Raw genomic sequence first — 72,089 nt, forward strand, 5'->3', positions numbered from 1 at the left:
GAGCAATTTCTTTGCATGGAGGGTAGTTGAACTGTGGAATGCATTGCCTGATAGAGTGGTGAGAGCAAGAACAGTCAATGAGTTTAAGGAATGGTATGATAGACTTTGTGTTTCCTAGGAGGGACCTCCCGCGAGGAGTCTTGATAGACTTTGTATTTCCTAGGCAGGACCTCACGTGATGAGTCTTTTGACTCCATGGAAACCTGAATAATAATAATAATAATAATTTAACAAAATAAAAAATAACTAGAAAAAAATCAACAAAAACACTTGAGCACCCACTTCACACATTTGTGCCTCAATTCATACTTAATTGATTTGCATCACATTGACATGCAAGAAAACTTGATCTGCTATTTCTTACTGAACCTCAAAATACTGGTTACAACCATTCATTTACATTATGCATGATTTCTTCCACTAAGAATGGATAGATGTGCATTTGTTAGATTTGACGTTTAACCTAGAATGATTACTCTAGAATTTTCACTTTATGCTATGCTTTGCTGCTTTCATTTTCAGCGTTTACTGCTCCTAATTTCGATAACCTTCATTACCACTGATTATTATCTCTAAAATTTGATTTTCTAGTTTAATTATTCAAACACCGAGTAAAGGGAAACACCTACTTATGAATTTTGAAGATACAAACAATTCATATTTAGGAATGTTGTGTGGATTAATAAACTGCAACCCCCAATTCACTTTAGGAATGCAAAACCCTGCATTTATGAACATTTTACATTGCTTGAAGTTCGACGATATTTTATGATGCACACCAAAATATGTTAAATTCCTTCTCTTTTCTATGCCATATTGAATATTCTTAGTTGCTAAATATATTCCACATGTTAACAGCATGCACGTATTTCAAGGATAATAAAAATATAATATATAAATAAACAGTTCTGGTTTTGAAATTTTTTTTAAAGATTGTTTTATTACCCATGAACTCTTAATACTTTGTCTCCTCTTAAATATGTATAATTAGGACCATAATGTATTTTGGACCATGCCATTCTACATCATGTACTTGTAGTTCATGTGTTTTCATTGTTGAGTCTTCCAGTTTTCTCTTCTACTTGTTTAGCACAATGAGTACACATCAAGTAATCATTATGGGGGATTTCAACTATGGGACTTTTTTTTTTTAATGTTTCCTAATAGTGTTACAAACATATTTGGATTTAAAAGATAGTCATTATTAAGCACAATCATAATTAGAATTGTTTGAATTTCCCATTATCTTAGCTTATAAGTCTTTTTAGAGGTTTTAAAATCTCCAAAACAAAATATTTGATGCTAACTAGTTCTGATTGATTAATGTTGAACTTTTTCACATGGTCATGTATGTTTCTTTCATAAATTATGTAATTTTTTGTAAATGAACTTTATGATTATTTAATACTCAGGTTAAAGGCATTTAGCTTCTTTTCTCTATTAAGTATATGACATTTCTATGAATAAATGTATTTGTGTACTTTGAGAAAATTAGACAAATTGCTGTTATCTTACTGTAATGTTAAAACATTGTTTTAGCTGTATTTAAATATATTAAAGACTGAATTCGTTTTATCAGCTATATCAAAAACTTTTTCATGAAGCTTTATACAGTTCATGTCACTTTAAAGGAAAAAAAAAAGAAGAACAAACAAATGTACACTAGGGCATTCATAGTACAAGATTACTACATTCCAATTCTGTAGCTTACTGAACCCACATTGGTGGTGCTCTAGGTGAAATATAATAAACTTAATGATATAAACAAATAACCAAGTGAAACAGGGTCTTAGTTCTATTTAAATATATAAAAAGACTGAATTTATTTTACCATATTAAAAACTTCTTCATGAAGCTTTAATATGACTACTTACTTGGGAAAGGTATATTTTAATATTGCTCAATAATTTATAATTATTTGGTAAAATAAATTAAAAGCAGCAGCAGCATAATTCAAACTTTGATGTGAATTCCCACATATTAATTAATAATTATGTAACAGTGCTTTTCAGCAGGTAAAAAAAAAAAGACAAAGCAGTACTTTCCTCAATTAACATAAAAATGATATTTTATACCTGAGCCAGTGAAATAAATAGCTGCCATCTAGCATTTAACCATTTCATTTTTAAATTAAAGAAGAATGTGCCAATTGTCTAAAAAAGATGATTTCACACCACAGTAACTAGAAAAACAATTTTAAATATTCCTTTAAATCACGAAATTCTGAAGCAAAATTAGTTTACTTATACAAACAAGGGAAGCTTATTATGTTACACAATTTATGCAATGGAAAAAAAAGGGGGGGATACAAAATGCACCAGGACATTCATTCATAGCACAAGATTACTGCATTCCAATTCTGTGGCTTCTGAAGCCACATTAGTAGCTCCAGTCAAATAATAACAAAATCTAATGATATAAACAATGATAAAATGTAATAAATAATTTCCAATTACTTATCAGATGAGTATGCGACAATGTGAAAATTTTACATATCTTGCTCAAATATTTTTCATACAGAAACTTCAAATATCTACAGTCTATGTTTTTTCACCCTGTGCAAATTTAATGCATATCTCCAACGAAATGTTTCTCCACATTCACTACAATGGAAGGCATCTGGTGAGTGCACCCGTAAATGCTGTCGCAATAGATTTCTGGATTTGAAGACTTTCATACACACTGGACAAGGATGTCTAGGATTGGAATGAACAGCAAAGTGCTGCTTCAGGTATTCCTGTTTTTTAAATCGTTTACTGCAATAAGGGCATTCAAATGCATACTGTTCTCTTTCAAAGAAATCTGAAAAAAAAAAAAAAAATTACTACGTTGATGCTAAACATGACTAATAAGTACGGAGGTAGCAAATTAAAACTAATTTTAATAATCACAAATGCTCTTTCTTCAATTTTCAATTGCAACTTTGGAAAATGTTAAAACTTCCATGTTATTCTGTAGTGAAACAAATTTTTCACTACAAAATTAAAACTGTGTCATTTTCAAGTTAGTCATCTTCATATGAATGAATGGCCACAATACTGATATTAATGGGATAGGAGGGGACAACAATTTAAACTACATTCATATTTATAAATAAATATTATGTAATTATTTTTCTTCCCTTTAAATATGAATGAATACCATTTTCTCTACTTGGGTTCTGCAAAGGAATTTCCTATTTTTCTTTGCACATGTGAAAAGAAAATCACAGAACATCAGGATTGTTAGATTACATAAATCTGGTTTTGCACACTTTGGAGTGGATATCAGTCATAAGATATTTTACTCAAGTAATAAACTACTACCCAGAATTGCAGTTAAATATATTACACTACCCAAATTTCAAACTAATGATAGACTATACAAAGTCTGTCATTATGTTCAAATTTGGGAAATTTTTCATACTAAATTATCTGAAATAAGTGATATAGCCTTACAATAAACTGAATAATTCATACAACTATATAATTATGTATTTAATCTAGTGTGTGTATGTGTGTGTGTATATGGACACAAATTTTAATCATATATTGCAACTCTGCATTATGATGCTTACTAAAAGCTTGTTGTTTAAATTTCTGGCATAACATATGCTAGCATCTATATAATACTATTATTTGCAAGTCATTATATCTGGTTTTGTTGGAATGGAATGAAGCTTTCTGTTCTTTTATATTGATGTTGCTATATAAGATGAATAGTGAATAATATATGTACAGTATCATAATTAATGTTATTAAACTAATTCTGATTGTCATGTGGCTGCACAACTCATTCCAGTATGAGCTGACCATGATATTATCACTTGTATAAGTTAGTTATACTGACAAATAAATTAAAAATGCCAAGAAGTTATATTCTTGGTTTCATCCTTTATTCAAGTGTAAGTAAACAAAATTTGTGCATTAAGTCACTTCACAACTGGGCTACTTGTATGCTTGTTTGTTTGCACCTTTGTTTGCTTGCACTTGGATAAAGGATGAAACTTAGAATATAACTTCTTGGCATCTTATAGTATAACCGAGCAGAAAAACTTTCAACAGAGTTATACTGGCATTTCAACATTTTATGCTAAATACAATAAACTTAGCAAATTATAATGAACTCGTTTATGACACGTTCGTATATATTTATAGAAAATGAATCATGTAACTAAAGAAAAAAATTCAAGACAGACTGATGAGAACTGTGCATGACAGTAAGGACTTCTCACAAGCTTTTTGACTCTATGAAGATTTAATTATAACAATAATTATAACAAAGCTGATCTGGTTGGCTGAGTGGTTAGTGTATCCACTCTCCAGCCAAAAGGCTGCAGGTTCGAATCCTGCCGTGGGCATGGATGTTTGTGATTGTCTGTGAAAATACTAGTGGTGGTGGTGGCCGGCAGTAGATGGCATTAGTGTAGATGATGAAGGTAGTTGTGGTTGATGGAATGCTGGAGTCGAAGAGTTGTAGAGTATGTGCCCTCCCTCGATGAGTCCCTGGAAGTGATACGTAGTAATAATAATAAGAAGAAACAAACAAAAATGGAATTTAAGAACTGTGAATATATTAAAATATGAAATGTGTATCAAAAGTATTGTAAAATTTAGGAATATTGTAAAAATTACAATTTATTGATTTCATATTTTGCTCTGAATGGCATGCTGCAATGGGATTCAGAGAATATGTGTGTGCTAATAAAGAAAAACTACATTCAAAAATGACACATAATATGCCATGCTCATAACCATAAACAGCTGTTTACAGCTAAGCTGTAAACATGCTATTGGAGTGCAAGTGAACATGCTATTGGAGTTGACAAACACCAGTGAACATCACAAACATTTATTACAATAAGATTACATATATTATAATAACATCAGTGAAAGGTTTATTATTATTGCACAAAGACTCACTGTGGAAAGGTACTCAACTCCACTACACACAACATCATCACCATAACAATAGTATTTTTGGTCTATAAATTGCATGTGTTCTCTTGGTCGCTTAACCTCTATATAGGATGAAAAACTTTAGTTTCTGGGAGAAAAAATCTTGCCACCTTGGTATGAAATTGGCTAACTCACTTTCAATTGACAAAGCCCATAAAAAGTTTACATGACACTTTCAGAATTTCATATTGGCATCCTGGATGGTATTCCAATGACTCATTGTGGGAAGGCACTCCACTCTATGCAACCCACTGCTACATTACCTATACTTCCATCTACACACAATACATCTGCTGCATATGGAGTCATCTACTACCAATAATAGTATTTTTATCTGCAAATTAAGTGTTTACTAGATCATTTGTCTGTATGCTGGATGAAAAACTTGCCACAAGTGATGAAAGTTTATTTTTCACTAGGTTAGACTATAATAAATTTAGTTTAATCCTTTATCCCAGTGAGAGCAAACCTGAAGTCCTGAAGATATTTTCAGGCGCAAACTTTGTTTGCTCTCACTGGGATAAAGGATTAAACTAAATTTATTATTGCCACAAATGAATTTACTTAGTCTATGTGAACTAGCATCTGGTAGAAAAAAACAAGTTGCTGGATATGAGATTGGCTAATTTAGCTTCAAATGAAAAAGCCTATATAAAGATTATTCTCACCATGACGAAAATCAAACTCGGGTCTTTTCCAGTTGAAGAAAGCAACATCCATTTTTCTTCCAACTGGATTACAAGGATGTTTCTCAGATGAGTCTCAGACTCATCATGAGAGATCCAAACTACAACACAATATCTATTGTGCCTCTCCTTGAAACCATTAACAGACAGAGAACTCACAACTGACTAAGGCAACCCATTCTATTCATTCACCACTCTCCAAGCAAAAACTCCAGTCCTCACGCCTTTGCTAACCACACCTTTACCAAACTACCAAGGTTGACCTCTTGTTCTTCCCCCCTCTAGCCAAGTGCAGAAACATTTCCCCTGCATCAATCCTACAAAACCCTTTAAGTAACTTAAATGCTTCTATCATATCCTCATTTTATCCCTATCAACCAGCTTTTGCAATCACAAACCCTCAATCTATCATCATAGGAAGAATTCAACAGACTACTTACCATCTTGGTCACTTGCCTCTGCATCCTCTCCACCACTTCCTCATCTGGGATGAGGAAATGGTGGAGAAAAAACCCAATGACCAGACTTGAGCACAGTAATCCAGATGTTGTTGTATCAAGACTATATAAAGAGGAATGATAACTCCCTTATCTCTGTTTATAAGTGTGTTTTTCAATAACCAAGTAATCCTGTGAGGTACCCTGGCTACTTGAGCAATGTGTCCTCTAAACTTCAATTCTTTATCTACTACTATCTCTAAATACCTGGCTTCATCAATTTCCTGGAGTATAGTTCCCTCAAAGTGGTACATAGCTTGCAATCTTTGTATCCCAAAATGCATGACTTGACACTTTTCCACATTAAATTGACAGCCATTATGTTTTGATCTATCACTTCTTCCATCAATCAAACTCTGTAGTTGGAATGGTCAGCCTATTTAAATCATCCTGCAAGCTCTCTACATCAAACTGATCAACTATTACGTTACCCAACTTTGCATCATTAGCAAATAACTGAATATCTTCCTTCAAATTATTTCCTATATCATTTATGTACAAATTAAACAGCAGTAATCAAAGCAAAGAGTCCTGTGGCACACTGTTAAGTACCTACTTTCTCCTGGATTCTGCTCCTACATATGCTACATTTTGGTATCTGTCCATCAGATACCCTTTTATCTATGTCACAAGTTTCATATCCATTCCTGTTTGTTGCAGTTTGTGTAACAGAGTTCCATGTGGTATGCTATCACACACATGTTTGTAAAATTCAGCAGTATCAATATGTAGCCATTCCCTTTACCAACCAAGCTGTCACTCTATTATAAAGTTAATAAATTACTAAGGCATAACTGACCTTTCACAAAACAGTGCTGCTGCCTCATAAAGTGTATCATATTCTTATCCACCCATTCCTGAATTCTCTTTTATGAACAACTTTTCCAACTTTCACCACCCTGTCATACTGATTGATATATAATTTGCTACACAGACTTACATCCTCCTTTATAGTATAATGTGGCGGTGAATTTGAGCTGTGTAGAAGAAAGTGATTTTTAATTGGTGAATAGTCCGTTTTTTTTCCCCCGTTTTTCTACGTTTTTGAGTGCTAAATTGTTTCTCTGAATACGAGTGTACTTCAGTGGTTGTTTTTTGGAAGTTAGTTGCTGTCGCGATATAATATATTCTGGTTAACTTCGGAAATATCGGTGGAAGACAAAACGAAGCTAAGTTTTCATTAATGTATTTAATTATATTTCATTTTATTTAGTGTACTTAAATGTTTTGTTTTGCTTGTAATTGTTTGTACTTTTTTTCTATTTATTTAACGGAATTTATTAATTGAATAATTAACGATTACGCTACTCGGCAGTAAGGAATGATGACGGATTCAGCAGCAGTCGCAAGTGGCGTATCGCCAAGTCCTCCGCCATTTAAGAACTCAATTATTAGCAATACAAGTGTGGCATGCAGTACTTGCAGCATGTATGCGTCTCGGGAATTAGATATGTGGCTTGTGAAAGAGAGCGGAGAGCATATATGCGCAAAATGCAGGCAGTTGGAGGAAATAAGTGCATTAGAAATATCGATATCCGACTTTGTTGCTCCAGGAACGGGGAATGAATGTAGGAAGACAAGTAGTGTGATAGGAGAGAATGAAAAAAAGATATATATGAATGAGAAAATAATAGTTGATTGTGAAAGGTGTGAGTGACTGTGAAAGTTTAGGAGATGGATTTGTTTGGGAGAGTGAATTTAGATTAAGAGTGATTGACCTGCAGAGGGAGATAGATGAGTTGAATGAGGATGTGGAATGTCTTGTGAATGAGAGCAGAATAATGAAAGATAAGATTAGGAGAATGGAAGAGATAAATGCAAGGAGAATCAGAGTAGGAGAGAGAGAGAGAATTTAGGGAGTACGAGTGAGAGGTATGGGGGTGCTAGAAGAGGAGAGAATGGAAACAGTAGAAGAGAGGGAATGACAGAGAGGTATGGGAATGCTAGCAGACGAGAGGATGGAAACAGTAGGAGAGACGGAACGAGAGAGAGATATGGAAGTGCTAGAAGAGGAGAGATGGAATGAGAGAGAGGTATGGGAATGCTAGAAGACGAGAGGATGAAAACAGTAGGAGAGACAGAATGAGAGAGGGATATGGAAGTGCTAGAAGTGGAGAAAATGGAAACAGTAGGAGAGAGGGAATGAGATAGATGTATGGGAGTGCTAGAAGAGGAGAGAATGGAAACAGTAGAAGAGAGATGTATGTGAATGCTAGAAGAGAGAATAGCAGTAGAGGAGAGGGAATGAGAGAGACCTATGGGAATGAAAGAAAAGGAGAGAATGGAAACAATAGGAGAGAGGGAATGGTAAGAGGTATAATGTATGGCGACTCAATGATCCGTGGTGTTCAAGATAGGATGCGTGAGGAGTGTTTGCCAGGAGGAACAATAGGAAGGGTGGCTATGGCAATTAAGAGAGGTGAAAAGGCGGATGAGATGATTGTGATGGTAGGAACGAATGACTTGAGTGGTAATGTAAGTCGGGCAGCGAGAGATATGAGGTTTTTGCTTGAGACTGTACAGAAGAAGACAGAGAGAGGAAAAATAGTGTGTGTGTGTTGCCTAGGTATGATAATGATGAGCTGAGCAGAAGAGCAGTGATATTGAATGGCATAATAGCTAGAATGCGTGACAAGAGAGGACTGGTATATGTAAATGCTTGGAGTGCGTTTGAGGAAAGAGAGGAATTGTATGCGAGAGACCGTTTACATTTGAATGAGGAAGGACATAGGCATCAGGAGAGATTGCTGTTCTGAACGAGTCAGTGTGTCCCAGGGAGGATGATAGCAAGGGTGGCCTCTTGTGGGAATGGATACTTGGGAGAAGGGAGACGATGTCAGGTAACTGAGCCCAGTGGAGTCTAGAGGGGATAATGCTGGGTATAGAAACAATGGCATTTATATGCTTTATACTAATGCCAGGAGTATCCGGAATAAGGGAGAGGAATTGGTGGTGCAGATAGCATCAGCCTGGCCAAAAATTATTGGGATCACTGAGACGTGGTTGACAGAAGGGGATATAATAACAGGAATAGAAGTTGCTGGGTATAGCATTTTTCGTCAGGATAGGAGGGGAAAGCGTGGTGGTAGGGTACTGCTTATGATAAGTGATGACCTATGTCCTCTAAGAGTGGAGGCTTTGGAAGGAAGTGAGACAAATGATTTTGAGAGCGTATGGTGTGAGGTAGAGGTAGGCAAGACAGGATATTTAGTGGGGTGTTGCTACAGACCCAGAAGCACGGAGGATGGGGACCAGGAGATGTTTAGACAGCTAAGTTTGGCAAGTGCAAGAAGAATGATTGTTATGGGAGATTTTAACTACAGTAGTATAAATTGGAGAGAGGAAGATGCATGTAGCAATAGTGGAATGGAATTTCTAGAATTCTTGAGGGACAAATGTCTTAGGCAACATGTAACAGAGGGAACAAGAGGTTCAAGAGTTTTAGATTGGGTTATAGCATCAGAAGAGTTGATAATAACTGAGATGACATCTTTCCCACCAGTTGGAGAGAGTGACCATATGGTTTTGACTTGGAAAATGAATAGACATGCAGGAATATCAAAGAGACGGGAACTTATGTGGAATTATAAGGCAGGTGATTATAATAGTCTTAGACGTCAACTTCGGGAAGTTTCATGGAGGGAGGAATTGGAAGGCCGGGACATCGTTAATGCGTGGGAAATTGTGAAAGAATATTTGTTAGCAGCAATGGTAAGTTGTATACCACGAGTGAAGAAGAGGGCACAATTTGGAGTAAAGTGGATGACAAACAATATTAAACATAAAGGAATTGCATGTGAAAAAGAGGCTATGGAAGAGATATAAGGAGACAGGTGAAGAGAGGATGCATGAAGAATATAAGACACAGGCCAGAAGAGTGACTAGTGTGGTAAAGAAAGCGAAACTGGAATATGAGAGGAGATTGGTCCTAAGATCCAAAGAAAATCCTAGAGAATTTTTTAGCTATGTGGCCAGTAGGAGGAGAAATGACTGTGGAAGAATGATATTGTGGGATAAAAATGGGAATAGAGTGACTGATGCAGAGGACATAGTGGAATTGTTCAATGACCACTTTATTGGAATATTTCATCCTGGAGGAGTCAGTTTTAATGCCAGAGGAAAAGGGCAGGTTCAAGGTTTAGAGGTACAGGAGGAGAGTGTGTTTCAGATACTGAGAACTCTGGATATCAATAAAGCTTTGGGACTGGATGGTATTTCACCACGAGTTTTGAGAGAATGTGCTAGGGAACTGACAGTGCCTTTAACCTGGCTTTTCAATGAAAGTCTGGCTTCGGCAAAGGTGCCCAGGGAACGGAAAGAAGGTAAGATAGTGCCATTGCATAAGGGTGGTAACAGACTGGAAGTGTCTAATTATAGACCAGTCTGTGTGTCATCAGTAGTTGTTAAGATCTTGGAGGAAGTAGTGAGGGACCATATACAGCACTGGGCAGATGAGGGTAATGTTATCTGTGAGAGTCAACATGGATTTGTGAAAGGCTGCTCTTGTTTTAGCAATATGCTAGCCTTTTATAATAAAGTTACAAGAACATTACATGAGGGAAAGGCATATACTGCAATTTTCTTAGACTTAGCAAAGGCATTTGACAGGGTGCCACATGATAAGCTGATATTTAAGTTGCAACACATTGGTCTGGATGTCAGATTGGTCAACTGGATTCAGGATTGGCTGTCTGATAGGTATCAGAGAGTTGTGTATAGTGGAGCAGTTTGAAGGAGACAGAAGATTACAAGTGGGGTCCCGCAGGGCTCAGTACTAGGACCTATATTGTTTAACCTTTATATCAATGACATTGCCAGTGGATTGCAAGGGGATATTCAGTTGTTTGCGGATGATGCGAAGCTGGGAAGGATTATTAGTAATAGTGCAGATGTGGTAGCCCTGCAAGAGGATTTGAATAAGCTAGATAGATGGGCAAATGAATGGGGGGTGTCAGTTTAATGCAGCAAAATGTAAGGTCTTGAGGTTTGGGAAACATCGATGGGATGCTGCATACTCTGTGGGAGGAGTTATACTGGAGGAAGTAGGGGAGACAAGAGATCTGGGGTTGATGATGGATAGAAACCTGAAGTTTAGGGGACATATTGCAAAGGTGGTGAAGGTAACACAGAGGATTGCTGCAATTATGAGAAGGACACTGACCTGCAGAGATAAGAGGGTTATCATTCCATTGTATAAGTCTCTGATCAGACCACACTTGGATTATTGTTCTCAGATTTGGTCCCCAGGATTTGAAGGGGATAAATTAACTGTGGAAAAGATACAAAGACGGATGACAAAGATGGTCTCAGGACTGTACAAGAGTTATGAGAATCGGCTGAGAGAATGTGGACTGCAGAGTTTGGCAGATAGAAGAAGGAGAGGTGATATGATTGAGACTTTTAAACTGTTGAGAGGTGGTTACAGGGTTGACACTGGGGAGTTCTTTCACTTGGTTGAACAGCGGGAAGGAGGGATGACAAGAGGCCATCCCTGGAAGTTACGAAAGGAAACTGTGAGCAAGAGGGTGAGGAGTGGTTTCTTTGCGTGGAGGGTGGTTGAATCGTGGAATGCATTGCCTGATAGAGTGGTGAGGGTGAGAACGGTCAATGAGTTTAAGGAGTGGTATGATAGACTTTGTGTTTCTTAGGGGGAACCTCCCCTCGATGAGTCTCGACAGACTTTATGTTCTTAGGAAGGACCTCCAACGATGAGTCTTTTGACTCCATGGAGGCCTGAATAATAATAGTAATAATAATAATAATTATGCAAAGCAATTATTTTGGCCTCATTCCTTAATCATTCTTCTTCCTACTTTCCACATAACAAAAAAAAAAAAAATACTTTGAAATTTCCTTTTGTCTCTTCAGCTAATTTCTTCTCATAATCTGATTTTGTCTTCTTTACCATGCTGGTCACCTTTCTTGCCTGGTCCTTGCACTATTCATAGGTTAGCTGGTTATTTTTCTCCTTATTTACCCTCCACACATATTTTTTTTTTTTCTTTTTGGCAGCTCTTGCTTAATGATATTACTCATCTAAATAACTACTACTTGATTTACTCACCTGACCTTGGGTATAAAGTGTGATACTGTTTCCTCCAGATAACCCTTGACTATCCCCCATGCACTGTGAACATCTTTCCTTACAGATCTTTATACCATGGCACTACTTCATGATGCCTCCTAAGTGTGTCATAATCACCTACCTTGTAATTCCAAAATATACCCATTCTTAACTGGAATTTCCATGTTTTGCTACCTCCTAAGTCAAGACCTCATGATCACTTTCCCCAGCTGGAGGCAATGTAGCCACTTTAGTTATATACAGGTTTTCTGTTCCTATAAAAGGATTCAACATTCTTGAATCCCAAGTCTCCTCTGTCACTTCTGCTTCAAGTAACTACCTCTCAGTATGTGTATAAATTCCATTTCCTTCCAGCCATATGATCTTTCCTTCTTCCAATCTATATCTCCAAAGCCAAAGTCCCTCATAGCAACCTAGCAAAAGAACTGCCCAACTGACTCTAATCTTGTTGGCAGTAATTCATCTGCAGTATGTTGCCCCATGTCCTGTCTACTCTATCCTCCCTGAGATTTTTCCCTGAGACTTGTTATGATTTTTCATGTTCTATTGTTGCGTTGGCATTGGTGTAGATGATGGTAGTTGCAGTTCATTATTGTTGGTGGATTTGAGTGGTGGAGACGGAGAGTTGTGGAGTACGTGCCCTCTCTTGATGAGTCTTTGGACTCCCTGGAGGTGTCACGTAATAATAATAATAATAATAAGTGCTCTCCCAAAATCAACAAGTATAGTTGCATTAATTTGTCAAAGATCTGTAAGATTGTCATTTTGAGACTTCATAGCCTGACTCCTCCAAATTAAGTTTATGGTTATCCACCCCACAGAGGTTATGGTTATCCATAACCTCTGTGGGGTGGATATAACTACGAGTAGATATAACCACAGAGGATATGGTTATAATTAAGTTTATGGTTATCCACCCCACTGATTAAATAATTGTTTTCCACAATTATTTAATCAGTGATATACAGCAATTCCTCGATTAATGTGTCTCCAATTAGTGCATAATTTTTTTCTATACCCAAATGCAAATTAATGCTCCTCTAAAATTCAATTAATGCCCCTATATACATACATCTTAAAAATAAATGTCATGGATTTTAAAAATTTTCTATCTATACATTTTTTTATGGCTAACTATTTTAAAAAATCACTCACCAGGATAAATTAATTTAGTTACCGATTTAAAACATTTTACAAAGGTATTTTTTAATGCCATACAGTACTACACTATTCCATGTACACTATGTTCCAAATTTACTGCCAAAATATATGTCATCTGCTAATTACATAGTAGTTTTACATAGTAATATCTAGTGCCTTCTTTGCAATTGTTTTCCTTATTTTTTTTTTTTATTTTAAAGTATTTTCCCAACCTTTAATCATGAATAAAAGAATTAGTGAGCAAAAAAGTGGAAGTGTTAAAAAGATTTGAAAAGTAATCTCATTGGAAGGAAAACTTGAAATAGGCCAGAGCAAAGATAGGACAAGAACACAAAATGGGTGAATCAATTATAAAAGCAATTTTAAACAAAACTGCTGAATACAAACAGAAAGGTAGGGCTGCTTCAAGTTCATCAGGCATGCAGACCAGAAATCAAATATTATAATGATTGAATTAGAGAGACTTATTTCTACATAGATCGAAGATTGTAGCCAAAAACGGATCTCACTAAGCACTGACCTTATTAAATCAAAAGAATTAAGTCTCTTTATAACCATGAAAGAAAGGGCTATCAATGATGGAAAAGAAGAAGAATTCCATGCTAGTGCTGGGTGGTTTGAGCGTTTCAAAAAGAGAAATAGCCTACATAAGGTTCGAATAACAAATCAAAGCTGCAAATGCAGATAAGGAGGTGGCTGGAAATTATCCAGAGATTTTGAAAAAAATTGCAGAAGAAGGGGACTATTGTAACCAACAAATATTTAATGTCAATGAAACTTGCCTGTTTTGGAAGCGAATGCCTTCCTAGACATTTCTGGCCAAATCAGAGAAATCTCAGCCTGGTTATAAAGTCACAAAGGATAGAATGACTCTTCTATTAGGTGTAATGGCAAAGGTGATCTAAAATTAAAACACATTGTAGTTTATAGGGCACAAAATCCTAGGGCCTTCAAAGGCATTAATCAAGCTTCCCTAGCCGTTATTTGGAAGTCTAACAAGAAAGCATGGATTACTAAAGCTTTATTTGAAAGATGGTTCACAAGTTATTTACATCCAACAGTTGAGAATTTTTGCACACAAAAGAATCTTGATTTTAAAGCTCTGCTTATTTTAGACAACGCAAGCGGTCACTCTACTTCTCTTTATTTATTGCGAGACCATTAAAGTGATATTTTTATTGCCAAATACAACTTCTCTCATATAACCTATGGACCAGAAGATTATTGCAACCTTTCAGGCATATTATTATTATTATTATTATGTAATACTGTCCAAGAGTCCAAAGACTCATCGAGGGAAGGTACCTACTCTACACCACTCAATCCACCAACTACAATGAACTGCAACTACACCAATGCCATCTACTGCCCATCACCAACACTAGTATTTTTACAGACAATCACAAATATCCATGCCTACGGCGGGATTTGAACCCTCAGCCTTTTGGCTGGAGAGCGGATACACTGACCACTCGGCGAACCAGGTCGGCTATCTGAGAAGAACATTTAAACAAGCAATAGAAGCAACATCTGGAGAGAATTCTGGAAGAAATTTAATGTGTTAAATCTGCTATCGAAAATATTCATCAATCCTGGAATGAAATTACTGCTAGCAATATGTGATCCATTTGGAAGCACATTCTTCCACATTGTGCAAATGATTTTAGAGGCTTTACAAATGAAATGGATAATGTTGTTGAGGAAATTGCCAACATCGGGCATGAACTGGGTTTTGATAGATTGACAATGATAACGTCCAAGAGTTAATTAAATCCCATTCTCAGGAACTCAGTGATTCCGATCTACAAAATTTAAATGCACAGCAGGAAGATCCTGAAGAATATGAAGAAAATTTAACCACTGACACTCAACTAAAAGAGATTTCACAGAAACAATTTGAAAATATTTTTCATACAATCGAAATTTTTAAGCAGCAACGCTTAGAAGCTGACCCTGATGAAGAGAAAAGAAGTAAATTTTTCAGAAGAGTAGAAAAGGCAATAGGGCCATACCTTCAGTTGTATGAAAAAATTAAAAAAATAAACAGAATGCCAGCCAAACTACGTTAATGCAATTCTTTGTCAAGAAGTAGAATAATAAATTTATATTCTGAATATGTTTTATTGTCTTTCAGCTTCATGGTTTTCTTTAACTAGGCCCTAAGACATACCCTAATTATTTTATAAAAAAAAAATTATGGGTCAAAAGAGAAATCTGAGAAATGAATTATTCTTTTTACCATAGGTAATTATTCTTTTTACCATATTTGATTAGTGCATTTTTGATTAATAAGCCCGTTTTAAATAATGCAATAGGTGCATTAAGCGAGGGATTGCTGTATGTGTTTGTCACATTTATAATTGTGTTCTGAAGATGCTGGGTAGAAAACCAGTGAAATATTAGTGAGTTTAATAAATGTATATTTTCCTTTCTTGGTGTTGTTTACACCATGAAGTACCATTATGAAAAATCAATGACACCTAAGCCTTTCTAAATGCTCTTGTCAGATTGAATTTCTTCATTATATTGCTTCTTTGTTTATCTAATATGCTTTACTATTTACACTCCTCATAAACAAATGCCAAAATGCCTTGATTAGATTCCCTTCACAGTTTCTTAGTCATCATAAAAACCAGGTGACCAAATTGGTATACAGCATGGTGTGGTCTGATTGCAGCCTTGGCTTGGTACACGGAATAACAACTTTGATGTTTCTAAATCAGCATCCTCCTTACCAAAGTAGCAATAAAGTAATCAGTCCTTTTCTGAACAGCATGAAGTGAAGAGAATTTTTAGGGAGGTTTTAGGTACACAACCCCATATCTGAGAGCAGTATTCCAATATTGGTCAGATTTGGGATTTATACAGAGTAGGAACTATTCAACAGAGAAGTATCATCTGACCAGAAAAGGATAACAAGTTTTTTTGGAAGCTGTTGATGCTATAGAAGTGATATGATTGTGCCAGGAAAGGTTTGGAGTGAGAGTCAGTCCGAGAGAAGAGATTTGGTCTTGCCTGTTGAGCTGAGCATTATCAAAAGTAAGCAAAGAAGATCTTAGGTCGTTTTTATGAGCGTTTTGGAAGTACTGAAGTTGACTAAGTTGTTTTCACTTCAATCAAGAATACTGTGGAGATCAGTGTTCAGCGCTTTTATTCTAGTTGATTTGAAGTTTTAGATGTTTGAGCACCAAGGCTTATCATATAAATAGGATGAGTGAAGGGTGCTATCATCAGCAAAACTATGAATAGGATTTGTAGCTAAAGAGAGCAGGTCATTTATATAAATCAGAAAGAGAGTGGATGAAATGACAGTGCCCTGAGAGACACCAGTATTGAGAGGAAAGTCTGAGGAGAGAACACTATCCCCATTACACATAGGGACTGATTTCAGAGAAAATTTGTGATCCATTTACACAAGAATGAAAGCCCAAATGATAGTAACTTGTTGAGGAGCTCTTGATGCCAGACAATATCAGAAGCTTAGAGAGATCAAGAGCAACAGTATAGGTTTCTCCAAACCTTTCCATGGAATGTGTCTAAATGTGAGCGATGTAGGCCAGGAGATCTCCTGTGGTTCTAAAGTGGCAAAATCCATGCCGGTGGTCACTAATTAGATAGCATTTCTCAAGGTGTTGAAAAAGTGACTGTAGTAACTTTCTCCATTACTTTAGACAAAACTGATGTGAACAAGTGGACAGACTTATGTGTTTGTCGTACATGTTGTTTATTTCTTAACGGTATATATTAGAACACAGAAAAATAAGTAAATAATTAATTTATTAACTTATTGCTGATATTTCGATGGTGATATAACCAGAGCACAAAACACAGTTTGTCACAATACACAAGACTATAACAACATGGTGTAATCAACGGACTAGTTAAACAAAATTGTAGCAGCAACACAAAGACTAGAGTCCTGATTTTGGCACCCTCTATCTGAAAAAAAAAATGTAGCTATCACATAAGATTAGAGTCCTAAACAGAGAAAAAAACCAGTACTAGTTTTTTCTTAAGATGACTGTCTCCCAGATTTTAGGCAAATTTATACAGCCATATTTGTTGAGATTTGGAGTGTGTTTCAGGGCTTCTGTTCTGTTGCCTCTAAGAACAATCTCTCCAACTTGTAAGAGCTTCTGTGCAGTACTTTTGTGTTCTTCCAGTTGATCCTGTGTGCAGGGGTATCCAGAGCATGGTCTGCTAGGCCCGACTTGCCATAGTGATAATGCCGGACGTATCTTTTGTGTTTGCTGATGCGGATGTTCACAGTTCTTCCTGTTTGACCATAGTAGGCTTGATTATGAGCAGGGTACTTCGTAGACTCCTGGATGTGAGAGAGGGGGAATGCTGTCCTTGGGTGAACGGATAAGGGTTGCTAATTTGCCACACGGTCTGAATGTAGTGCGTAGTTCATGTTTATTAAGAATTCTTGCAATCTTTTCGGATGTGCCTTTAATGTATGGGATGGTGACTGTTTTGTTGTAGTTCTCTGGTGGATAGCGGGAGGGGTTTCTTAGGGTGTTCAGTATTTTGTTTATCTTATGGGGATTATAGCCATTGGCCAAGAAGGTGTGGCATAAGTGAGCCAGTTCAGTGGCAAGGGCATTGTCATTGGAACAGATTGCTCTTGCTCTGTGGGTTAGCGTTTTTAAAATGCTATATTGTTGAGAAGGGTGATGGTGTGATTGTTTGTGTAAATATCTCCCTGTATGTGTGGGTTTTCTAAAAACTGAAAATGATAAGGAACCATCTGGAAGACATGTGATAAGTGTATCTAGGAATGGCAGACAGTTATTAGCTTCCAGTTCCATTGTAAAGTGGATTTTTGGATGTTGGCTATTTAAATGCGCTAAGAATGTTTCCAATGTCTCTAGGCCATGTGGCCAAATAGCAAGCACATTGTCAACATGGTGTAGCCAAAGTGTTGGTTTGAGAGTGGCTGTATTGATTGCTAGTTTTTCCAGGTGTTCTATGTAAAAGTTGGCTGGGGGGGGGGGAGTCCATGGCTGTCCCATCTATTTGTTTGTATATTTTTCCTTTCCATGTGAAATATCCTGCATGTATTGTGAATTTGAATAGTTCAAATATATCAGGGGGAGGAAGTGTGACTTCAGTAGATTGAGGGTTTCTATTAGTGGTACATTTGTGAATAGTGAGGTGATATCAAAGCTTACTATTAAGCCTGAGCTTTTTAAGGTATGGTGTTGTAAGATGCTTTTTAGGTGGGCTCATGTAATCAAGCCTACTATGGTCAAACAGGAAGAACTGTGAACATCCGCATCAGCGAACACAAAAGATACATCCGGCATTATCACTATGGCAAGTCGAGCCTAGCAGACCATGCTCTGGATACCTCTGCACACAGGATCAACTGGAAGAACACAAAATTACTGTACAGAAGCTCTTACAAGTCGGAGAGATTGTTCTTAGAGGCAACAGAACAGAAGCCCTGAAACACACTCCAAATCTCAACAAATATGGCTGTATAAATTTGCCTAAAATCTGGGAGACAGTCATCTTAAGAAAAAACTAGTACCGGTTTTTTTTTTCTCTGTTTAGGACTCTAGTCTTATGTGATAGCTACATTTTTTTTTTTTCAGATAGAGGGTGCCAAAATCAGGACTCTAGTCTTTGTGTTGCTGCTACAATTTTGTTTAACTAGTCCGTTGATTACACCATGTTGTTATAGTCTCCTGTATTGTGACAAACTGTGTTTTATGCTCTGAAGATGTGGTTATATCACCAGCGAAATATCAGCAATAAGTTAATAAATTAATTATTTACTTATTTTTCTGTGTTCTAATATATACCGTTAAAACAAAACAAAACAACACAAAACTGATGTGAGTGCAATAGGTTGATTTGATTGCAAAACATTTATTACCTTTTTTGGGGAATTGGTTATATACGAGCTTTCTTTCATGCTGAAGAATGGATGCCAAGTGAGTACAAAGCCAAAACACCAGCCTGTTTTTAGGTGATGTTACAATGCTACCATTAGGGTAAGATAGAGGAGGAAGAACAGATGGAAAAAAGTTGTGTCTGATGGCTTTGCCGAGGGGCCAGAAGGCACGACTGTTGGTGTCACAAGCAGCAAGTTTCCTACATTTATCCTTGTTGAATTTAGACTTTTTCCTGTTAATGGTGGTTTTACAAGGTTTTGATAATGCAGGCAACTGTGTAGACTGTGAATGAAGCTGGAGTTTTGGTCAGCCACTTGTGAAAAGCTGTTTGCTTTTCTTGAACAGCCCTGACACACTTTTGGAGAACCATGGTTTAGCTATGGGTTGGGGAATTTAAACAGAATGAGGAATGAAAGTTTCCTTTCATATATGGATTATTTCTGCAAGAAGATCACAACAGGTATCTGGATCTGATAGTAGTCTGACCATGGAAAAGAGGAGTAAAAGTCATGCAAATCCTCCCACTTGGCATTGCTGTAATGCCACAGAATGCAAAGTTGTGAATGAAAGAAAGGATGTTCCAGCATTTTATCAAATGCTTTTGAAAAGTCCATAGTATCATGGTGTAGCCATTTCCCCTTACCCAATTCAGTTGTCATTCTATTATAAAATATTATTATTATTATGTGACACCTCCAAGGAGTCCTTGGAATCATCACAGGAGGGCACACTATACAAAAACTCACCTCCAAATGCATGCAATGCTATCTACTGCTCGCCACCACAATCACCGATAGTGCATTTTGTTTATAAATTGCACACCTGATTTGCCCATATGTAGGTGAAAAACCCAAGTTTCGGGGAGGAAAAAACTCTAACTCTGTATAAGATTGGCTAACTTTCCTTCAATTTAAAATACCTCTCTCTCTACAGCTTCAATCATCTCTTGATTTGAAGAAAAACGCTGACTAGCGAGTAAGATTTTTAGTTTTGGGAAGAGACAGAAGTCAGAGGGAGCCAAATCTGGGGAATGGGATGGATGTTCCAACAATTCATAGCACACATCCCTTAATTTTCCCTTTGCCAAAACACCTTTGTGGGCAGGTGCATTGTCCTGATTAAAGATAATTTTTTTCTTCTGCAAACTGGGTCTTTTCTCATGAATTTTTTTGTCTAGTCTGCTTAAAAGATCGGAATAACATTCCCCAGTTATTGTTTAACCCTTTTCAAGATAATTAATAAACAAAATGCCTTTAGCATCCCAAAACACCGATGCCATGACCTTTCCTTCCGATGGAACCAACTTTGGCACTGAACAACTGGCTTCTATCCACTGTTTTGACTGCTGTTTGGATTCTGGTGTGTAATGGTGAATCCAAGTCTCATCTATAGTAATAAATCGACACAAAAAATCAGTTTATTCTTATTAAAAGCTCCAAGCACTGTTCAGAGATTTTCATGCGAGTGCATTTTTGATTTGCTGTGAGCAATTGCAGCACCCATCTTGTGCAAAGCTTTTTCATTTGCAATTCTTCATTCAAAATATATCTTGCACCTTCTTTTGAAATGCCTATAGTCTCAGCAATTTCACGCACTTTGACTCATTGGTCATCCGTATTGTGCACGTGATCAATGATTTCTGGTGTTGTTACACTTTTTGGATGCCTTCATGTAGATCATCTTCAAGGCTGGTATGGCCACATTTAAACTTGGCAGCCCATTTCTTAATTGTCGAAAATGAAGGAGAAGAGTGCCCATAAACTTTTATGAACTTTGAATGAATTTCTTTTGCTGTTAAATCTTTTTTACAAAGAATTTTATAACTGCACGATACTCAATTTTATCCATTTCAAGGGATACAGAGAACACTTTTGCTTCAGACAGCTGTATAAAACAAACTACTTGATACAATGACTTGCAATTTCACTTGGATGCTTATGACAGATGTACCAACTTAGAAAAAAAATCTTGCCAATAGTGTTGCCATCTATGGTCAAGGCCAAGAACTTTTCAGACCACCCTCGTAAATGCATAAATTCCATTTTCATTTTGCTACACACTCTTTCCTCCCTCCAATGTAATAAAATAAACATTAATAATAAAATAAAAATAAAAATAAAATATAGAAATATTTTATAAAGAAATATAAACAATCTCATTTTTGTAAACCATGTTAATATTCATATTGAACTCTTAGCCTATTAACCCATTCTTGCATTCTTGTGCTATCCAGTTATATATTGATCTGTAATTGTAAAGATAAATTACAGACTTATCTTGACTCTGCTCTTACACAGCAGTACTATTTTGCCACAGAAGGATTTTACTCTTTAACAAGACTGAAACAAATTAAAGGTACAGTAATTTCCTTTGGTCATTCCTAAAGAATATATTCTGAATTCCTGATATATCTCCAAGTCAGTTCAATTCATTTTATTGCTTTCATTTTGGTTTTGAGCTACATCACCAGCATGAAATACTCTGAACAAAATGCTTATTTTGTTAGTGTTGTACCTTAATAGTTGTCACTTTGTCAGCATCACATCAAATAGTTTATATAAATTATTAATAAATCTCTGCAAAACTTGTTATTTCCATTTGATCACAATTCTCCACATGCAAAAAATCTACTTTTCACTTCCTTGTTCTTTATAACATTACACTCATCAGTTAGTACAGATTTCTCCTTTGGTAGGAAATAGATGAGTTTGAATCCTGTCTATGAAGTGAGGAACTATTACCTTACTTCATACTTTTAGCTGAAAACAGGTGTTTTCAACTCAATGGTGAGTTAGCCAGTCTGATAAGAATGTTGAGGGTTCCCTATCTGGGAAACTTTGTTTTTTTTGTCACTCAAAACACCCAAACCAGTTCCTTGAACACTCAGGTCTACAGGCATACTTGCCTTTAGGAGTAAGCCAGCTGCATTAATTGCCTAAAACCGCTAAAATAGGCAGGGCCGTACTTATGCACAGACACGAGGCTCTAGCTGGGGGCCCAAATAATTACAGCCAATTTAAGGGCCACAAGCAATGAGGGAGGGGCCTGGATCATTCTGGTACCTCAGGCCCTGCCTGCCTCAGGAAAAAAGAGTTAGTTTGGCCTTGAAAATAGTGGACTCAACAGATCATGGAAGGATGAGAATTGGATAGATGAAATAGCTTTCTATAGTACAACCACCACTTTATAATGGCAAAAGTGGTTTATCTTTGCACTTTTTGCAACATGTCCCTTGAGCTTCACGCATCAACCAACTATCATCCTCAGTTATGAATGTCATCCACCTGTGAGAACATAGTCCCACAATACAGTACACAACCTTATACTTTAAAGAGGTGGTACCATCACCTCTTTATATATACCTATTAGCATCTTCCTCATTATAGATTAATTGTGCTGTGTGGTGTCCACAACTCTTACAATATGCTTCTAATCCTAGTGTTTAGGCTTATATTGATTCTCTAGCATTGTGTTGTTTAAGGAAATTAACAACATGGACTAAATAATAACTAAAAATATTTAATTATTACTTCCTACCATTTGTTGAATTTAAATCACCATCTTCCGGAATTAATATACTGGTACTTAACATGTTCATGCAGGAATATTTCAGTAACAAAGATGGAATAGGAGGGATACATAATGACTTAAAGTCCTATAATTACGCCACCTATGGCTTTGGCTGGGTTTTTCTCGGCTGTTGAGCTGACTGTCTGCCAACAAGGGTCTTCCATATGAGGGAAAGTTTGATACCCATATTTATTTATGTTGGGATAGTGTTAAGAACTGCAGCAGATTCAAGGAAAAGCCTCTTGAATTTAAATTTGCTTCGGTGGAGTAAGGTGGTTTTTTCCCAAAGGATCCTGTGTCAGGTATCCAGGGCATGGTCTGCTAATCCTGTAGTAGTGGAAACAGATGTAATCCCGGTGCTCTGATATACAGATGTTGGCTGTCCTATTGTTTAGCCATAGTACAATTGCAGCTATAGTACCTGGTACACTCTGCATAAATCCAAAGGCTGTAGCTTGTCTTTGGGGTAGCAGATAAGAGTTATTAGATTTTTGTGTGGTTTATAAGTGGTCACAAGACTGTGCTTTTTTAAGATCTTGGCCACCTTTTCTGAGATGCCATGAATATAAGGGATGGTGATGGATTTGCTGTAATCTATGTTTGGAAGGGGGAGAGTACATGGTGTTAAAGTTCTTTTTATCTGGTGAAAGGTATTGCCATTGGCCAAAAAGCTGTTTTTTATGTGGGTGAGTTCTGTGTTCAGTACAATGTTATCTGAACAAATTAATTTTGCCCAGTGGATTAAGATTTTTATAGTTCCAAACTGTTGGGAGGGGAGGGGGATGTGAGTGTTGATGGATGTATTTACCTGTGTGTGTGTGTGGGTGGGTAGGTGGATTTTCTGTAGACTGCAAAAGTCAGGGATCCATTTGGTTGCTTTGTAACTAGAGTGTCCAGGAAGGACAGATTGTTGTTACTTTCTATTTATTTCTGTTGTGCATTGGATCCTTGGATGTTGGCTATTCAAATGGGATAGCAAATTGTGTAAGATATCTCCTAATCATGCAAATTGCAAACACATTGTCCACATAGTGTAGCCAAATTTCTCAGATATTTTAACCATCACTACAGAGATACTAATTGGTCTGTAGTTTGTTACTTCTGTCTTGGAGCCACCTTTATGTAATGAAACTATCTTACCATCTTTCCATTCCACGGGACTTTGTAGAGCTGAGACTTAAACAACTTTGTCAGAGGTACTGCCAGTTCACTTGCACATTCTCATAGCACAAGAGTTACACATACTGTCCAGGCCCACTGCTATATTCACACTGATATTTTTCAATATACTGAATAACTCCAGTTCATCTTCCTCGATGCTCACATTAATCTCTGTCACCTCAGTAACTGCAAAGTGATCTATTCATGTTAAAAAACGTTTAATTTTCTTGACCAAAAAGCTCTGGAATGACTTTTAATGGGATTATATTGATCAAGCGCATATAATAAACAACTATGTTTCACCAACTAAGGCTGTTGGCATTTTAGGGTACATAACTGATGTAAGGCACTAAAAAGTAAAAAACTGTTACAAACTATAATCAACCGATTCCAATTATATTAATATAATTGTTTAATTTAATTTCTTTGTTTAATATAATCGGAACCAGTTGATTATAGTTTGTAACAGTTTTTACTTTTTAGTGCCTTACATCAGTTATGAACCCTGAAGATGCCAACAGCCTTAGTTGGTGAAACTAGTTGGCATAACATAGTTATTATATGCACTTGATCAATATAATCCCATTAAAAGTCATTGCAAAGTGATCACCTAGTAACTGAACTATTTCTTCTCCTTCTGTCACTTTCCTACCATCAGCACTGAGTAAAGTTATCTTTCCATAATCAATCTTTCTCTTACTTGCTAAGAAGCAAAAAAACTCTTTTGGATTTATTTTGGCCTGCTTAGCTAATTTTCTCTCAAAATATGATTTAGCCTTCCTTACCATACTAGTTACCCTTCTTGTCAGTACTTTATATTTCTCATAGGTATGATGAGTGCCTTGTTGTTTATATTCCTTCCACAATGCTTTTATTTTATTACTTTTTTTATATTTTATATATAAAAAAAATAATATTGCTAGTCATTTACTTAATCCCTATTCAATTTATCTTTCTGATCCTGGGTATGTACTCTGATATTGCCCTGCTCAAGCAATCCTTGACCTCTTCCCATGTATTAACAACATTCCTTCTATGTAGTTTCTTATGCCATGGTGCTGCTCCAAGTTGTCCCTAAAATTTGTCATAATTGCCAGCTTTGCAGTTCTGTAAACTCTTTCCTGGCAGAAATTTTCATATGTTGAGAAACCTCCCAGGACAAGACCGCATGGTCATTTTCCCCAATCAGAGGTAGAGTTGCCACTGTCGGTATAGATAGATCTTTTGATGCATATCATTCACATCTTCTTCTGGATTCCCAGGTCTAGGGAAAATGATTCCACTGCATAAATAAGGCGATACGAGACAGAAGTAGCAAATTATAGATCAATCAGTATATATCAGGAGTAAAGGTTAAAGTTTTGGAGAAACTGATAAAAATTAGAATTCAGGATTGAGTGGACAGAAATATGATACTTTATAAGAGGCAACATGGTTTTGTTAAGGGTGGGTCTTGCCTTAGTAACTTACTTTTTTATAATAAAGTAACAATGGAGTTGGATAAAGAAAATCCTTACTCAGTGATACTGCTAGACTTTGCAAAGGCATTGGACACAATTCCACACAGAACTCAGTTGCATACATCGGATAAAATGGAAATGAATCTGAAGCTGGTGATTTCGATTAGAAGGCGGCTGATGAATAGATATCAAAGAGTGGTTGGTGGAGCTTGGTCGTTTGTTGTTTATTTCGTACATTGATGATATTAGAAATAGTTTGACAGGAGATATCTACTTGTTTGCTGATGATGCCAAACTGGGAAGAGCGATGTCAATGTAGGTGATGTGGATATCTTGCAGGATGACTTAAATATGCTGGCAGTATTGGCAAAGGTAAATGCCTGCCAGTTTAATGTGTCTAAGTGTAATGTGATGCTCCTTGGGAGGACGTGATCAAACCTGTATACTATATTAAAGGAATTGAACTGCAAGAAATTAATGAGACAAGGGACTTGGGGATGATTGCAGACATAACTGAAGTTAGAGGACACATATTGCAGAGATGGACAAAACAGCATATCAAATTATGTGGTTGTGAAGAACACACTGACAAGTAGGAATTTATTGATCCACTTTATTATTATTATTATTACAGGTGACTCCAGGGAGTCCTTAGACTCATTGAGAGAGGCCCTACACATCATGTCCACACAACTACATGACATTCTCACAGTATCTATCATGCCTTGCCTTGAACTCACTCACTGTCACAGCACCCACAACAGACTCTGGCAGCTTATTCCACTCATTCACCACTCTAAAAGTAAAAAAATCTAGCTCTAAAACCTTACTAACCACACTCTTGCCCAGCTTCCATGGATGTCCCCTAGTCCTCTCACCACCAATCCTGTTCTCAAAAATATCCTCTGAATTAATCCTATAGAAACCCTTCAGCAATTTGAATGTCTCAATCATATCTCCCTTTTCTGCCTATCAACCAATTTTTGCAACCCACAAATCTTCAACTTGTTCTCAAATTGGCAAAATGTAGAAATCTGGGCACAGTAGTCGAGATGAGGTCTTATCAAGGCTCGGTACAGAGGAACAATAACTTGCTCGTCTCTGCTCGTCAGAGTATTTTTCAACAACCAAGTGAGTTGATGAGCTGATTCAGCCACTTTTGCAATGTAGTCCCTAAACTTCATCTCCCTATCCACCAACACTCCCAAATCCCTGGCCTCATCAATCTCCTGGAGTACAGTTCTACCAATGTGGTATACTGCTGTTAATCTTTTCACCCCAAAATGCATAACCTTACATTTTGTCACATTAAATTGACATCCATTCTCCTTAGCCCAGAACTCCAATCTATCCAAGTCGTCTTGCAAGATTTTGACATCTTCCGCATTCACTATTGCCCTATCCAACTTTGCATCATCAGCGAACAAATGAACTGTTCCTCTTAGATCCTTTAATGAACAAATTAAACAGCAGTGGTCCAAGAACAGAACTCTGTGGCACCACTAGTCACAGGCCGTCTTTTGGACTCTACTCCTGAATAAACTACTCTCTGATATCTCTCCATCAACCACCCACCTATCCATCTCACCAACCCTATATCCATTCCCATACATTGGAGTTTATGGATTAGAATTCCATGTGGTATCCTGTCAAATGCCCTCGCCAGGTCCAGCAGTATCACTGTAAACCCATTACCCTTATCCAGTTCAGCCGTCACTGTGTTATAAAACTTGAGCAAGTTACTGAGGCATGATCTACCCTTCACAAAGCCATGCTGTCCCCCGTACAGTATCTCATTTTCATCAATCCATTCCTGTATTTTTCCCTTGACTACTTTCTCCAAGACCTTGACAATGACTCCTGATATGCTCATCGGTCAGTAATTTGCAACAGTAGTCTTGGATTCTCCTTTATGCAGTGGAACTATTTTCCCCTCTTTCCACACATTCGGGACTAAACCAGACCCGAGACTCAGATTAAACAACATGGTCAAGGGGACTGATAATTCTTTAGCCGCTTCATGAAAGGCCCATTCCGGTATACCATCCAATCCCACAGATGTATTCACATTAAGGTTCTGTAATAGACTATTCACCTCCACTTTATTCATCACAATTCCCGTATAAACTAACGGTTCCTTCATTTTTTCAATGTCACCACCTGGATGATATACTCTTGCAAAGTGCTCGCTCAGTAATTCCACTATATTGACTGATTCAATGACCTCCTTACCATCGGCATTCCTTAAAATCATTCTGCCGTGTACAGTTTTTTTTTTTTTGCTTGCAGCATATCAAAAGAACTGTTTGGGATTCTCTTCGGCTTGCATAGTTAGTTTCATTTCATAATCCGCTTTTGCTTTTTTTACCACACTCGTTACCCTTCTGGCCTGCACTTTGTACCATTCGTGTGCCTGCAGGTCACCTTTCTCTTTAAATTCCCTCCACAGTTGTTTCTTTTTTTGCAGCTCAAGCTTAATGGTGTTATTCATCCATTTAACCCCTACTTGTTTTACTATTCGGACCCTAGGTATACAATCAGCCATAACCTCCTGTAAATGCTCATTGACCACTTCCCATGCTCTATTGACATCCAGCCCTTGCAGTTTTATATGCCATGGCACTGAACCAAGCAATCTCCTAAGCTTCTCATACTTGCCAGCACGGTAATTCCATATATACCCTGCCTTAATCGAAAATTCCACACCTTTAGCCACCTCCCAGGTCAAGACCTTATGATCACTCTCACCAATAGGTGGCAACATGGTCATATTCATTACAGTCAAATTCTCAGATGCTATACCAGGTCAAGCACTCTCAAACCCCTAGTATTTTCAATTACATGCTGGGATAACTCAGATAGTTATGGGATAACTCAGTTAAGGGATAATTATGGGATAACTATCTGAGTTAAGGGATAACTCAGATAGTTATCCCTTAATAATTGAATAAAATCCATTTCCTTCCTCACATGTGTCCTCGCTTCCTTCCAATCGATGTTACCATAGTTGAAATCCCCCATAATAATTACCCTCCTTCCACTCATTTCATCAATTTGTTTATGCATACTATCTCCACCATCTATTCCATCACCTGGTCTATAGCAGCACCTAACTGTATATTTTGTTCTGCCAGTCTTAATCTTACACCAAAGAGCCTCAAATGAGCTCCTTTCACTATCCTACTCCTAAACACACTATAACCTACACATTCTATCCCACTAACTATATCATCTTCTGTCAGCCATGTTTCACTAATGCCAATAACCTGTGGCCAGGAAGAGCCAACCAAGGCCAAAAATTATTCCTTCTTGTTCCTAATACTCCTGGCATCAGTATACATGAAATGCAGAGGTCACTTTGTCCCACCCCTATCTCGATGCGTTATTCTAACTATCCCATTCCGATTTCTTGTCCTTAGTTCTGGCTCGGGTACATTATATACATTCTTACACTCAACTGTCTCACTGATGTCCGCATATCCACTTCCTCCCCTCCTTGGTAGTTCTAGCTTCCCTGGTTCTGCACATCCATTTTTCACTTCATTCAGCAACACTTTTTCCAGTGTCTGCATACCAAATCCATTCAAATGCAGGCCATCCATCTTGTATAAATCCTTTCGCCCATCAAACTCATTCCACAAATTCCACACCACACCGTCTGCATAACCTGCGCATAAAGTCATTTGCGATTATGGCCCTCCTTCTAAACTCCTCTCTGTCGTACCATGGCAACAGACTCACCATTCTAACTCTGTCACTCTTTTCTTTCGCTACCTTTAACAATACTTTCCAGTCATCTCTCATAAAAAATTTATCCCCTTTCAATTCATTTGTACCCGCCACAACTATCAATTCTTTCACCCTCTGTTTTTGCGCTCTAATACTCTCACTTACGTCCTTAAATTTCGCACCCGGTAAGTACGATTTAGTTAAACTCCCGTCTATCACACCTCTTAATAACGAATCACCATACACTCATTATTATTCATTATAATTATTAATAAGGCCACATTTGGACTATTGTGTACAGATCTGGTCATCTGGATTCCTTGTTGATGAAGAAGTCATTGAGAGGATTCAGAGGCAAGTGACAAAAATTTCTGCAGGTCTGTGGAATGTTTCCTATGAGGATAGATTAAAGGTCTGAGGGTTCCAAAAACTAGCTGATAGGTGTAAAAAAGCAGATGTGATAGAAGCATATAATTTATTAAAGAAGTTTTATAGGATTGATACAATAAATTTTTCTGTGCAGTTCAGGAAGGGAGTGAATGAGAATTCATCCCTGGAAATTGTGTAAGAGTGTGATTAAGATGTTAGGACTAAATTTTTTGCTTGGAAGGTGTTGAATGTCTGGAATGCATTGCCAGAGGTGATATGTGAGTGCTTTGTCAGCAAATGAGTTTAAGGAAAAGTATGATAGGTATTGTGTGAATGTAGGGTCTCCCGCAATGAGTCTTCTGACAATGGAGAAGGTGGGTCGATTGGTAGAGCCTCTGCTACTAATGGCTCACGAAAAAAGTTAAGCAAGTTTGGGCACGGTTAATAGTTGGAGGGGAATCAATCGTTCAATGCTGTTGGCACACTCTCCCTCGATGAGTCTTTGGACTCCCTGGAGGTGTCACATAAAAATAATAATAATTATAATAATAATAAATTCTAATTTGCTTTACAGCATCATGAGAGCCTTAACATCACATTTATCTCAGATTTTTTATTTATTTTTTTTTAAATGAAAAACCTTCAACAACAAAAGGTTAAAAACATGGTACACTATTATGGATGAGATATGGGACAGATAATCTTGGAAAGCTGCTGTAGAGATGACTAAACATAGTCTTTTTCAAATAACTCCAACACTTCCAAGAAGGACAATGAAAATTATCTAACACTTAAGCCATTTGTTATAAATGCCAATAAATAAATCAATGGCTAAATAGATTAACCAAGAAAAAAAAAAGTTCAGGTTCAGTAGCCATGATAATGAATACATCATTAAAGAATAACTGCTATTATGAAATACACTTTTTATGATTACTGTATGGGATCTCTTTCATACAAATTAATTCTTTATCGGATTCTAAATTTTCAATATAGATATATACTCAAAATATTATTAATTATACCTAAGACCATAATTTTTACAAAAGAAGTTTTTAAAAACTAATAATTAAAAAGCTATTTATGAATTATGTGATTGTTATTATTATTGCATGGGTATCACTGAAGTCTGAAGACTCATTATGAGAGACGAACTATCCACACAATATCTATCTACCTCTCCTTGAGCTCACGGGCTGACAAAGCTCTCATAATAGACTTTGGCAATCCATTTTCCACTCATTCAGTACTCTACAAACAAAAAACCAGTCCTTACCCTTGCTAATTACACTCTTACTCAATTTCCAAGGATGATCCTTTACTCTGGAGCGAATAAAGAGGGAAGAAATGGTGTCAGAATTGTGGTGTGTGGCAGAATGAAGGGCAAAGTATTGGAAGTAGGTAGGAGGAATGACAGGATCATGCGAATGAAACTGGGTCTTGGAGAAGAGAAACTGGTCGTCTTATATGTATATGCCCCACAAGTTGGATGTACAGCAGAAGAGAAAGATGAATTCTGGAATGTGCTAGATGAAGAAATGAGGGAACTGGAAGACAATGAGATGGTGATTGTCGGAGGAGACTTGAATGGACACATAGGGAAACAGAATAGGGACTGTGAAAGGGTGCATGGTGGCTATGGAGTGGAAATGATGAACCAGGAAGGAGAGAGGATTTTGGACTTTGCAGTAGCGTTTGATCTGGCAATTGTGAACTCCTTCTTCTGTAAAAGAGCATTGTGGCTACAATAGTTCACAGATTGACTACATTTTGACTAGAAGAAAACATCTTAAGGCAGTAACTTTGAAATAAAGTCGAAGATAAGACCCTTTGGAAGCCATGGGAGGAAGAAAATTAAGTGGTTTCGATTAAAAGAAGAGAGTATGAGGAACCATTTTAGGGAGAAGGTGTTAGAGAGGATTTCGGATGGACTAGAAAGTGTACAAGCTAGTGGAGACATAATTCAAAATTAATTCTAAGCTGTGCAATTGAGGTGCTTGGTGAAACATCCAGAAAGATTACAGAGCAGAAGGAGGGTTGGTGGTAGAATAATGATGTACAAGAAGCAGTGATGGCTAAGAGGAAGGCAAAGCAGAAGTGGAACGAGTCAAGAGTGGAAGAGGACAGAGAGGAATACAGAGAGAAAAAGCGAGAAGCCAAGTGAGTTGTTGCACAGGCGAAGGCCATGGCATATCAAGACCTTCATGATCAATTAGAAAGAAAGGAAGGACAGAGAAAGATTTATCGATTGGCAAAATGTAGAAATAAGGCTTCAAAGGACATCGTACATGTGAGGCAGATGCTGAAGGAAGAATATTATGGAGGGATGTGGACATAAGAAAAAGACATAAGATGGAGAATATACTTCGAGGGACTTTTGAATGAGGAAAATGCAAGGACTCACAGAGAAGATGGGCAGCCTTCTGAGGGGATGGTGCAGAACATCAGTAGAGTGGAAGTGAAGGAGGCCACGAAGAGGATGAAGAATGGAAAATCGGTGGGCAAAGACAGGATTCCAGTTGAGGCATGGAAGGCTCTGGGGGAAGAGGGAATTGACCTGCTGTGGGACCTGTTCATGAAAGTTCGCCAACAGGAAAATATACCTGAGGATTGGAGGAAAAGTACTCTTGTCCCCATCTACAAGGGTAAAGGGGATGCACAAGACTAAGAATTTCAGAGGAATAAAGTTGATGTCCCACACAATGAAATCCTAGAAAGGGTTCTTGATGGAAGACTGAGGAAGGAGGTGGAGATTGTAAAGGAGCAATTTGGCTTCATGCCTGGTCGATTGGCCACAGATGCTATCTTTCGGGTACGACAGATGATGGAAAAGTTTCGAGAGAAGCAACGGGAGCTACATCTGGTATTTATTGATCTGGCGAAAGCGTATGATAGAGTGGCAAGGAAAGAAGTTTGGAGGTGTCTGAGGGAGAAGAAGGTACCGGAGAAATATATCAGGTTGATGCAGGAGATGTACAGAAATGTGAAGACAAGTGTTCGAACCTGCCTGGGAGTGACAGAAAGTTTTCCAGTGACAGTTGGGTTGCATCAAGGGTCTGCATTAAGTCCATTCCTGTTTAATATTGTGATGGAAGTGGTGACAGAGGAAGTGAGAGAAGACGTGCCTTGGACTATGTTGTATGCAGATGACATCGTGCTGTGTGCAGAATAAAGAGAAGAAGTGGCAGCCAAACTGGAAAATTGGAGGAAAGTACTGGAAGAGAGCGGCATGAGACTGAGCAGAAGTAAGACCAAGTATATGGGTTGCAAAGTGGATGGCAGCCAGGAGACAGATCTGGAACTGGAAGGAAATGTCATCAGGAAGGTCAGTGACTTTAGATACTTAGGTTCAACAATGAAAGCAGATGGTGAGGCTGAGAAGGAAGTGGGATGCAGGATACAAGCAGGATGGAGGAACTGGAGAGAGATGGCTGGAGTGCTATGTGAAAAGAGGGTGCCGATTAATCTAAAAGGCAAAATTTACAGGACAGTAGTGAGATCAACTATAACATACGCTTTGGAAACTGTGGCCCTGAGGAAAAATAATATCAGCAGGATGGAGGTAGCGGAGATGAGAATGTTTAGGTGGATGTGCAGTGTGACCAGAAAGGATCATCTGAGAAATGACTATGTAAGGGGAATGGTGAAAGTTGCGAACTTAGGAGCAAAGATGCAGGAGGCAAGGTTGAGATGGTTTGGTCATGTGATGAGGAGGGAGGAAAAGTATGTGGGAAGAAAGGTCATGCAGATGGATGTGCAGGGGAAGAGGAAGTGTGGACAGCCAAAGAAGAGATGGAGGGAGATGGTGGAGGAGGACGTGAGAATGAAGAATTTGGATGTGGCTACAGCTCAAGACAGGAAGTTGTGGAGGAGACTCACCACAAACAGCAAGCCTACTTAAGTGGGAAAAGCTGCAGAAGAAGAATCCTTCATTCTGCACACTCTAGCCAAGTGCTCAAATATATCCTCTGCACTAATCCTATAAAGCCCTTTTAGTAATTTACACGTTTCTATCACATTCCCCCACTTTTCTGCCTATCAAATTTTTCAACTTTTGTAACCCAAAAAATCCTCAATCTATCATTACAGGGATCATTCTGCAGATCACTCACTATCTTGATCACCTGCCTCTGGATCCTCTTCACTACTTCCTCATCCCTAAGCAACCCAGGTGGTCGGGGTTGCTTAGGGATGAGGTGCACAGTAATCCAGATGGTTGTCTTAAGGCATAATAAAGAGGAACGATAACTTCCTTATCTCTGCTTTTAGTGTGTTGGGTGTTTTTCAGTAATCCACTGAACTTCAACTCCCAAATCCCTAAGCCTCATCAACTCCATGGATTATAGTTCGATCAATATGATACACAGGTTGCAATTTTTTCATCACAAAAGGCACAATTTTTACTTTTCTGTATTAAAGTGCACAGCTCATGACTGAGTCCCCTTCCCCAAATGTGAATCTATAGTACCATGGATGGACAAAGATTAAATAATCTGGAAACCTATATTACAGACTAAACATAGTTTGAAAATATTCCATGATCTTACCTAGATCTCAAGTAATAATTTTAATGATTAAAGGTGGTCTCAGATCTCTTTTACCATCTAAATACTTTCAAAAACATCCATTTATGCATTGGGTACCAAGTATAAATGAGCCACACTACTTGGAGAGTGGCAATAATATCCACTCAGCTAACCAGACTAGCAATAAGGTAATATTTTATTTTAATTTATTTTTTTTGTCACTCCTATCTAAGAAAAGTTGTCAACCTATACTACATTAGTACCATGGGTGAGCTATGGATATTTTTTTCATAATTGTACTTTATTTTTTATATTTATAATACTTTTTTAATTTTTTTTGTATTAATTAGTGGGATTATCAATAATTTCGACAGTAAAACAACTCTGAAAAAAAAAATTATTCCAGCATAATTAATAAATGTGTACCTACAAAGACATACAAGATTTTGATAAGTCTAATTTACTGTGAACCTTATTTAAATTTTTTTTTTTTTTTTTAGTTTTGTGTAATCACTATTATCATAACTTACATGAAGTCAAAGACTCATCATGGGAGATCATCAATGTGACATGCAATGCTAAATCAAACTGTGCCTTGGATTATTTCTTTATAGTTATTATATTTCTTCAGTCAGTATCAAATGACTTTGATACCTAAGTTGTGATATTATCAAAGAATTTTTAATTTTATATAATTATACTATTATTTAATTTACTGCCATAATATCACATATTATTATTATTAATAGAGTAACCGCCATGGAGTCAGCAGATTCATAATGGGTGGTCCACTTAACTAGTAACATATCTAACATACTGAACCTTAAACTTTATTTACATTCCCAGCATTCAATTCTGGATCCAGAAAGATCCAAAATTCAATTCTGGATCTTTCTGTGACAAAATGGTAGAACATGAGCCTCACCCGAAATACCTTGGAGTGAGCTTGAACAGAAGGCCTAACCTATAAAAGGCACATCACCAACTTGTCCAACAAAGTTACAACAAGAAATAATATATAATTTAATAAGCCGAAAGGCTATTTTACAGGCGAATATGTTAATAGAAAGGGAGATGGCTCCTAAGAGATGTATATATATTGTTTTACATTATGAGAAGAGGTCACTACCCAGACCGGTTTCAACCTTTTTTGAGGTCTCATCAGTGAGGATAGACCTGGAATATCAAGGTTTTAAATGAATACGAACTTACATACCTCTGCTATCAAATTGCCGAAGTGGTGTACTCCTATATTTATTGTTAATTACTAATTTAATAAGCCGAAAGGCTATTTTACCGGTGAATATGTTAATAGAAAGGGGGGATGGTAAATCCCTTTATGTTTTTATAGCCAGGTACGAAACTCGGATCGAAATCCATCGAGTTTCATGCCGAAAAAACTATCGGCGAACCCAAGTGTAAATGATCAATTGGGTAGTACAACACCAGGGCAACTCCATGCAAAGGTGGTTGTACGATCCAAGTGATCATTTACACTTGGGCTCGCCGATAGTTTTTTCAGCATGAAACTCTATGGATTTCGATCCGAGTTTCGTACCCGGCTATAAAAACATAAAGGGATTTACCATCCCCCTTTCTATTATAGAGAAATAATATCATCTCACGGCTTGCTGGAACAACCTGGGGTTGTGGTGCTGATGTCTTAAGGTCATCTTCACTAGCCCTCGGATTCTCTGCAGCAGAATACTGTGTCTCTGTCTGGGAAAGAAGTGTACATACTAACATTAAAGACACCCAGCTAAATTTTACCATGCGCACAATTAGTGGGACACTGAGAAGCACAATATCTATCCACCGTCAGATAGATATTGTGCTTAACTCTACAACTTACATACTGGCTGCCTGTCCTATCTAACATTGCTCCATCAAATATATGGAGAAGACAAGCTTTGATTAAAAGTATTTAATAAAATAATGAGCAAAACCTGCTCCTGCACCAGACTCTCATAAATCCACCTAGTATTCGCCTAAAATCGTGAAACCCTTTCTGGTCCATGGACGAACTCTCTTCAGCTGCCTTACCATCAACACCTGACATATGAAGAGAACATTGGTCCAACAATCTTCCAACAAATGGTTTCCTGGTTGAAGATCCCTGTGCTCTGTAGCCTGATTTTGCCCTTCCCAAGAAGATTTGGTCATCTATCAACAGGATCAGAACTAACCAGAGCAGATGTGGCTACCTACTGCATAAATGGAGACCATCAGACCACCCTTATTGTGACTGTTCCCCTGTGGCCTAGACAATCACTCATATTGTGAATGACTGCCCAAGGCATCAATTTCATGGTGATGGCCTCCAGGACATCCACAGGGCCAGGGTTACAGATGAGGCCCTGGATTGGCTTTCTGGTCTGGACATTGACCTGTAGCTGCTTATGTCATAAGAATAAATAAATAAAATTCACAAAGATTCTCCTCACTCCTTTTTACCACCTTCAGGGATAGCTCTCATTCTTTCTCTCACACCTTCTACTCTTATTATAGTCTTGTCCACATTAATCTGGAAAAATTCCCTAACTTACTCACATATCTCTTTTCAGCCTATCCACCAAACTCTGCAACTTACATTCCTTCAACCCCTTTCTACAACCAACATTCTGGAGACCTGATATTATTATTATAACAAATCTCTAGGGAATTAGCAGACTCCTCATGGGCAGTCTTATTTAGTGACACACATCATATCAATCCTTAAACTCAACACTCCTAACATTCATAATACATTCTGGCAATGCATTCCAGAATGTATCAAGAATATTCCATTCCCACCACTCCTCATATTAGAAAAAGATTATTAGTAATAGTGCAGATGTGGTAGCCCTGCAAGAGGATTTAAATAAGCTAAATAGATGGGCAAATGAATGGGTTTGTCAGTTTAATGCAGCAAAATGTAAGGTCTTGAGGTTTGGGAAACATCGATGGATGCTGCATACTCTATGTGAGGAGTTATACTGGAGGAAGTAGGGGAGACAAGAGATCTGGGGTTGATGACTGATAGAAACCTGAAGTTTAGGGGACATATTGCAAAGGTGGTGAAGGTAACACAGAGGATTGCTGCTATTATGAGAAGGACACTGACCTGCAGAGATAAGAGGGTTATCATTCCATTGTATAAGTCTCTGATCAGACCACACTTGGACTATTGTTCTCAGATTTGGTCCCCAGGATTTGAAGGGGATAAATTAACTGTGGAAAGGATACAAAGGCGGATGACAAAGATGGTTTCAGGACTGTACAAGGATAGTTATGAGGATCGGCTGAGAGAATGTGGACTGCAGAGTTTGGTGGATAGAAGAAGGAGAGGTGATATGATTGAGACTTTTAAACTGTTGAGAGGTGGTTACAGGGTTGACACTGGGGAGTTCTTTCGCTTGGTTGATCAGCGGGAAGGAGTGATGACAAGAGGCCATCCCTGGAAGTTACGAAAGGAAACTGTGAGCAAGAGGGTAAGGAGTGGTTTCTTTGTGTGGAGGGTGGTTGAGCCGTGGAATGCATTGCCTGATGGAGTGGTGGGAGCGAGAACGGTCAGTGAGTTTAAAGAGTGGTATGATAGACTTTGTGTTTCTCAGGGGGGGGGACCTCCCCTCAGTGAGTCTTGACAGACTTTATGTCTTAGGAAGGACCTCCCTCGATGAATCTTTTGACTCCTTGGAGGCCTGAATAATAATAATAATAATAATATACTCCTCATGTTCCTCTTTACCATATCTATGCCCAACTCTCAGAGATTTGTGTATATATAAATTGCTGATCCTTAAAGCCATAGTGTATCTTCTTCACAGAGAGTAAAGTTGTCATTAACATGTTCACTGCCAACTACGAGGATACTCGTAGTTGGTATATGTGCCTCACAAGCCAACTACGAATATACTCGTATGTCGATTACTGCCGGCAACGAGATTACTTGTACTGACCTTGAAGAAGTGAAAATGCTTGGCGTGTGGAGCATACCAGCGAATGTGTGTATATTCGTAGTTGGTATATGAGCCTCACAAGCCAACTACGAATATACTCATATGTCGATTACCACTGGCTATGAGATTACTTGTACTGACCTTGAGAAAGTGAAAGTGATTGGCGTGTGGTAACAAACTATGCCCCGAGGAGCATGGCAGCGAACGTGTTAATATGCTGCAGTGTCAGAAAATGGTATGCATTTTCCTCAAATCCATATACATCTAATTCTGCGACATCTGAAACTTCAAAATATACCTGATTACACACACACACACATACACACTTTAGTTTATATAATCAAAATGAATATGTATTTAGGTAATGTAACAACCCAACTTCCCTCTATTCTGCATCTTCCAGATGAGAAAAGTATCACCAGTAAACTCTATAAACTTCAAAAATCCCATGTTCATATATCCTTATTGCCTGTTCTTGGTGTCTTATTTATTTCTTTATTTTTATTATTCTTTTTAAATGTCAGAGATGTGCTTTCATGGATGCTGGGATTTAAAACTAATTTAATTCTCCACTTGGTGTTTCAAAACTGTGTATAATACTGCTGTGTCCTCTAGATTCCCTGCTAATGGAAATACTTATTGAGTTCTTTTTTTAACTAATACTATTTAAAAATGTTAAAACTATGGTTAAATGAGATCAAGCATGTCAGACAAACTCGTAATGGAACAGAATTTATATAAATTTAATTTTCAGGAAATACAAAGACGGTTGTTGCAAAAGTGAATAAACCTAGGAGATCAGATTATTTATATAAAACTTGGGATTGATTTCCATTGAAAATGTAAGTATTCATTCTACTTGAATAAGATATGATCATTGGAATTTTTAATGAAGGTTAGTTACTTAGTTATATTTATTATTAGTTTATAAAGAATAACATACCAAACTTAACTGTATGAGATTTCTTCATACTGTGATACAGCATTCTGACATACGGATACCTTTCAATGATGACAAAATACCAGCAAGTAGGGAAGAAGAGAAAAACAGCTTCTTTTTTTTTCCTCCAAATTTCAACTCAAGAGGTCAGATAAAATGTAAGCAGCATGCTCAACACTTTCCACAACTTGTGAACATCTTTAAATGTTTAGGTTTTCCATTCTTTCAACTTTCTGAGTGTACCTGTAAGAACTTTCTACAGCAGCATGCCATTGATATATCTGGTTGTTAAAAATAAAACAGCTATTGCTGCTAAACCAGAAAAATTAGTATCCACGATGAATCTGACTCCAGAAAGAAAAATAATTTGTCATTATAATAATTTTATTAAAAGACAAGTACTTTCAGTACAAATATAAATGGTTATGCCGTAGCACATGTGTTATTTGAGTTTGTTCTTGTACATGCCAGTGTTTTTCATGTCATTATAAAACAATAATAAACTTTTATTAGATTATATGGAATTTATTAACACGTTCGCTGCCAACTACGAGTATACTCGTAGTGTGTAAACCTGCTTCACAAGCCAGCTACGAGTATACTCGTATGACGCTTACCGCCGGGAACGAGATTATTGTAGTGACCTTGAAGAAGTGAAAATGCTTGGCTTGTGGGGCTAGCATCAAAACTGTGTATTCTCATAGACCGTATATGCTCTGTACAAGCCAACTACGAGTATACCCTTAGGACGTTTACCTCCGGTAACGAGATTATCGTACTGACCTTGAAGAAGTAAAACTGCTCGGCGTAGGGGAACAGACCATGCCAAAGTAGCGTGGCAGAGAACGTGTTAATCACAAGTTACCTATAAGATATTTTGGGTATTCAATGTTACTTTACAAAGTAAATCATTAACTGAAAACAAAAAGGTAAATAATAGTATCACTAATACTATTAGTATTAATGTCTATAATTTAACTTTTCTAACTTAAAGCTCTCTCTCTCTCTTTTTTTTAAGTCAACCTTAATAGCAACTAGTACTGGTAGCACTAGTTATTAAGAATGACTTGTAGACAGATCTAACAACTAGTATCACAACTTGATACATGTAACTACATATAGAGCAATATAAAAGTAGAAAAACAGACATCTCAGGATAGTGAAAAATACCTTTGCAGAACTAAGGCAGAAATATCATAAATTGGGTAAATAAACCAAATATATTCCACTGAAAACCAGATGACCAAATTTGTTCATAATAATGTAAATGTAGCCAGTTGAAAGCATTATACAATAAAATGATAATATCCTTACTTCAATATGTCTGTATCCTCTGCATCATTACCATAAAACTCTGTGCTCTCCTCACAATTTTAGGAATGTATCCTATCAGAAAATCCCTCATATCCTCTAAGATATCCCTACCAACTGAATAATATAATCACTACCAACTGAATAATATAATCACTACCAACTGAATATTCTGCATCCTACCTAGTCTAGCCATAAATACTGTTATAACTTGAACAACACATAAACCTGTAATCTATCAGTAAATCATTTACAGCTTTAAGCACATACAAACCACATGCATAACGTAACATTAACATAACAGTGTAGCTTGATACATATAACTACATATTAGGCAATATAAAAGCAGAAAAACACACATCTCAGGATAGTGAAAAATACCTTTGCAGAACTAAGGTAGAAGTACTAAGTTGAAATGTCCCCTTTTCGATTTCATGCATGCTGGAAATCTGTGAGGCCACATATTGATGGCAGCATGCACAACATATAACAGTAATGCTGTCACTGCTCACCTCAAATCTGCCTTTCAAGTTGGCAATGCTGAGGTGTCATTTCTTGCAAGCTACTCTCTCAAGCTTTGACCACAATTTAAAGTCCAACAGATTCGGATCGGGACTTACAGTCAGACAATCAGATGGTGATATGTGGTTGGGCACATTCGCCTCTAACCTCTGTTGGAAGGTCCACTGCCTACCATGAAACAAGAGAGTGTTCAGGGGATGTACCACAGGTTCCAGCATGATATCTTGATGCACTTTGATAAAGGTTTTGATCCCTTTCTCACAGAAATGCAACTTGGATATCCCCTATAAATTAAAGATACTAAGAAATTATATACTTGATTTAATCCTTTATCCAAGTGTAAGAAAACAAGTTTGCATATGAACTATTTTCAGGACTGGGGCAACACATATAAAGAAACTTATGACTTCACATCCCCCTGATATACATCATCCCCCCCCCACCACCACCAAACCATCACTGATACAGGGTGATAACCTTTCTGAATCCTGGATGCAATGGCGCATACCGGGTAACCATCTGAGCCATATACCCGTTTATCATTTTTGCCATTAAACAACTCTTCAATGATTCTCATGTGTGAAGAGAGTATCTCTGTGTCTGTTGTTTGCATACTACTAGAGAATACTGCATACTGCCATTTGATTTTATTAATCTCTGTCTCATAATTTGTGGTGTTAGAAAGTGTCCAGTAGAATTATGACAGTCTCTCACCCCCAGGTCATCTGTTAGTACACACTATTATTATTATACGGGCACCTCCATGGAGTCTAAAGACTCATTGTGGGAGACCCAATCTATCCATACAATCTACCATACCTCTCCTTGAACCCATTAACAGAAAAAGCACTCACAACTGACTCTGGCAATCCATTCCACTCATTCACCACTCTCCAAGCAAAAAAATGTAGTCTTCACATCTCTACTGACCACACCTTTGTTCAATATCCAGGGATGACCCCTTGTTCTGGTCCTTCTAGTCAAGTGCTGAAATATTTCTCCTGCATCTATCCTATAAAATCTTTTAAGCAACTTAAATGTTTCTATCACATCCTCCTCTTTTTCTCCTATCAACCAACTTCTGCAATCCACACACCTTCAATCTATCCTCACAGGGAACATTCCACAGGCCATTCACCATCTTCATCTTGATAACTTGCCACTGAATAATCTCCACTGCTTCCTCATCCCCAAGAAATCCAGGGCACCAGACTTGAGCACATTAATCCAAATGTGGGCATATCAAAGCCTTATAAAGAGGAATTACAACTTCCTTATCTCTACTTGTTAATGCGTTCTTTACTAGCCAAGTAATCTTACGGGCTACCTTAGCAATATGTCCTCTAATCTTCAACTCTCTGTCTACCACCATCCCTTAATCTCTAGCTTCATATATTTCCTGGAGTACAGTGCCATCAATGTGATACATAGCTTGTAATCAATTTATCTCAAAATGCATAACTTTGCATTTCATGACAACCATTAACCTTTGCCCATACTGACAGCCTATTTAAATCGTCCTGCAAGCTCACTGCATTAACTTGATTAACTATTATTCTACCTAATTTTGCATCATTAGCAAACAACTGAATATTTCCTTTCAGGTTATTTCCTATATCATTTATGTACAAATTAAACAGCAATGGTCCCAGAACTGAACCTTGTGGCACACCACTAGTCACCTGTTTTTGCCCCTCCATATACACCACTTTTTGATATCTGTCCAACACACTCTCTTATCCACTTAACCAGTGTCATATTCATCCCCATTTGTTCTAATTTGTGTAACAGGTATTCTGTCAAATGTCTTTCCAAAATCATTATGTAACCATTTCCTCTACCCAACTCAGCTGTTACTCTATTATAAAAAGTTAGTAAATTACTAAAGCATGACTGACCCTTCACAAAGCCATATTGACCCTCATACAGTATCATATTTTTATCTACCAATTCTTGAATTCTCTTTTTTTACCAATTTTTAATAATATTTTTACCACCATGCCCGAGATACTGTGATTAGTCTATAACAGGGGTGGGCAAGTTCTTCAGTAATAAGAGCCACAGAAAATATTATTTTCTGCAATGGAGGCGGTGGGCAATGCAGCGATCATAGTAGTCACTTTTGGAACTAATTTTGGTGGGAGCGACACAGGCCATCGAATGTCAAAACACTTTTTATCAAAACTGTTTTTTTACTTATCTTTAAAGCATTTACAAAATAAAATATTGGTACATACTATACTACTATAGATTATTAATATAAAAGTTTAGAAAAAATGGCAGTGGAAACCAACATTGTCTCGTAAGCCGCATGCGGCTCACAAGCTGCATTTTGCCCACTGTTGGTCTACTGTAGTCTTAGAATCTCCCTTATGCAAAGGAATAATTTTGCCCTCTTTCCATTCCCTTGGAACTCTAGCAGAGCTGAGACTTAAAATAAGCAGTGTAGTCAAAGGCATTGCCTTGCACATTCTTGCAAAACCCTAGCTGATATCCCATCTAATCCCACAGCTGTATTGACATTGAAATTCTGAAATATTCTAAGAATCTTCAATTCATCCACCTCTGTTCCCACATCAGTGTCTGTCACATAGGTTAAAGCAGTAACCTCACTAGGAATACATATGCTTGCAAAGTAGTTACTCAGTAACTCAACTATTTTATCTGCTTCTGTCTCGTCGTGACCATCATCATCACTCATTAAGGTTAATCTTCTGTAGTCCTTCCTTTTACTTGTCATATAATGAAAGAACTCTGGGATATCCTTTGGCCTGCTTGGCTACATTCTTCTCATAATCTGAATTTGCCTTCCTTGTCATGCTGGTCACTCTCCTCCTCAGTTCACCTCTATCATACTGTGGTAGGAGACTTACAAGCTTCACTTTCTCGCTCTTCAGTTTTGCCTCTTCTAACAACTCTTTTACATTCTCCCTCATAGACTACTTCTTGCTTATCAAATCATTTGTACCAACCAAGACAATCATTTCCTTTGACTTACCTTTTTGCATCCAGATGGCATGGCTAACATCGTGTATTTTTGCTCCTGGCAAGCACGATTTTGTCATACTTTTGTTAAGTACTCCCCTGATTATTGAGTCTCCGTACATAATTTCTCTTTATCTTGTTTTACACATGACATTGTTATCTGTGAAACATTCATCTCTTGCAGCATCTGCATTCTCACAGGATTACGGCAGAGGCGTGCCTTCACAGCCATCACAAGCTGTTGCATCTTAACGTAGTGTGGTCGGCCTGTTCACTGGCAGTCAGATATGTCTTCTGTATCACTATAACAGTTAATAGTCCAATACACGAACATCCTACTGATTCCAAGTGTTGAAAATAATAGGTGGCTGCATTCCAACCTTGTGAAGTACTCTTACAACTATATGGCTCCCATAATCTCTCCACTGCATGTCAAGCCTGTACTGCTAGACAACTCTCTCTCTACTGATAAACATGTGATTGTTAGTTGCACACAGCACCACTAATGGAATTGGGATCATGCAATTCTGTGGGCAGCGCAGGGTTGTGCAGAAGTTGTAACAGTATTTTATTATTATTATTATTATTATTATGTGACACCTCTAGGGAGTCCGAAGACTCACTGAGGGAGAGTGTGCCAACAGCACTGAACAATCGAACCCCTTCCAACTACTAACAGCATTCAAACTTGCTTAATTTTTTGCATGAGCCATTAGTAGCAGAGGCTCTGCCGATTAACCAACCTTTGCTAGTGCACATCTGCTTTGTGAATTGTAAAACCTTACACTTCGCAACACTGAACTGGAAGGACTTGTGTTGGCATTTCTGGACACAGAAGTCAATGTGTATATATCAGAACAGCAAGTTCTGATAATTGAAAATTGGATAATTAAAGTCAATTAAATGGTGCTCTACCAGAAGTAATTTGACATGCAAGGATCAGTTAATTGAAAGATCATTGTTTTGAAGGTAGGATAAATGATAGATTACTGTATATGATTACTACCTATCAAAGTTTGAACATTTTATTGATATTGCGCAGGCTGCATAATCTGGGCACCCTGCCCTGGAGATAAAACAAGAGATTTTAAGGCATTTCAGGACAATTCAATAAATCTAAAGACTTGTGCAAACATCCAAGCATGTAGTGAGATCTCACTAATGCTATTCACAGAACCATGAAGGCTGGTAGGTATTATATGAATTATAAGTAATTTAATGACTACTAGCTATTATATTATAAATTAATTATAAGTAATTATTATACGAATAATAAGTAAAATATAACAATAAGTGCAAAAAAAAAAAAAAAAAAAACTTTTAATTTATTTCCAGTAAAAAAAAAAACTTTTAATTTATTTCCAGTGCCTTGTCAAATTAAAATTAGAAGCATTAGAGGAAAAATACACTTATAATTGATACTTGCATGCAGGCATAATGTAAGAAAGACTCAAGAAAAGTGAAGCCTATAGTTTGAGGATAAGGAACTCCTCAGAGTGCTTATACATTTTTCCAAGCCAAATGAAGTAGTCAGAGTTCTGTGATGAACTGAAATAGGTCTCTGATATCAGAAAGAAACTGAGATTAGATTAATTATAGAATATCTTTAAGAGGGAAGTTGATAAATAAAGAGAATAAATAAAGAAGTTGATAAATAAAACGTGAGGAATGTTCAAAACATTCCTCACTTTTGCCTTCATGCATGCCTGAAGTTTGTGAGACCATATATCAATGGAGGCACACACACACAACATCCAATTGAAATATTACCACTGCTTGCTCCAAATCTGCCTTCAGGCTGGCAATGCTGGGGTGTTATTCTTGCAGGCGACTCTTCTTTCAAGCTCCGACCACAATTTGAAGTCTAACAGATTCATACAGGGACTTAGAAATGGCCAATCAGATGATGATATGTGGTTGGGCACATTTGCCTCCACACAAGGTCCTTACCTTGTGTGCAGGGATTGAATCCTACTGAAGGTCTACTGCTTACTGTGAAACAAGGTGTTGTTCAGGGGACATACCACAAGTTCCAGCATGGTGTCCTAGCAGAGTTTTTGATCCCCTTTCTTGCAGAAATGCAACTTGGATCACATCACTGATGTGAAATGATGACCTCTCAGAATCCTGGGTGGTATACATGTGCTTGTGCAACCATCCAGAGAATGGAATATAACCAATCGTTTTGGCAGTTAAATGAATCTTAAATGGTGAAAAACTTCTCATCTGTGAAGAGGATTTCTGTGTCTTTTGTTTGCATACCACTAGAGAAATGCCTTTCATTTTATCATCCTCTACCTCATAAGTTGTAGTGTCAGGAAGTGTCCAGAAGAATGCTGATAGGCTCTTACCCCCAGGTCATCTGTTAGTAGACGTGACATAGTTATCTGTGAAGCATTTATCGCCTGCAACATCTGCATTCTCAAGGATTATGGTGAAGGTGTGCCTTCATAGCTCTCACAAGCTGTTGCATCCTAACGAACTCTGGTCAACTTGTTCTTTGGCAGTCAGATATGTCTTCTGTATCAGTATAATAGTTAACAGTCCAATACACAAACATCTTACTGATCCTGAGTGTTTTTAGCATGTTGAAATGGCTGCATTCTGACGTTGTGAAGTGGTATTACAGCTACGTAGTTCTCATAATCCTCCCGCTGCACGTTAACCCATACAGCTAGACCTCTTTCTACTGATAAACACACAAATGTTGGTTGCGACAGTGCTACTAATGGAATAGGACTTGCACAATTTTGTGGACATCATGGAGGAAGGGATGCAGAAGTTGAACAGTATTTATAGCAAGACTGTGGATGGATATATATATATATCCACCCTTACCCCAGTAACATATACTTCCATGGAGTCCTAAGACATTGCTGAAGACCCAAACTTTCAATAGAACAGACACAGCACTCAGGATTGACTAAGGCAATCTATTATTTGGGTGTCGAGGCTAGCAGGTGAAAAGACGTATTAGAGAGCTCCTGAAAGATTTGTGATTTTTGATGATTTATTAAGTGTTTCCTTATATTAAATTGTTTATTTTAGTATATTATTGTAGTTTTATTAGTGTAATTATTGTACTAAAGTGTTTTTGACATAATTTCAGAAAAATTATTAGTTTTTAGTACTCTTAAAAATAGCGCCAAAAATTCGTCGTAACAAGGCAGTGACTAAAGCTAAAGTTGCTACTGACGAGAGGAGACCGTTTGTCCTGAACAAAAACGCTGCTGCAGTGATGATAATAACTTATCTGAGGATACGCTGCCATTAGAAATACCTCGGTTAAAAGAAATTATCTGGAAATCCACCACCAGGGAATTGGAAAACGTGGAAAAACGATTGTTTAAACTTCGACAGGATAAGAAAAAGAATGAGAACAAGAACAGGCAGAAAAATACTGAAATTGGTAATCAAAATATTAATAACAACAAGGTGAGTCAGTTAATATCTAAGAAAAAAGAGGTAATATGGTATGGTGAGGACTCAATTTTAAAATTCGCGCTTGCCGAGGGAGTCATCACTTTTAGTTTCCCGAGAGGTGAAAATTAAAAATATGACAAACGTAATTGAAAACCAAAAAAGAAATGTAAAAGAAATGGTAGTGCTGGGAAGTACTAATAATTTAAGTGGTGACAAACATAGTATGAAAGAAGTATGAACATAGTATGTTGGAAGAAGCGAGAAAGAAATATGAGAGAGTAAAAATTGTAGGATTACAATTTTTACTCTCTCATAGTTCCGATATTAAGAAGAAGGGCGATGTAGCAAATGATTTTACGCGCAGGTTATGTAGAAGATATGGATGTAAGTTTTTAGACGTGTGAGGTGTGTTTGATGGCAGAAAAGATTTGTATAAGAATGCTGGCCTGCACTTGAATTCCTTTGGAATCAGAAGCCTGGAGAAATTACTTCTTGGTATGAGACTTAATGCAGAGAGTCAAGGGAGGAATGGAGAAAATGTGTGTGAAAGTTCAGCTATGGGATACAAACGTGATAAATATATAAATGCCTTTGAAGATGGTTATATATGTGGCGTAGGAGTGAAAAAATATGCTTTGGGTTCAGACCTTTTAAGTATGCCTGGGGAGGGAAAAGTGAAAATTCTAGAACAAGACCAAATACATCGCATATCTAATTATAAGAATAGGCTAGTTCGTAATTTATTATGTCTATACACAAATGCTAGGAGCACTAGAAACAAAGGGGTTGAGTTTGTTGCTTTATTGAATACGATGTGGCCTAAGACTGTTGGCATTAGTGAAACCTGGCTATCAGAATCAGATATGGTAAGTGGGATCGAGTGTGACGGATATACTATTTTTAGGAATAACAGAAGAGATAGGAGAGGTAGAGGAGGAGTGCTACTAATGATATCAGATGACTTAAGTCCAGTTAGGATAGAGAAACAAGAAAAACAATGATGGTAACAATGTCCCATGTAGCGACGAGTTTGAGTCTATCTGGTGTGGAGTGGAGGTTAACAGAATGAAATATATGGTGGGGTGTTGCTACAGATCTGGCAGCTCAGTTGTAGAGGACGAAGAAATGCATCGCCAATTTAGCCTTATGGGTACCAAGCGAATGATCATCATGGGTGACTTTAATTTTCAAAGCATTGATTGGGTAGAAGAGAAATCTCATGATCAGAAAGAACAGGAATTTATTGTTTTGTTGTGGGATAACTTTCTCAAGCAGCATGTGAAAGAAGGAACTCGAGGTCAAAGAATGCTGGATTTGCTCTTAGCGTCAGAAGGAATTTCTGGCAAGAATATAGCTATTTTACCACCAATTGGTGACAGTGATCATGCTGTTCGTTCTTGGGAAGTATCTAATTGTATTGAAACTCCGATTAAATCAGGCTACATGCTGAATTACAAAGCTGGAAATTATGATCAACTTAGAATAATATTATCTTTGGTCCCATGGTATCAGTTACTGAATGGGAAAAATGTCAGCTATGCATGGGAATCTTTGAAAATGTGATTGAATGAGGTGGTATCTGAATGTATCCCTAGTGTTCGAAGAGTAAATAAGTTGGGTGTAAAATGGATGTGCAGCCTTATTAAGCTAGAGATCCACAAGAAGAAGTTGGTGTGGAAAGAATATCCTGAGAATAAGAGTGAGAGGAGTTATGAAATATATAAAGCTCAGGCCAGAAAAGTAACGAGTATTGTGAGAAAAGCTAAAACGGAGTATGGAAGGAAATTGGCCATGCAAGCTAAAGGTAATCCACAAGAATTTTATCGTTATGCCGCAAGCAAAAGAATGAATGAATGCGGAAGAATAACTTTATTAATGCAGATTGTACAGGAGTGTCGGAAGCTAAGGAGATTGTTCAGTTAATGAGTGCTCACTTTGCTAAGGTATATCAACCAGGTGCACAGTGCTGCTACGTTGGATGAAGAGTTAGAGGTTCGTGAAAATGAGGTTGAAGAGCTTTTGCATAATCTGGATACGAATTTGTCAATAGGGACAGATGGAATATCTGCCCGTTTGTTAAAGGAATGTTCTGCGGAATTGGCTAGCCCTTTAACACATTTGTATAACTTGAGTCTCAGCTCAGGAATGATACCACAGCAATGGAAGGAATGTAATATAGTTCCATTGCACAAGGGTGGTGCAAAAAAACTTGTGTCTAACTACGGACCTATTAGTATTTCTGGTGGGGTATTGAAGATTTTAGAGAAGTTGGTAAGAACTCGCATACAGAAATGGGTAGACAGTCATTCTATACTCTGCAGGGAACAGCACGGGTTTACTAAAGGAAAGTCATGTTTTAGCAATTTGCTCATATTTTATAACAATGTAACAGCCGAGTTGGATAAAGGAAATGGATACACTATGATAATATTGGATTTTTCTAAGGCATTTGATAGGATGCCACACAATAGGCTGTTGTGTAAACTGGAGAATATGAGATTGAAACATAATCTATTAACTTGGATCAGAAAGTGGTATACAGTGGGTGTGAATCTGCCAGATTTAAGGTAACCACTGGTGTACCTCAGGGTTCAGTCCTTGGGCCATTATTGTTCAATCTATACGTTAATGACATCAGGCAGGGTCTACTAAAATCAAATGTGCAATTGTTTGATGATGATGTGAAGAGAGGCAGCGCAGTGAGGGATGATTCTACTGATATTCAGCAATTACAAAACAATTTGAATAGACTGGAAATCTGGGCAAACGAAAATGGCTGTCAGTTTAATGTTAGTAAGTGTAAAGTTATGCACTTTGGTGTGATTAGCGATCCAGCAACATATTATATTAGCGGGGTTATGCTACAAGAAACTGAAGAAGAAGCAAGGGATCTTGGTGTATTGGTGGATAAGAATTTAAAGTTCAAAGGTCACATAGCAAAAGTTGCAAATACAACTCAGAGGATAATTTCTATGCTGAAGCGAACCTTGACATGTAAGGATAAGGCAGTAATTTTGCCTCTTTATAAGGCTTTGATAAGACCACACTTGGATTACTGTGCCCAGATTTGGTCCCCTGGGTTCCAAGGGGATAAAGAAGCTGTGGAAAGGGTACAAAGAAGAGTTACAAAGATTATATCAGGATTATGGGATTTAGATTATGAGGACAGATTGCGAGTATGTGGATTACAGATTCTGGTTAACAGGAGAAAGAGGAGTGATATGATAGAGGTCTATCAACTTTTGAATGAGTGTTATAGCATTTCAAATGATGAAATTTTTGGTTATATAAAAGGCGGGGAGAGAACATGGGGCCATCCATGGAAATTAAGGTTGTTCTCAGTCAAGAAAGGGGTAAGAGCTGGGTTTTTCTCTCAGAGAGCAGTGAGTGGAATAATTTGCCCTTAGGAGTAGTGAGTGCATCTAGTGTAAATGAATTTAAGGGAAGGTATGATAGCCGGGTAATTTACAGCCTCCCTCGATGAGTCCTTGACTCCCTGGAGGTCTCAGATAATAATGATAATAATAATAATAATAATAATAATTATTATTATTATTCCATTCATTTACCACTCTCCAAGAAAAAAAATCTAGTCCTAACACCCTTGCTAACTAGGCTCTTACTCAATTTCTTGTCCTACCCCACCCACCAAGTGCTGAAACATTTCCCCTGCATCAATCCCATATAAAATTCTTAACTTAAATGATTCTATTATATTCCCCCCTTTTTTTCACCTATCAACCAACTTTTGCAACCCACAAATACTCAATATATTCTCATAGGATAGAACATGAGATGGATATGAACTAGTTATTACTAACTGGGTTCCGACTTAAAAATGTGTACACATTCACTGACTACTTTATTGTTGATGGTTATGTTTTCCAATGGTTTTGACAGAGTAGACAGAGGATTTCATATTGGAAGTGATAACCATTTAGTTTTGAGCAGGTTAAAATTGAATTTAATACTGAAAAGAAGAGTGTAAGAAAATTTTAAAACAAATCAAAGTTGAACAGCTTTCTGAGGAGAAATGTATACTAAAATATACAAACATTATTAAAAAAAAAATTAGATTTTGAAAACAAGAACCAAACCTTTGAAATTCACTGGCAAACCCTGAAGAAAACAATGATTGATTCAGCCAGAGAGGCATGTGGTGAGGTAATCTGCAAGGATAGAAAAATCAGAACTCTCTCCATGGTGGACTCAAGAAGTTAAAGAAACAGTCATGGAAAAAAAGAAATCATATTAAACGTTCCTGGCAAGTTAGCTTATGCTCTGAGAGAATACAGAGAAAAATGTAAGACAACAAAGCACTTGTAAAACAACTAAATAGAAATCATAGGAAGACTTAGGCTAGAATATAGAAAAAAATATCAGGAAGATGGCAAAATATTCTGGCATCTGTTGAAGAAGCTTAGAAATGGTGGAGAAATACTGTAAAATAATCAGAGATGATAAAGATGACATGAAAACTGAAGATATTCTAGGTATGGAGTAATTACACTTTGGAAGACTGCTAAATGAAACAAGCAGAAAAAGACATCAAAAAACCTGAAATGCCAGAAAACAGTCAGAGTAGATGATATTCGATCAGAAATGCGCACGTGTGAAAGTTTTACAGTGAGTACTGCATAATTCAGAAGTTCTAGTTAGTGAGTCAAATTCCTGATGATTGGAGTAGAGCTCTCATAGTACATATCTATAAAAAGGGAACTAAGAGTGAATGTGAGAAATATAGAGAAATTTCCCTACTGAGTGTTCCTGGTAAGATTTCTACAACTCTTGAGAAATGGTTAGAAAAATTGTGGAAGGGAAGCTTGGAGAAGAACATCCTGGATTCAAGCCAAACAGAGCTTGGCAAGATCAGATTTTCACTTTAAGACAAATAATTGTCATAGGAATATAACAAGGATTTGTATTTAAGTTTTTTTTTTTTCTGTAGATCTGAAAAACGCATATGATAGGGGTGTTCAACCCGTCGATCGCGGAGCAATTCTTGGTCGATCTCTTGTGTATTCTTCCTTACTTACAAATTTAATTAAAACTGAAAACATAATATTTTATTTATCATTATTTTGTATTATTTTTAATTCGCTTTAAGTGTATTATTATTGTTTATTTATTTTTCATTAAAATTGTCAAATCAGTAATTTTCTTATAAGTCCAGGTAAATGAATTAATTTGGATCAGTGGAAGTCAAACAGCGAGCTGAGTGAATATGATTATAAGCAAAGTGTAAAAACTCGATTGTAGCTTAAATATTAAATATTCCAAAGCACATTACATCGATTTTTTACTCAGGTTAAGTCCCATGTGAATATTGTAAAAAAATAAACTTTGTTTGTCTCGATATAGTTTGTATTAGATGTTTTTGTAAATAACTCTTTTGAAGCAAACTGTATATACTGCTTTAATAAGAACATGTTAGAGTGTTAAAAACAAAGGCAATGTTTTTGTCGCCGAAGCTGTACATGGCAGCATAGCATTAGAAAGATTGTCATTGAAACTTGTATGTATGAGAAAGGCTTGCAGGCTCTAAGTGCAAACATCTCCGAAGTCAGTCAGAAAGAGTTCAAACAACTTTCCAATGGCTGGCAACTTACAATCAAAAGAAAGCGGAGGAGAACAAAAGGCGTGCCAAACTTGAAACTTAAGATGAAGACTCATACCGATTCTTTGGGGGTTGCCAAACTACATGCGAGGTCTCAGAGGAGGCCTAATAAAAAGGGACTGAAGCAAGCAGAAGGGGTCCCCAGTTCCACATCTGCTGTCAGAGAGGAGGCCACCCGGTCCAGAGTCACCGTCAGAGAGACTACCCGGATCCACGTTGCTTGAGAGAGGAGTTTCCCACTTCCAGAAAGGAGCTTCCCGGTTCGAGACGTCACTAGAGAGAGACTACTTCTAGGCTGCAGACAAGGTTTTAAATTGCTGGAGAAAAGTTTCCAGGCCAGGTTAATGTCAGACATTCACCAGCGTATTGCATTTTCATTACAATTTGATGAATCAAACGACTTCACTGATATTGCTCAGTTAATGGTATTTATTCGCATTTTATTTCAAGATTATTCAAGTAAAGAAGAACTTTTGAAAATTATACCATTATTGGGAAGGACTAGGGGAGAAGACATTTTTTCGGCATTTGATGAATTTGCGAAACAACACAAACTTCCACTTTTTAAACTTGTGTCTATTACTACTGATGGTGCTCCTGCAATGAATTTCTTTTCTTTTTCATTATGTAAAAACTATGACAAATATCCAGATTTTTTAGCGTACCACTGTATTATTCACCAACAAGTACTGTGTAATAAAAGATTAAACACAAAAGATGTTTTGGATATTACATTTAAAATTGTAAATTCTGTTCAAGGAAAAGTCCTGCAACTGTGGTTATTTAAATTACAGGCAGATCATAGGGAACTTCTGTTGTACAATAATGTTCACTGGCTCAGCAGAAGTCAATTTTTAGAAAGATTTTTTGTATTAATTAACGATATAAAAATTTTTCTTGATGAAAAAAGGAGATATTTATCCACAATTGAGTGATAAAAGATGGTTGTTACACTTATCATTTTTAGTAGATTTCTGTACGAAATTAAGCAATTTAAATTTACAGTAACAATGTAGAGATAAAAATTTAATTGACATGTTAAGTTCAATAAAAACTTTCCAACAATAGTTACTTTTATTAAAGAAAAATATAAATGACTGAAAATTTAGACATCTCCCATATTTATTAAAATTTTTTGAACAAAATCAAGAAATGCTTCGCTATGATTTAAAAGAATGTATTCGTGAAATAGAATTACTTGAGGAAGAAATAAATTCAAGATTTTAAGATTTTAATAAAACTGAAATGATTGTATCTTTTATCAATAATCCATTTCAAGAAAACTTGAACATCACAGAAATTTCAAATAAAATTAGTGGGCTGTTTGATATACACCAAGCTGAAGAAGAACTTGAGATAATAAATATTCAGAATAGTTTACATTTAAAATCAATAAACAATGAAGTCATTTGGAAGTATGCACATGAAAAATTCCCAATATTAACTGATATTGCGCGAAAAATTCTGTCGTGTTTCGGATCAACCTACTTGTCAGAATCCGATTTTTCAAATATGAACGTCATAAAAAATCAATTAAGAAACCAAATTACAAATGATCATTTGGATGATTGTGGGTGATTGGCAACTTCTTCATATCAACTTGACTATGAAAATATTGCGAGGTCCAAACAATGCCAAATTTCAAATTATCTTTTTTTCTTTTTTTTTTAATCAACCAGCATTTCCGGTAACTTGTGAGTTTGTAATCAATCTGTGATTTTTTCTAACTTTCCCAGGTATATGGTTGCGAAGTGAATAGCCACTCGACTAAATATGCAGACAAATGCTGTAGTTATATGGTGTAAATGGGACATTTTATATCAGGATGCCCATGATCTCTACTGTTATTCAGTGATCATTTATGAATCATATTATGCAGGAAAGTGGTATTAAACCTGACATCATAATTGAAGATGTTAATCTATGCAGATGATGTTATACTTCTAAATAAATCCAATATAATTCTGCATTATTCAATTATATTGGATTATCCAATATAATCCTGAATAATGTTTAGTCAGGGAATTACCCTGTAATAAATTTGATATGAAAATCAGCAATAGAAAGACAAAGACAAAAGAAAATCAGCATTGAAAACATCTACTGCATCCAGAATAGAGAACTTGTAGCACAAGTAAAACATTTCAGCTATTTCTGAACAATTTTTAGTGAAGATGGTAAATTAAATGTGGAAACAGATAACAAAATTAGCAAAGCTGGTATGATAAGAAGTCTACTGAATAAATTTATACAGAATAAGAGAGAAATTAGTCAACTCACAAAACTGGCAGTATATGACACAGTGTTCAAACCAATTTTAACTTGTGAATCTGAAAGCTGGGTTAGAAATAAAACTCTTGATCAAAGACTGGAGACCACAGATATGAGACTCCTCAGAAAGATCAGATGATTGAACAGATGGCAGTATCATATTAAAAATGAGAATATTAGGAAAGAACTTGGCATTGTTAGCATTCAGGAATGTGTAAGCAGAGCTAATCTAAGGAGTGGGCAATTAAACAGAATGGAAAGGGAAAGGTTAACAAAATGAATATTCTTTGCAAGGATGGAAGAAAAAGATCCAGAGAAAGACCAGGATCTAAGTGAATTGATACAGTAAAAAGTATCTTAGAAGATAGAAATATAAAATATGAAATACTGGAATCTTTGTTATTGCTCTCACCACTCTATCAGGCAATCTCTTCCATGGTTCAACCATCCTTCATGCAAAGAAATCACTCCTCACCCTCTTGCTCACAGTTTTCTTTTGTAACTTCCAGGGATGTACCTTGTCATCGCTCCTTCCTGTTGTTCCACCAAGCAAAAGAACTTCCCAGTGTCAACCCTGAATGATATAATCACGTAATCACAAGAAAGATATTTATTTAACCAAATATTTCGGTCTGGAAATAGCAGACCATCGTCGGTGGTATTACAAGAACAGTTTAAAAAAATATACAAGCTAGAATACTAACAATAGATCGTTGAAATTAGAACATGCCGCGTGATGTTATATCACTAAGTATGAAACGAAATATTTTGAAGTAGAAACATGATTGAATTTGCTATAAAAAAAAAAAAAAAAAAAAAAAAAAAAAAAATTAATGAGTAATCTTGATTAGGCTTTCCCAGATTTTTGATATAGATATGCAGTCATTACGATTCAGGTTGGGATGATGGAGCAAGGCCTCCACGCTTTCCTTGAACAAACGTTCGAACCTATAACGGGATCTATGTAAGAGGCGCGTTTTGGACCAAAGGATGCTGTGGTCAGTTTCAATCCCGTGTTGAGCCAAACCAGACTTTTCAGGTTTATTGTGAAGAATGGATGATTGATGTTCTTGGATTCTTTTTTCAAGAGAACGTCCAGTCTGTCCAAAGTAAGAGAGATCACAGTTGCAAGGAATTTGATAAACTCCAGGAAGAGATAAAGTTGAGCGTTTGTCTTTAGGAGAAGGAAAATGAGAGGACAATTTGTTAATAGGAGAATACGTAGCTGTTAAATCATATTTCTTCAAAATTCTTGCGATAGGTTCTGAAATACTGGAGATATAAGGAATAGGTACTCGACGTATTGAATCTTTGTTGTTTTGTGGAGGATTATAAGATGTAAGAAGACGTTGAATACTTTTTTCAGAAAAGCCATTGAGTTTCATGTGTTGCTGGATAGTAGAAAGTTCTTTCTGTAGATAATCAAAAGTAGAACAATTAGTTTTGGCTCTTTTGATGAGACATTTTATAATTCCTGTTTTTTGACATGGATGATGGGCTGATTCTTTCAGAATATTTCAGAATCAAATTCCTTGCAACTGTGATCTCTCTTACTTTGGACAGACTGGACGTTCTCTTGAAAAAAGAATCCAAGAACATCAATCATCCATTCTTCACAATAAACCTGAAAAGTCTGGTTTGGCTCAACACGGGATTGAAACTGACCACAGCATCCTTTGGTCCAAAACGCGCCTCTTACATAGATCCCGTTATAGGTTCGAACGTTTGTTCAAGGAAAGCGTGGAGGCCTTGCTCCATCATCCCAACCTGAATCGTAATGACTGCATATCTATATCAAAAATCTGGGAAAGCCTAATCAAGATTACTCATTAATTTTTTTTTTTTTTTTTTTTTTTTTTTTTTTTTTTTATAGCAAATTCAATCATGTTTCTACTTCAAAATATTTCGTTTCATACTTAGTGATATAACATCACGCGGCATGTTCTAATTTCAACGATCTATTGTTAGTATTCTAGCTTGTATATTTTTTTAAACTGTTCTTGTAATACCACCGACGATGGTCTGCTATTTCCAGACCGAAATATTTGGTTAAATAAATATCTTTCTTGTGATTACGTGATTATATCATTCAGTCTTATGTCGCAAGTATCCTTAAAACAACAAGTGTCAACCCTGTAACTACTTCTCCTTCTTCTATCTAGCAAACTCTGCTGTCCATATTCCCTCAGCCTGCCTTCATAATTAACACTGTACAGTCCTGAAACCATCTTTGTTATCTGCCTCTGTACTCTTTCCACAGTTAATTTTTCCCTTTCAAATCCTGGGGATCAAATTTGAGAACAGTAGTCTAAGTGTGGTCTGATCAGGGTCTTATACAATGGAACGATAACTCTTTTATCTCTGCAGGTCAGCATCCTTCTCATATTGCAGCAATCCTCTGGGTTACCTTCACCACCTTTGCAATATGTTCCCTGAATTTCAGTTTTCTATCAATCACCACCCCCCAGATCGATTGTCTCCCCAACTTCCTCCAGTACAACTCCTCCAATCGAATATGCAGCCTCCCATCGATGAATACCAAACTTCAAGACTTTCCATTTTGCTGCATTAAACCGAAACTCCCATTTATTTGCCCATCTGTCTAGTTTATTCAAATCCTCTTAAGTTAATTTTGAGGAAAATTGTTGACAGGAAGTTAGTAATGATGTACCTTTTTCATGTAGTAGTCTCATCATATCCTGTACATCTGCAGGAGTCACACTCAGGAATTTGATGATTCTTTTGTGGCTAATCTATTTTGTTTTGATGTTCACAAAACCGATTGCATCATTCTCTTTTTAATCTTATTTCACTCCATTTTGATATGTTACTTAGACCTCTGCATACAAATTTTAAAAAAAAAATGGAATGAAAGAAAAGCTGCATTAAATTTGTGCTGTTAAAATGCATGAATAGTGCTATTCAACTTTCCCAGGTAATAAGGGGATAAACATCCTTTGTTGTTTTATAGCCAGTAAGCGAAACTAAAGATCGATAACTACGATCTATAAGTTTCATGCTGAAAAGCTTTTCGGCATGAAACTTATAGATCGTAGTCATCGATCTTTAGTTTTGCTTACTGGCTATAAAACAACAAAGGATGTTTATCCCCTTATTTTCTATATTAAGGTGCCAGAAAACTAGCCATTTGGCTTTTTATCTTTCCCAGTTCATTTTTATTATTTATTATAATCATCATCACAGATCCAGAGATTCAAAGACTAATTGTGAGAGGTCCTCACTATGCCCAACAAACATAACTTTAAATTCATTTACTGCTCCTGCACTTCACTTGTTCTCAAACAATGCACATTGCATTACCAACCACTCTCAATGCAAAATACTAGCTTCTCACTCCCCTGATCATATCCTCTTTATTCAGTTTCCTAGGATGGCTTTTTTTATTTTTTTATTCATTTCTTTCTCTATTCATGCTAGGCTCTGCAGATTGCATATCTGAATCTAGTCATATACCAACCATTTCTGAGAGCTAAACCCACCTTATCGATCTTCCAGTATCCTTTTCAAGATTCTTCATGTCCTCGAACACTTTATAACCAAATCTGCATCTCATACAGTGGAAATTCTACAAATCAAAGTCCTTATCATCACTGTCCTCACATTTCTAGAAGTGCAGTTCTAAATTCCAAGTCCTTGTCCACCATCACTCTCAAATTCCCTTACCTCCTCCACCTCTTTCATGATGTTCTTTCAACTATATAGATTGTACCTGATCCTTGTTTTCCAAATTTCAAATTATTATGCTTTATCAACAATGAGTTGGCAGCCCTGCATATGTTATCCAACAGACAGTTGACTCAAATCTTCTTGTAGAGCTACAACTCCCTATCACTTTGCAACATCTACAAACAACTGAATATCTCCATTTATGTCTCTCCTAATATTATTAACATACAAATCAAACAATAATGGCACTAAAACAGACTTCTGTGGCACATGAATAGTGATTTTCTTTTTCTAGGAACTGCTACTCCCACCTTTCATACACAACTTGCCGATATCCATCAGAAAGCTAACTCACTAATTTAACCCAAATGTCCAAATTTAACTACTCACTTGATATGTGGCATGCTATCAAAAGTCAAGCTAAAATTTAAATATGCTTCTGTATATGTACATCTTCCTTATCCAATATATTATTCGCCCTGTTGTAATGTGCAATTAAATTGCTAAAACATAATCTCTTCTTAAAAAAAAAACATGCTGATCAATCACTAGTATCAAAAATCAAACATTATAATAGTCTAATGTCTCTGGTGAGAAATGCATTAGATTGGATTGCATAAGCAAAGGTATTCTTAAAAATTCTGTTCATGTATTATTAAACACTTTCTTCCTATGAATGATCCTTTACAGCTATATAACTTTGGCTTTTCTTAAGCCTAAGTTTATTAGGTTAAGAACTGTTGGTTGTCTGTTTAAAAGGGGGGGGGGGGGGTAGAGTTTCAAGGGAAAAGAATCATGCTATTGATTCTTTTTCATTTGAAAAAGAATTTTTCATTATTTGCAACTCTTATAAATGTTCTTTTATAACTGTTCCTTGCATCTAATAGTACTTAAAAATAATATTTGGCCAATACAAAAGGAAGTGAAAATCTGAAAGAAATACTAGTTTTTTATAATGTACAGTATTACAATATGTATGAAGAGGAGATATTAGTCCTGCTGCACAAACTGAATAACAATTCATTAATAGGGACTGATGGAATATCAGCAAAGGTGCTGGAAGAGTGTTCAACTGAACTGGCTATATAATCTGAATCTCAGAACAGGGAAGATTCTGCTGGAATGGAAAGAATGTATGGTAATACCATTGTACAAGGGTGGTACAAAGACTGATGTATCCAACTTTTGACCAATCAGTATCTCAGGAGTAGTAGTGAATTGGTACTTTGCAATGAACAGCATGGATTTACTAAGGAAAGGTCATGTTTTAGCAACTTGCTCACATTCTATAATGTTACCACTGAACTAGACAATAGGAATGGATACATCATGATCCTTTTGATTGTGATAAGGCTTTTGACAGAATACAACATGGAAGACTGTTGCATAAATTGGAGAATATGGGTTTGAATTATAAAATATTAGCGTGGATAAGAGGATGGCTGACTGACAGATATCAAAAAGTGGTATATGGAGGATGTGAGTCTGCAAGATTTAAGGTAACTAGTGGTGTACCATAAGGATCAGTCCTTGGTCCATTGTTATTCAATATGTATATTAATGATATGGGGAAGGATTTGACAGGCAACATATAGCTATTTGAGGATGCAAAGATAGGTAGAGTAATCAGGAATGCAGTTAATAGGCAGCACTTCAGCAGAATGATTTGAATAGGCTGGAACTGTGGACATGGGAAAACATATGTCAGTTTCTTGGGCTTTTGCAAAGTCTGAGATATAATGCAAGTAAATTGCTTAAACAGGACCTACTTTTTACAAATCCATGGTGACCATCATAAAGAATGCTATGTCCATCAACCCAATCCAACACCTTGACCACAATTGCAGTTATACAGACTGTTCTATAATTGGAAACTTCTGTTCTAGAACTATGTTTGTGGAGTGGTACAGTTTTGCCTTCTTTCCATTCCTTAGGAACCCTACCCATTGCAAGACTTTCATAACCAGGTCAAGGGCATAGCCAACTGTTGTGCACATTCCTTAGAATATGTGGTGATATGCCATCCATTCCTACAGCCTTATTAACATCTAACCCAATGAACACTTGATATATCTTTGATTCTTTCACTCCCAATTCTCCTAATACTTGCCTCCCTTCTATATAGTGCACAACATCATTTACACCAGTAAGATATACACTAATATAAAGTGTTTGTTCAATAATTCCACTATATCCTTTGCAACTGTTATTCTGCTGCCATGACTATCCACCAGTGTAAACCTGCCATATTTCCCACAATTATTGAAAATTTAAATGTTGAAACTTATTGTTTTTTTTTTGTATAAAAAAACAATTTAACAACTTTTTTTACAAAAAATAAATGAGAATGTTATGTTTACACATTACAAGAAACGATCTTCCCAAAGCACTCCTCTCTCTCTTTATTACCATTTTTTTTTATAGAGATAGCACAAGACTTAAGAACCTTCAAATTAAATAACTAAGACAAACTACCAACTCTAAAAAAAAGAAAATTGTAGTTTTGAAATGTATGGAGTAAATTTTGAAGGGAAGCCTGGAAAGTTGAAGAGAGATAAGCTGCATTTGAATAGATTTAAAAAAAAGCAGTCATTGGGTGAGCACAGTATATAATGAAAATGAATGAAGCATAGTAGGAAAGAGAGATGGATAGGACACAAAAGAAGATGGATATAACCACGAAAGAGCAGAAATAACAGAATGAAATGAATGACATAAAAGTAAAGAAACAGTGAAAGTAATAGGAAAAGGAGAGTTGGGAAGAGAGAGTGAAATAAATAGTGTGTGTGTGTGGAAGGTTAGAGAAAGACAGTGTGGGTAAGATAACCTCAAACAGAGCAAGTAACCTCAAACAATTATACCCAAAGTATGATCAGTCAACGGTTGAAGAAATGAAAGATTTATGGTGAGAAAGTTGTTGAGGCTATAGACCCACAGACAAAGCACAAAAGAATAATAACACAAGTGTGACTGCTCGTGTGCCTCCAAATGGACTGTTATTTCTGTTTATTAATGCAGAGGGCATTTGTTATAGAAATGAAAAATGAGAAACTTGGCTAACTTAGTAAAACACATAATCACAATAAAAATTACTTAGTAAAATAGTTACTAATTTTAACTCTTACAAATAGATTATGCAGAGATTTCTCTTCATCAAAAAATTGGCTAAATTTAAGATGATACAGGAAATGGGAAAAAAAAATGGAAAGAGGGGTGAGTACTCTTAATGACAGCAGAGACATTATATCCACTCAGGGTGAAGGAAAACCAAGCAAACAACATCAAAAAAATAATAATAAAAAAAATAAATAAAAATAAAAATACAAGTAGAGGCTTTGATGCTGATTAGTATTAGGTTAGGAAGTGTAGAAGACAGATATCTAATACGACTGTAATAGTCCTGGAAATTACAAAGTGTGTCATTATAGAAAGCTCAAGGTTAATTTACATCAATGAATTGAGAACTTGTGAGAGAAAAGAGAAATAGACAGCACATGTAGAATTGGCAAAACATATCTGAAATACTAAGAGCATGGTTCTAGAGTTGGTTAAAACATATTTCATTTCATTTCAATTTTCAAAACAGTTGAAATGAAAAAAATGGAGCAGAGTTAGTTACGGAGCAGGTATAAGATACAAACAATATCCAACCTGTTTGACATAGTGAATAGATATCGATTCTTCAACCAATAGGCCATATGTTCAAAACCCATGGTGGCATGGATGCTTTGTAAAATATTTGCATGGTAGATGATATTTAATAGCATATCCATTCTTCAAACAACAGGTTGTGTGTTCACATCCATCGTGACATGGGCTTTTGGAAATTCTTTATAGATAAGAATTTATCTGTAAAGAATTTCCAAGATAAAAAAAAAAATAGCTTAATGTAAGATAAGACTACCAAGGGATTATTAGAGGCATGAGGTATCTTGAAAAAAGTTCTATGTTTAGACTTATCTTTTCTAGAGACTTCTAGGGCAGGTTTCTAGATTATCCTAACTCTCAGTAACTCACAATACTAATACTTATGTACTATATAAGTTTACAGTTTTCTGTGAATGGAACTGATATAAAAAAATCACAAGGAGTAGAAGATGCAAGCTAAAACAAAGTGACAAGCATGGTGAGGGAAAGAAATATGCACAGTATAAGAGGTTATGGGTTGATCAGGCTAAAGGCTAAGGAATTTATTTCTATATGGCAATGAAGAGAAGGTAAAATTATGATGATCACTGCAGAGGATACAGCAGAATTATTTAGTGCACATTTTGTAATTTTATGAGAATATTTCTAACTGGTAAAAGTAATACTGTACAAAGCCCAGACGGAAGAAGGGAGAAACAGTGCACAGGGTGGAAGCAAATTAATTAGTGTTATGAGTTGAGTCAATGATGTAGGAACAATGTTAATGAGAGTTAGTATAGATTTTTTACAAATATCTAAAAAGTTGATTGTGTCCTTGACTTGGCTGTTTAATTAGTATCTGTCAATAGGGAGACTCCCATAAGAGTGAAGTGAAGGCAAAATAATGATGTTTCACAACAGTAATGCCAAGACAGAGATACCACACAACAGGTAAGAAGACCTATAACAAAACAGTACTTTGGGAAATGGGGGGAAGAGGGGAGAAGGATGAACAAGAAATCTATAAAACAAGTTTTCTGTAAAGCAGGGGTTTGTATTCATTGGGATAAAAAGTATGTAGAAGACTGTTCCTAAGAACAAAGGTGGATGGAATGAAGAGAGAAGATCAGAGGTTGGTTTGATATGTTTGTTAGTGTATAAATGTTGTCCAATAACTTCTGATGTTTTTACATGATAAGAAAAAGGAAAAGAATGGTACAGCCAGATTGGTGGAACAATGCTGAAATTACCTAAAACAAAGCATGATGCTGAAGCAGCACTCATATAATAGTTGAAACAGCTAATATATGAAAAATTGACTGAAGGGATCCACAAGTATGGTTCACTCTCACAGACTCCCTTTAGTATATAATTAAAAATTTTTAAGGTGGTTCGGGTATGCCATTCTAATTGTGAGAACTGTATTTTAAGGTCAGGAAGATTTCTGATTTATAAAGTGTTGAGAGTGAGCAGAAAAGAAGAGGCGTTTTGAACAAAAAAGAATAACAAGTGTTTTGAAGGATGCAAATGTAATATAATCATGTGGAGGTTTCTGTGGTTAAGAAGTTCAATCGAATCATTCCGGTTTTGTGACCACCTTTTTATTAAAAAATACTGTTTTTTTAAAACTAAACAAGTACTAAAAAACAAACCCGACAAGTTTCGTTAGTCGTCAGACTAACATCTTCAGGGGTAAGGATAACTAACAGTTTAAAGCACAAACCATAAGAAATTACGAAAAAATAAGTTCATTTATTGGTATTATGAACATCAAAAAAGTTCGTTAAAAAAACGAATAACAGATCTACACAACCGTTAATACGTGTTAGCTGGAAACAATGCTATTTGATGCCGCATTCTGTGGTTCACTTTCAGTCAGTCCGAGGTCTGAACTGGGTAAATTTTCAATAAACGCTGACCAAACTTGATTTAAAATCAAGCCTTGATTTTTGTTGCATTGTGTAGGAATTTTAATCATATTTGCTGCCTCTTTCAATTTTCTTGTGAAACAGTTTTTATCAATGTAGGACATGTTTGTTCTGTCCCAAAGTACATCATGACCAGTAGAAGCTGTGTGAAATGCCAAGCCAGACTTATTTTCTCTCTTTTTTTATATGTCCTTTTGATGTTTGCTCATGCGGATTTCTCCCAATCTCCCTGTCTGGCCTACGTGGCAGATGCCACAGGAACAGTGAATATTATACTCTTGGTTTTTTCATTGGGCAATGTGGAGGTTTCGGACAATGAAGAGATTTTGATATTTTTTCAAGTGGCAGGAAAGTCACTTTTATGTTGTACTTTTAGAGAAGTTTGGCTAATTTATCTGTTACATTTTTGATATAAGGAAGGGTGACTGCATTCTTGAAGTCTTATTTATTTAAGTTTCTTGTAGATGCTGCATTGAGAATTTTCTTAATTGTCTTAGTTTTGAAACCATTCAGCTGTAGGATCTGTGTTAAGTATTGTATTTCTTCTTTCTGCTTTTCTTCTGTACTGCGGATGCTAAATGTGGTCACAAAACTGGAATGATTCGATTGCGAATGTAATATGTTTATGTCAGGATAAGCTTGGTGTGAAAGTCAGCACAAGGGAAACTATCTTGACTAGAAACTGGAACATTATCAAAAGTAAGAGGAAATGAAATAGTAGAATCTTCCTTCCAAGTAATAAGACAAGACTGTTTTGATAACATTAATGAGTATGACTTTGGTTATGGATGATTTAATAGCTTGAATTATTTGAGTGAGTAATACAAAGTTTCTTAAATAAAGAAGGAGAATGGAGAGTACTGGCATTTATCTTCCTTTTTAGGGAAAGCTGGATAAAAGCTGTTGGCATCTACCAGATGAGTATGACAGCTTATATAGGCAATAAAGGATGGGCGGTAATTCTGGAGAACAAGTTTTTAGCACAAATAGAGGTACACCATCTGAACCAGAAGACTTCTTGGCATCAAGGCTAATGAGTATTTTTTTTTTTTTTTTTTTGATTGTTTAGATAGGCAATCAAATGTTCAAATAACTGATAAAGCTTCAAATAATAGACAATGGAATAATCAATTTCAGACTTATATTCACTAGTAGTTTGAAATTATTTGATTATCAGTAAGCCTACAAATAATACTGAAATGGTTCATTTTTTGGACTTTTTTCAGAGTTAGACAGGGGGTTTTGATGTTTAGATAATTAGTAAAATAACAGATATGAGATATAAGAATGATGCATTTTGTCTGATAGGTAAGATACCTGAAAAGATTGGATATTAGGATGTTATACAGATTATTAAATAATTCACAAATTTATATCCAAATATGTATGTATCATTGTTAGTAAGGATGGGTTGCATTTAATGACATCAGAATTTTTGGTCATGTTTCATGATCAGTTAAATATAGATACAGTTAAAGGGAAAATAAAACAGAATGATAATTGAAAATTATAGCACAAGTTACAATATGCGATGTTAAAAGCAACAGAAGAGCTCTCTAACCATTAGTTTTATATTTTCTTTGAACTATAATGGTTATCAATCAAGATCATCATCTACTGTTTTTAAAATCACATATTATTATTATTATTATTACTATATAACATCTCCATAGAGTATAAGGACTAATAACGGGACAACATTCCACACCATGTCATCCACCAATAAACTATAAAATCCACCATCTACAGCTTGTATTTTTGTCTAATGATTGCATGTATTCTCTGGTCTATTGTTTATATGTGAGACAAAAAATTCTTCTGCATGAGATCTGGTAAACTTACCTTCAAATGAAAATACCCATATAGAGATTCCTCTTGTTATGATGAGAAATTAACCCAGCTCTTTTTCCACCTGAAGTGTGTAATATTCCATCATTCTTATTGACCTTTTTCTTGACTACTAGTATTAATAAATTAAATACTTAATTCTTAATGATTACGTCCAATAGTAGATGGTATTCATTCCCCTACTTACAGACTATCAAAATATCTAGCCAAAATGTTATAAGAACATTCACAACACGGATTCTTATATCAAGAACTCCCAACATTTCTTGGAGAAATTAAAAAAACATCAGTTTCTCTAAAGATAATATTATGGCTAGCCTGGATGTCACATCTTTGTTCACAAATATCCCAGTTTCAGAAGTCATCGACATCTTATAAAACTTGTTCCCACCCAACATCACCAAGTTGTTCAAGCATTGCTTAACATCAAATTATTTTACATGGCAAAAAACCTACTACAAACAACTCACTGGATTAGCCATGGGTAGCCCTCTCTCTCCTTCTTGTGCCGACCTATTCTTAGAAAATCTAGAAACTCAAATTTTATCCCAAATTATCCCAAAACCAACCACATGGTTTAGGTATGTTGCTGACATCTTCATCATTTGGAATCACAAAAAAGAAGAATTAATAGATTATCTAAACAAAATTAATTGCTTCCACAACACCATCAAGTTCACATTGGAACTAGAAAAAGATAATAACTTCCATTCCTAGACGTCCTTATTAAGAAACAAACTGACAATAGCATCAACCTGTCAGTATATAGAAAACCTACTAACACTGGACGCTACCTCCATTTCGACTCGTCTCACCACATATCCCAGAAACTCAGCATTATCCATATGCTCAAAAAAAGAGCTATACAGTGTACCACAGACCCTGGCGACCTACAAGAAGAATTAATGAAAATATCCAAAGATCTATCCCTAAATGGCTACCCTACAATCATCATCAATAAGATTCTCTTTAGTGACATACCACAAAGACAACGAGATGAAACCCAATACATCAGCTTTATAACAATTCGATTTGTTAGTGCCATATCCAGAAAATTAGCTCTTCTAAAACCATATAATATCAGAGTAACTTTCAAACCTATTGAGACCATTCAAAAGTTTATAAGATCACCTAAAGATAGCCATCCTTTCTACAAATACTCTGTAGTTTATGGCATACCTTGTTCTTGCAGTATTAATTACATCGGACAGACATCTAGAAGTTTTGATACAAGAAAGAAAGAAGACATAGACTATGTAAGGAATAACAGACAGGATATATCAGGCCTTTCTTCACACTTTGCCTCTACCAATCATAATATTGAATGGGATATGAGTCATATGCCCTACATAGAAGACAACTACCATTCCAGAACATTTAAAGAAGCTGCTACAGTTGCCCGTTCAACAGGTAACTTAAATAAGAATCAAGGCCTAATCTTACCAGATATATGGAAAACTCTAATCAGATCATTTAACCAAAAAGAAATGAACTTTCGTGAAAATTACATTAAATATCTCAACAAATAAAACGTTGCGCTTGCGACACGCGTATTATATCATTGTATCACGCACAGTGATAACTTTATATAATTTTAGAATTGTTGGTTAGTTTCCTAGTTTTTGTTACTTTCTATAGCATACTAGTGTATTCCTTTGAAAATGCTGACGGATATCAGTCAGTGAAACGTTGGATATTAAACTAATATTTACTTGACTAACATACAGAATTAAGTCTTTAATTTACTAATTCCATCATTCTTTCAACTGCACTGTGGAGGTACTAACACATGCCATAATTTTCAATTGTTATTCTGTTTTATTCTCTAATTCTGCCAAAGCACTGACAGTGCTCATGAAAACATAACTGAAAATTCTGCTGTCATTAAATAATTATTCTCAATAAGTGAATCCATCTCTCAAAAAATTAGTTTTAGTCATGTCAACTGCTTACATATTGATATTTCAACATATTTGCTTAAGTGCTAAACATATTATTAGTATTATTATTCATGATACCTCCAAGGAGTCCGAAGACTCATCGTGGGAGGACACCTATTGTACAACTCTCCACCGTTACACCGATCCTCTACTACCAATCATCTACATCAGTGCCATCTACTGCCCACCACCACCACAGCAAATTTTTTTTGTTTGTAAATTGCATATGTTCTGAAGGGCCGATTTATCTGTATGCAGGATGAAAAACCCGAGTTTCCGGGAGAAAAAACCCTGCTACCTCCGTATGAGATCAGCTAACTCACCTTCGATTGAAAAAGTCCATAAAAGATTCCTCCTGTCACGATGAGAATCAAATTTAGAATCGAACCATGACAGCTGCAAGGTGGGGACAGCAGACAGCATGGTGTAGAGTTTGATTGAAACCGAGAAGAATAACAATAGGTAATATGGCAATACAATGCCTTGCTTATATTCAAAATGAAAGTAATATTAAAAATAAGGACAATGAGGTTATTGCCTCAGTATATACAATTTCTCCCAAAAATTGTATATACACTATCAAAGGAATAGAAATCAATGCTATAGCATAAGATCATAGTTTAAATAAGGAGGAAGAGTATTTTAATGATAACCTGAAAGTTATGTTCCCTCAAAGTTGAGAACTGGAGTGAAAATCAGTACATTATGGTTCTGAAAGTGTATGGTCTGAGGTAGTAGTATGCAAGACAAAACATTCAGTAGGGAGTTGATACTGATGTAGAAATGTGTGTGTGTGTGTGTGTGTGTGTGGGTAGGTGTCGGGGGGGGGTATATATAAGGAAATATTGAAGTAAATTTGCTTAATGAATGCAAGTGGATTAATCATTATGAGATTTTAATTATGTGAAATATAAAGTGGAAGTAAGGAAGTATCAGGGAAATATGCATAAAGATAAAGAATTTCTGGAGATTCTGAAATAAAGAGATAGAAACCATACTTGCTCACAGCATTAGCAAATATAATTATAACGTCAATCATAATTGCTAATTTAGCCTTTCACAGAATTATAATTCATGCAAGACAAATAAAAATTTCTTTGCATCCATCCAGTACCAACCTCTGATCAACTTGTATGTCTCAATCACATCCTCTCTCCTCCTCCTCCTCCATGAGGTTTTGCAAATTAAGATGGCAGATTATGATAGTTGCAATCAGAAACAGACTTCAGAAATTTCATGGTTTGAGAGAGGAAAGAAATTAATAGTGCTCAGATGGTTAAGAATATAGGTTCAGAAATGAAGGAAGTTAGCAATATGGAAGAACTATTTATTTAAATAGTTCTTCCATATATTGAAATCAGAATATAAGAAACCTATAGTTTTAAAAAAAAAAAAAAAAAATTCTATCCTTGTTTTACCAAGGAATAAGCAAAGAAACAGTTTACATATGAAATATCTTTGCAACAATGCTACTTTTATATAAAAGCAGATGACTTCATATCAAGTTGTCCTCATATATCACAATGCACAGTACTTTCTTTTAGGTGAGTAACATTTCACGTATTATAGAAAAGAACACTACCTCAGACCAGTTTCAATGTTTGAGATTTCATCAGTGGGATAGGCCCATGGAGATACTGAGAGTAAACTCAGTGACAGAAGTCATAATTCCACATACAATTACCAAAATCAGATCAAAATTAAAGGTTGAAAGCAGTATGGGTATGACCCATAACATGGAAGGGTAACTACCCACTATATGCCTACCATAGGAGCGTAGTGTGCATTATAAATTAAAGATACCAAGAATTATATACGTGGTATAATCCTTTATCCGAGTGTAAGCAAACAAATTTGCATCTGAAATATAATCAGGACTAGGGCAACTCATATATATAGAAGCTAATGACTTCACATCACTTGCCTTAGTATCCCATAATGCAAGCACATATCCTTATGGGCATGTATAATGCTATGCATTATAGGAAGGGTCACTGCCCAGACTGGTTTCGACCTTTATTGAGGTCTCGTCAGTGGAGCCAGACCCAGAAGGGATACTAAGGTTGAAGTAATGCAGAAGTCATATTTTCATATACGAGTTGCCAAAAGGTATCACATCTTATTATTCAAATACTCTGGATTAGAGATAGTACATGCATTATGGAAATACTAAGGAAAGTTGATGTGAAGTCAACTGCATCTAAGTATGAGAGGGTACATTGTTGAGACCAGATTAGGGCATGGAGATCCTTCCACGAGTCTACTCCTCCAACAATAATAATATTAATTCCAGACTTTCATGAAGTCAAAAGACTCATCACACACACACACACACACACACACACATGCAAAGCTCATCAAACTGTGCTATAAACTCACTTGATGTGTTTGCATTAACCACACTCTTGGCCATGCATTCCAACCACTACTTACCAACCACTCTTCATGCAGAGAACCTTTCTCTCACTCCTTTACTCACATCCTCCTTATACAGTTTCCATGGATGGCCTGTTTTCCACATCCATCTGATAACAACCCCTGACCAACTTATGTCTCTCAATCGCATCCTCTTTCCTTCTCCAATGAGGCTTTGTAAATTGCATTACCTCAATCTGTCTTCATACACCACATTCCAAAGACGAGTTACCACTTTAATAAATGTTCTCTGGACATTTATTAAAGTATTATTTTCTAATAGATCTTCATCAAGATGAAAACCAGGTGACTAAATTTGTGCATAATGATCCATATCAGGTCTGATCAAGGCCTAATAACCATAACCTCATTATTTCTGCATTTCAAGTTCCTCCTCATCATTGCCATAATCTGATGTAATGACTTCACAACCTTGCAATGTGACTCTTGAACTTATACCACTGTATATGTATCTCCTATGTCTGAGGCATTCATTTCTTTATTATATTATAGTATATAAGCAAATTTTAAAGCATGACTTTCCTTTATAAACTCAAGCTGATAATCACAGATAATACTGCTGTTATCAACCCACAGCTTTTCATCTTTCAGGAAATGACAACATATGAGGGTGGTCTGAAAAGTTCTCAGCCTCGACCATAGATGGTAACACTATCGGCAAGATTTTTTTTTCTAAGTTGGCACATCTGTCACAAGCATTCATTTGAAATTGCAAGTCATTCTATGAAGTAGTTTGTTTTATACATCTGTCTGAAGCAAAAGTGTTGTCTGTATCCCTTGAAATGGATAAAATTAAGTATCGTACGGTTATAAAATTCTTTGTAAAAGAAGGTTAAAAGGCAAAAGAAATTCATTTGAAGTTCATAAAAGTTTATGGGCACTCTTCTTCGTTTTCGACAATTAAGAAATGGGCTGCCGAGTTTGAACATGGCCGTATCATCCTTGAAGATGATCTACATGAAGGAAGTTCAAAAAGTGTAACAACACCAGAAATCATTGATCAAGTGCACGATATGGTATTGGATGACTGCCGAGTCAAAGTGCATGAAATTGCTGAGTCTACAGGCATTTCAAAAGGACGTGTAGGATATATTTTGCATGAAGAATTGCAAATGAAAAAGCTTTGCGCAAGATGGGTGCCACGTTTGTTCACAGCAGATCAAAAATGCAATCGCATGAAAATCTCTGAACAGTGCTTGGAGCGTTTTAACAAGAATAAAACTGATTTTGTGTGTCGATTTATTACTATGGATGAGACTTAAATTCACCATTACACACCAGAATCCAAACATCAGGCAAAACAGTGGATAGAAGCCAGTTGTTCAGTGCCAAAGAAGACAAAGTCAGTTCCATCAGCAGGAAAGGTCACGGCATTGGTGTTTTCGGATGCTAAAGTTTGAAAAGGGTAAAACAATAACCAGGGAATATTATTGCGATCTTTTAACCAGACTAGACGAAAAAAATTCGTGAGAAAAAACCTGGTTTGCAGAAGAAAAAAATCATCTTTCATCAGGACAATGCACCTGCCCACA

The 72,089-nt window shown here is 36.4% G+C and overlaps 1 protein-coding gene across 1 annotated transcript; it reads right to left on the minus strand.

Moving 5' to 3' along the window:
* Positions 1–2,039: 2,039 nt before the first annotated feature.
* LOC150109550 (uncharacterized) lies at positions 2,040–39,064 on the minus strand. The gene is made up of 2 exons (XM_090408953.1): positions 38,966–39,064; positions 2,040–2,802 (listed from the first exon to the last, which is right to left on the minus strand). The coding sequence occupies exons 1-2, from the start codon at positions 39,006–39,008 to the stop codon at positions 2,534–2,536; spliced, it is 312 nt and encodes a 103-aa protein (XP_090265079.1). The 5' UTR covers positions 39,009–39,064; the 3' UTR covers positions 2,040–2,533.
* Between the last annotated feature and the right edge of the window lie 33,025 nt (positions 39,065–72,089).

The sequence above is a fragment of the Typopeltis vanoorti genome, chromosome 2 (genome assembly GCF_054136105.1).
Source record: "Typopeltis vanoorti isolate ZY-2024b chromosome 2, IOZ_Tvanoo_1.0, whole genome shotgun sequence".
Lineage (NCBI taxonomy): Eukaryota > Metazoa > Arthropoda > Arachnida > Uropygi > Thelyphonidae > Typopeltis > Typopeltis vanoorti.

What these genes read in the sequence shown, in the direction of transcription:
- LOC150109550 (XM_090408953.1), bottom strand. Translation starts at nt 39,008, where the DNA reads ATGCTGTATCACAGTATGAAGAAATCTCATACAGTTAAGTTTG. An exon ending in ATCTCATACAGTTAAGTTTG is followed by an intron (nt 2,803 to 38,965) that starts GTATGTTATTCT and finishes TTTTTTTTTCAG; the next exon opens with ATTTCTTTGAAAGAGAACAG.